Below are 72,089 nucleotides of genomic sequence, written 5' to 3' on the forward strand. Positions count from 1 at the left end.
CCCTGGACCTGATAATAAACTCGTCTATTGGGAACCATTCAAACATCCACTGCACCTGTTCCTCTGTCAGATTGTCGAAGAACTCTACCCATTCTTTGGCGTTTTCCGGCTGAGCAAATCTATCTGGAATGTAAGTCATTTGCTTAGGGTGATGGAAGGTAATATGATCATTCCAAGCCCTTCGCGGAAATTATTGGCGATAGTGACCCTTTTGGAAATGTTCCAACAACCATAACTGCAGCAATAAATTACAATCCTCGAAGTACTTGACTCATCTTTGACAGCGTTCCATAGCCCTGTAGATGCCGGTTATGATCATAGGGACTATGGTATATGTTTGTCCATTAATCCCTTCCATCAGAGTCTTGGCGACCATGGCCAACCTAGTGTGGATTCTTCCAATTTTCATTGGGAACACTATCAGGCCTAGAAAGCACACAATGAATACAAACACTCTGCGGTGGATATGACCCAGAGAAGTGAGGGAGATCTCATCATGGTAGGTACGGAAAGACTTGCTATGGTCATACCTCTCATACAGGTATTCAAAAGGTATGTAAGATTCTTTTAAGCACACTAGGTCGACATTCTTCTTCAGCCCCATCATCTTCAAAAATCCCCTGCCCATACGGTTTTCTAGAACCAATAGTACGGGACTATCCCAAGTCAATCCCACAATCCCTCCAATTTCCTCTAGAAGCGATATCATTTCTATATCACCGAAACGAAATACAACTATTTCACTATCCCAGAATAAAGTGGCAGCTTCGATCAACTTGTTGTTTGGCTCAATATCTAGCAAAGAAGGCAGGTTACCCAGGTACTTTCTCACATGTTTCTTGTCACTTGAGGAAAGGTCCTCCCACCAATCTAGCAACAATGGTGGGATGTTGCTAACCATACCGAATCTGGGGACCTCGTACCTCATTTTCTGCAAAACAAAAGGGTTAGACCTTACCCCCACCAAACTCGACTATTTATACATTTATGATCAACATATCGGCATTTAGTTCTCCAAATTAATGCACAGAACATGGTTGTGTCCGTTGGGATTATGGAAAACCCGATAGACTTTGGACAAAGATTATCTTAAAGGATCAGTATGTGGACAACATAACTAATCCGACTAGGTTTAACCATGATGCATGCACAATTCTATGGGGTTTTAGACTGGTACCCTCAAGCGGACAACTCGAGGGGGAAGGAATGGAACCATCGACTGCACCGCTGATCGACTGGTTTTACTGCAAATAAGCCTTTCGGAATTTAAGGGTAGTAAATAGAAAGAGCGCAACCACTCATTAAAGTGTTGCGATAGGATTTGATATGCACGGGTGGAATATGATGCGGAGCATAATTTATGCAGCAATTAATAACATATAGTCAAGTATTTTCGCGTAGGAAAAATAAATACAGCATTTAAATAGTTAAGAGACAATTACAGGAAAAAGAAAACAAAGAGACAAGTCAGGTTCAGGGATAAAAAACCATAAATGCTTAAAAAATAGACAGTTAAATTCAAATAAGAGAGAAGGTTACGGGATAAAGCATGCTTGAAAAGATAAGTTCGTTATAGTAAGAGCCTAAAGGTATCCCCAGCAGAGTCATCATACTGTCTCGCCCCCTTTTTTCCCTCCGTGGAGAGAGAGAAGTTCGGGTTTCGACATTCATAGGGGGTAATAATTCGTTTTCTTTTGGAAATTGGGTATATGAAGAGTCACCACCTAATGGGTTATGGTGTGCTAGGGCACCTAGAGTGATTAACTCTTGGATTGGTTTGAATTAATAGAGATTAGGGTAAGGGCTCGAAATGACCTCGAGGGGAAGGTGTTAGGCACCCCTCTTGGTCCATAATTGTGGGTCCCAGCCGAACTTATATTTACGAATTAGTCCATTAACAAATAAATACTTGAAACAAATAATTATAAATAAAACATGTTGGACGTTGTATAACTTCAAATAATAAGACAGGTTTTAGAACAAGTTGTATACATAAAAGGAAGGTTTAAAACACAAGGAATTTGGGAAAGGAGGGGTCCTAAGTTGGTTAGCCTATAGGATCAACCCACACAATGTCCGGTAAATACTTCTCAATGAGGGGCTACACGTGACATTAGTGTGTATTCATCATATCCCATATATACCCTTCATGTCCCCTTAGTGGTCATTAAAATGAGTGTTGGTCAGCGATCTCTATTGCGTGCTGTTACCCGTCCCTTCTTAATGGTCCTGGAGGAATTTTAGGACCTCTACCTATAGGTAGTTCTAGACAGACCCCTAAGGTATTAAAGGTGAAAATACTAAGGTGATAGGCAAGAAAAATTAGGACCTTAGCACATAAGATAAAAGGGAGCAATTAGAGGCTCAAGTTTATCTCCTCAAACAATACACATAGGCGGCACGACTCAAGCACAAATACGGGCCTTTTGTTAAACAATATACTAAGGCATGATGTCTAAGTGAATATCAAGACACAGAAGGTAGACAGTTAATTATATAAACTCAAAAGTAATGGCCCTATCAGTTTACCTACTGATTTTTTTAAAAACCTGTTAAAATCAAAAAGGTATTAAGTAACAGAAAAAGTTTCAGAGTTACTGGATTTGGAAACGCCATATAGGCTTGCCTACACGCGGAATAATGATAATTACGTTTTATATAGTAAAAACAGGGAAGATTTTAAAACAGACTTTTGGATCCCTATAGGCATGCATTCTAATAGTGAATTTAAAGCAGTTTTGAAACAACTCATTTCAGGCAAAATAAACCATTAGTTAAACTATTTTCGAAGTGAACTAATCACGAACTGGATTGACTTATTTAAAACAAAATGGTTTAAATCTATAGGCAGGATTTCTGGTGGTGTTCCCTATAGGCATGATATCTAGTTGTTTAAAACTAATTTTAGAAACTTGTAGGCATGATAACAAATGAAAAAACACATGTAAAAACTTGTTATAACAGAAGTCAAACTGGATCATATCCTATAGGCATGACATCTACTTGTGAAGTTGATTTTAAGACCTATAAACATGATTTCTATTATGGAACCACTTGAAACCTATAGGCATGATTTCTAACGTGGTAAGGCAAACATAGAAACAATATAAAGTCCTATAGGCATGGTTTCTACCCGTATTACCCCACCAACATGTAACTACCCACCCTTTTTCACTAGTTACCCCAATATTCGTTTACAAACTATTACATACCATATGGATGAATTACATAAGTAGAGAAGAAAAATAAGAAGTTATTCTATAGGGAGCCTACAAAATAGGCCCAGTATTCCAAATCCTCCAATAGCCTCAAATGCCCAAATTCATAGACAGTCATTATCTAGGTGATCAGAGTTCCTTAAAGATCTCAAGGATCCCGGGCAGTGCTCACACCTAGACTTGGTAACCAAATTGAGCAAGTGCAGTGGGGAAGGGCCAGCCTCAATGTGCCAGAGTTCAGAGGGTTCTCAAGAGGATCCCAAGGCAGTACACACACTGGAGGGGGAAGAACCTAATGACTTAAGAGTAGAGTGAGAGTGCTTGACACAGTTTGAAAGGTTTCAGTTGGAAAACAATTTGAAAATTTACTTGAAAATAATTTTGTAAACAACATAGGAGTTATTCAATGAGACAGTTTTGAAAAGAGTAGGGCAATCAGCAAACAACAGACCAACCTCAAAACAAAACAGGTTCAGTATCACAAGCCTTCACACAGGGGTAAATGGGAATTAGGGACAGGTAAAGCACATGATGGTAAACACATAGCAAACAGAAGTCTTTGGAAATGGTATAGACATGCCCAGAAACACTGATTAGACATAGTCACAGAATCAGAAATGTTTAAGGGGTTTAGTGTAGGATCAACATAATTAAAACAAATCCTATAACCATGCAAGTTTAGGAGTGCAGACTATTTTAAAAAGGGATTCATACCAGAAACCAGATAGAGCAAGATCACATGGAGACAGACTACATAGAAGGATAACATGTTCATACTGATCCTAAGGCAGGGAAGTTCATAACATGCCAATCATGCAAACATATTAACTATAGGTTTCACAGCAATGCCATAAGTAAAAGCAAACTAGAAACAGGATGAATTGAAGTAATAAAAGGACCATATTGTTTTTGGAACTTGAATTGAAATTAGAACATACCAGTAAAGAAGGTAGTAAACACAAAGTGAGGAGCAAGAGAGTAGAGTAATCAGCCTTGGCTTGCAGCCGGCTGACTTAGAACAATAGCAAGTAACCAGAGAAAAAAGAGCAGAAAAGAGTTTTTTTGTGTGAGAGAGAATTTTGAACCTAATGTGTTTGTGTTAATGAGAGAGAGTGTATATATAGTAGTTCAAAATTAGATAAATATAAGGCAAGAATCATAGTAGCATAGTAATTATGGAATCAAATACTAATCAGAATCAAATCAATGCAAGTACTCCTTTAATTAAGGGGTAATCAACCAATGGTAATAGGCAGAAATGATTAAGAAAAGAAATCAAGTAGAGCATAAGGTACAAAATAGACAATTAGGGGTAAGTACATAGGGGTTCAATTAAGGAAATAGCTAATGTAGAATCAGTAAAATACTCGATTAACCAAATAAGGTAAGAAAATAAAATAAAGTTGCAGAATATGAAAATAATCGAAAATCAACATATAGTAAATCATGGAATCAAAGATTGGAAATTACTGATTTAAGGAGAGTAACATGGGTTCCCATGAATAAGCAAATAAACAAGTTAAAACAGGAGAATCGAAAGTTTAAAGGAAAGGTTTTTCAAATCAAGCCAAGAAACAAGGAGCTCAGAGTTAATCAAGGAGAGAGTCATGAGTCAGTGTTTCAACATATAAATAGAGTGAGATAGGAGTAACCAAACATAGCAAGCAAAGAGGCAAGTCTTGACCAGTCAAGACGAACACAAGCACATAGAGCTGATGTAGGTTAGGCATAAGAAACTCAGTAGAAATACATTTGAAGCGAGATAGTCACAGAAACTCAAACAAGAATAAGCCAGCCACAAAATAAAACGAAAAAACCTAGAAAAATTAGGGCTTTCAACATAGGCGGGTTGAAGAGGTAGTAAACTCACAGAATCAGTCGAAATATGTAAGAAACAAAAGTTTAAACATAAAAATCAGTTTAAATAAAGTTTTAGAAGAAGTTCTAAAACCCTAATTCTAGAAGAAGACGAAAAGCATTTAGAATCAACGATTCTCGTAAAAGCGTTCCATGGTTAGTGTAAAACATTAAAGAAACAAACTCGAATTGTTATAAATCTATACAGATCTAAGAGATATAGGAAGAAATTAGAGTTTCAGAAGAAATCCATATTGAGATGAAAGAACCTGTCTAGAATCCCAAGGATCATAACAAATACAACATGATTTTGCTCGAAATCACACTGAAGTAGCCAAGAACAGACAAGTGACGAACCCTAGATGCAAGTCGGCATGGCCCTAGGCCCTTGAAAACCTTAGAGAAGGAAAGCGTAGCATTAGAGGAGTCATTGGAGGCTTAGGAGTTGATGGGAGATCACCTGAGAAAACCGGAGAAGAGAGGTCGGCGGTTAAAAGGGCTAGGGTTAGGTTGAGTTACTGAGAGAGGAGAGGAGATGAGAGAATATAGAGGCGGCGAGTTTGGGAGAATGAGATAGGGTTCGGGTTGTTTTGGGATTAAAAAAGGAAGGAGTTAATACGGGCCGTTGATCTCTTAGATCAACAACCATGATTTAATTGATTCTGGGTTGGGTAGGCGGGTTTAGGGTTTGGGTCGGGTAATTTAATATGAAATTGGACTGGGGTTGGGTTAAAATTAAGGCTAAAATTGAAATGTAATCTGGCTATATTTTAAATAGCCAATTTTTTCCTATATAATTTATAATAAATAATAAATATTTTTAAAAAAATAATTTCATGTACTAAAATAGATTTTCAACATTTAAAAAATATAGAAGGTCAATTTTATGCATATAAATGTAATCTATATTATATTAAAAGGAGAGTAGTATGCATTGTGGTTAAACCAAGTGGCAAGCTAAAATGAAGCCACTTGGCAATTTTAGGACAACATTAACAATTAGAAATTATATATAGAAACATGATTAGTGAAAGTAGTTTAATGAGTCTTATACATGATCTAAATAGATCTTAAAAAAATCTAATTTATATATCTATAATTAAATTTATATGTATATTTGTATCTATATCTATATCTAAATCTATATTTATATTTATATATTGATTATTTGTATCTATATCTATATCTAAATCTATATTTATATTTATATATTGATCAACTCATAGATTTTCTTCTATATTAGTTAGAAATATGGAGATGAAAAATTATTTAAAAACTATAATAGAAAAAAAATAAAAGTATGTAAAGATGTAAATTGAGATAACCTATAACTATTTATACTTTGGAGTAAGTTAATATATAAAATAAAACAAAAATTTACTTAAGATATTAAAGATTTATTGAGTTTCAAAACAAAATAAATTCAAGCAGCTAAATAAGATCCTACATAAAGTATACAAATTATTTATAAGGTAAGAGAAAAATTAAATAATCAGAAAAAGATATTTTAATAACAAGAACAATAAATTTGTATTAATATTAATAAATTGTGCAAACGAATATTTTATACGTAAATATTACTACAACATTTAGATATAATATGTTCAAACAATTAAGAAAATATTTTTTTATTATTAATATTTGAATTGAGTTCAGTTAGTTTAAGTTTCAAAGCATAACATGATTTTTTGAAAATATGGTCCAATTAAGAAAATAGAATGATAAAAATTATTTGAATTTGAGATAGAAAGTTTTTAAATTTTTATCTATAGTATATTAGAATGAGTGTGGTAAAATGGATATTAAATTCAAACATGCTAATAAAAATTCACATGACAATGTAATAATATTAGGTATTGAATAATATAAAATCAAAAATAAAGAATAAATAGAGAAAAAATCAGATTTTTTATCATAGGAAAAAGTGTAAAACTTATTTAAATTGAAGATGAGAAATTTTTTTATATTATGATAAGAAAAGTCATAATATAAGTCCACATAACTCAAGTCTAATAGTAAAATCAAAAACTAAAAATATTGAACAATAAAAATGTGACGACCCAAAGGGTCATCACCTGTTTTCTTATCCATTCCGAGCTTCCAAGGCCTTGAAAACATCATTTACAGTAGCCTCGATTTGTGTGCGCAGTCCGGGCGTGTAGCCGGAAGCTCAAATATGAAATTCTGTGAAAATTTGCTAAGTTTTGATATTAAAATAAATAAATTTGACTTCGGTCAACATTTTGGGTAAACAGACTCGGACCCGTGATTTGACGGTCCCGGGAGGTCCGTAGGAAAATATGGCACTTGGGCGTATGCCCAGAATAGAATTCCGATGTCCCAGGCCCAAGAAATGAATTTTTGAGTAAAATTATTTCCTGAAAATATTTAAGGAAAATGGAAATGAAATTTGATTAGAAAGTTATGGTATCGGGCCCGCATTTTGGTTCTGACGCCCGGTATAGGTCTTATATATGGTTTAAGCACTTTCTGTTGAGTTTGGTTGAAAACGGACGTCGTTTAACGTGTTTCGGACTCAAAAAGGAAAATTTGATGTTTTATGAAATTTGAAAGAATTCTTAGATTTTAAAGCTTAATTCGTGGTATATGACGTTATTTTGGCGATTTGATCGCACGGTTAAGTTCGTAGGATGTTGTTGAGTTAGTGTATGTGTTTGGTTAGGAGCCCCGAGGAATCGGGAGTGTTTCGGAGGTGTCTCGGAGTGATTTCGGACTTCAGAAAATTGCAGAAGCAGTACCCATGAATAGTACCCCATGAATAGTACCCATGAATAGTACCCCCGTGAACACTACCCATGAACAATACCCCGTGAACAGTAAAACGCGTGAACGGTAACCCCGAAAACATTCTAGGCAAAATGTAACTTCTGAAAATGGGACTTCGTCCCATTTTTCATTTTTTAGCAAATTGGAGCTCGGGGAGAGGCGATTTTCGGGATATTTTCAGAGAAAACAATGGGATAAGTGTTCTTAACTTAATTTTGGTTAGATTACCCGAATCTATTACTAGTTTTGGCATTTAATTGGTGATTTTAGTTGGGAAAATCTTGAAAATCCTCTTGGTTTAATTTGAAGATTTGACGGTCGAGTTGATGTCAGATTTTGGTAAAATTGGTATGGTTGGACTCGTGGTTGGATGAGGTTTCATATTCCATAATTTTTGTCGGGTTCCGATACATGGGCCCCACAAGAGAATTTTAGTGCAATTTCGGATTTTAAATGGAAAATGTAGGATTTCATATGGAATTAATTCCTATAATTTTTATTGACTTAATCGAATTGTTTATGACTAGATTTGAGAATTTTGGGCACGAATTCGCGAGGCAAAGGCTTGTTGGAATATTGAATTGGTTGCAAAGCGAGGTAAGTGTTTGGTCTAACCTTAGCTTGAGGGAATAGGAGTTGAGTCTTAATTGCTACTTGATATTTGTCGAGTACGACATATAGGCATGGTGACGAGTATCTATACGTTGGTGTCTAGCATGACCGTGAGTCCTTATATCGCGAATATTCGAATTTTGTTATATCTTCCATGATTAAATGATGACTTCTATATGTTGTGAAAGGCATGTGAAAGAAATGGTGATATTTAATATTTGAGGAGCGTTGGCTCAAGTTATAAAATGAATTACTAAGTAAGAAATGAAAGAAAGAGAAAGAATTATCGAATTATTCCCTTGCCGAGATAATTGTGGAATTGTTGATATATTCCTTGCCGGGAATTTTATTGTTAATTGTTGTGCCCTTATTGGAATTCCGATTATTATCCAGTTTACTTCCTTACCCCTTATCTGTGATTGTTGTTTGGGTGAGGAAGAGTGATAAAGCACGAAGGGTGATGCCGTGTATTGTTTGATATGGTGAGGAAAGAGTGTAAAGTACGAAGGGTGATGCCGTGTACAGTTTTATTTTATATATTGCTTGGGTGAGGAAGAGAGTAAATGCACGAAGGGTGATGTCGTGCCATACTCTGTGTCATTCTGTACTGATATCTATTGATTATATTGTGAGGAAAGAGAGTAAAAGCACGAAGGGTGATGCCGTATACAGTTTTATATTATATATTGCTTGGGTGAGGAAGAGAGTAAAAGTACGAAGGGTGATGTCGTGCAAATTGTTGATTCCTTTTGATACTTGTTGATATTATGACTTTGTTGTCTCCTTCTTTTATTGAATATTTCTATTTGAAACTGTTACCTCCCCACAGCATATTTCCCCTCCCATATTGATTGGTTGCTTCCAGTACTTCCTTTGTTGTTTATATATATACTTGAACTGCACAGGTTTATTTGATTGTCTGATCGTAGCCTCGTCACTACTTCGCCGGGGTTAGGCTAGGCACTTACCAGCACATGGGGTCGGTTGTGCTGATACTACACTCTGTGCTCTTTTGCATAGATACAGGTTTCGGACAGCAGCAGCAGTAGCGCGAGTGTGAGCAATCAGACTAGTGAGACACCGAGGTAGCCTTGCAGGCGTCCGCAGGCCCGGCGTCTCCTCTATCTACTATTTTAGTCTATTATCTCATTGTAGTCGAGACAAACAGTTTATTATTTTCTTTCAGACGATTGTATTCAGTATTCTTAGAAGTTCGCGAGTAATGTGACACCAGTTCTTGGGTAGAGATTTATGTTGGATTCCGCATTTTCATTCAGTCACTTTAATTTAAGTCTTCCGCATATTTATTTAATTCAGTCATTTTCATGCTATTACTAATATTTGATAAAAGAAATAATTTATAAATATAAAAGTAGTTAAGAGTTGGCTTGCCTAGCTCTCATTAGTAGGCGCTATCACGACTCCCGAGGGTGGAAAATTCGGGTCATGACAAAAAATAAATTAGAGATAATGTAAGGACATTTATAAATCATAAGTTTAGTAAATAAATTACAATAAATATACAATTCTTAAGAATATTATTAAATTTTTAATAATTTAAAATTTTCGAGAAATATTTTTAAAACAAAATAAATATTTATTTTATAATTAAAAAAATTATATATTTATCTTATATTATTAAAGAAAAGTAGTTGATAATGATATTAAATAAAGTTACAAGTTAATGAAAAGCCACATAAAATGTAATAAGACTATATATTAGATTAAAAAATCGTAAAATTATGTTAAATTATTAGAAATTTTTGAATTTGAGATTAGAAAGTTCATAAAACTATGATGCGAATGCTCAAATTATGGATAATATCATGAAATTGAAGTCTTATTTATGAAAATTAAAACAATAATAAAAATAAAAATTTTAAATTACAAAATAAATTTCTAATATAGGTAATTTTACAAAAATTAAGTTTGTATCTTAAAACTAAAAAAGAAAGAAAGTTTATGTAAAGAAATAAAATGACAGTGAAAATATTACTACAACATTTAGATATAATATGTTCAAACAAACAAGAAAATATTTTTTTATGATTAATATTGAATCGAGTGCAGTTAGTTTGAGTTTGAATGCATAGCATAATTTTTTTGAAAATGCGGTCCAGTTTAGAAAATAGAATGATAAGAATTATTTTAATTTGAGATGAGATTTTTTTCTTTTTTGAAAATATTACGTAAAGAACTAAAATGACAATAAAAATATTACTACAATATTTAGAAATAATTTGTTAATAATTAAGAATATTTTTTCTATGATTAAATAAAAAATTTAAAATACAATATAAATTTCTAATATTGGTAATCTTACTAAGGAAAATTAAAAATTAAATTGTATCTTATAGCTAAAAAGAAAGAATATTCAACTGCATCTAATACAAAATTAATTGTAAGAGAACTCAATACATTTGGAACATGATAATTAAATAGCTTATATATTAATAGTTTAGACTAATTAAAAGTTACAATTTAAAAGAAAATATGACATTATTTTGGTTCTAGGTAAAACATTAATATAAAAACTAATTAACATTTGTAGTAGGGAAGAGAACGCATATAAATAAAATAGAGGTAGTGCGAGGATACTTATACTTTAAATTAATCTAAAAATAGAAAACATAAAATAATTAAATTATATTTCAAAATATAACTGATAAATTTAAATGATTAAAATGTTATGAATAAGCGGATAAAAGCATAAAAACATACCAAATTTCAAGAATAAAATATTATTTTTATTAAATACTATTAAAAGGATACAAAGAAAAATATTAATTTAATTATAAGCTAATAAAAAAATTATATGATATTATAATAATATTAAATATTAAATAATATAATAACTATAAGAAAAGAAAAAAAAAGAATTTATGTAAAAATGATGTGATGAATAAGATATATTTGACTTCCAGATAAAAATAAAGTGATAGTAATAATTTTGTTAAAATAATATGATCTAATATGCTCGAACAAAACATATCATAATATGATATGTTTAGTATTCTTTAATATCGACTACAGAACGAAATGCAAGTACCAAAATCAAAGAGTTAGGTTGCTATAAATATATATTAAAAAGATTGGTTGTCTACTACGAGATTTGAACAATAATTTCATATCCTGCTTCATATATAAATTCTCATGTTATATAATTTTTATTTGAGAGATTTATATTTTAAGGTTATTTGTACATGATTCAAACAACCTATATCACAATTTGAAATGATTTGTCTGCGCATCGCAGCGGGTACTAATACTAGTTATACATTAACAGGGCTAATATTGCAATTATATGCAATTTAGCTTTAAAAATTCAAATGCAATTATAAAAAGGCATAAAAAGTATTTTAACCATATTTTGGCATAAATATAGAAATTAAATGACTAAATCACCACAACAATAATTTGAGGGATAATTATTGGGGATTTTATGAGTAAAAGGGAAGGAAATAAATTAATTTAAAATCTTTAAAATTATAGGAAAATTATAAGAACCTTGTGCATGCATATATATGTCATTTTGAAAGTATTTATGCATATTAAAAATATATAGGGAAAATTGGGTATTAACAGTAAAAGAGTAGGGCAGAACTTCACCTTGAGAAGTGACAAATACTACACCAGCACCAGCTCTTCCGCGATGTGCAGCACCATCAAAGTACATCTTCCATGGAGGCTGAACTTCAATGATCATGGCGTCCTCATCAGGTAGTTCGTCAGTTAGCTCCCAATCATCAGGTATAGGGTGATCTGCCAAGAACTCCGCTAAAGCTTGTCCTTTTATAGATTTTTGTGGGATGTACACAATTTCAAATTGTTGAAACTGCAGGTACCACCTTGCTAGTCGATCACTACGGACAGGTTTTGACATCATAAACTTGATGGGATTTGCTATAGAAACTAAACGAATGACATGAGCTTGAAAGTAGTGCTTCAACTTTTGGATTGAGAAGACTAGCGCCAAACATAACTTTTCAATTGGCAAATAATTCAGCTCATTTGGTGTCATCATCCTGCTCAAGTAGTAAAGGGAGTTTTCTTTCCCTTCACTATTTTCTTGGGCCAACAGCGCTCCAACAGACCTTTCTTGTGCTGAAACGTATAGTATCAGTGGCTTTCCAAGTATAGGGGCTGCCAAAACTGGAGGTTTCATCAAGTAAGATTTAATTCTCTTAAAGGCATTGCTACACGCTTGGTCCCATTTGAAAGGGACACATTTCTTCATAAGGCGACTGAATGGATGGCACCTCCCAACTAGGTTTGAGATGAATCTTCTAAGGTATGCTAGCTTTCCTTGCAGACTTTTCAATTCATGAAGGGCTCGGGCATTTTCAAAATGGCATTCACTTTGGCTTGATCAATTTCAATCCCTCGATGTCGAAAAATGAAACCAAGAAACTTTCCGGAAGTAACTCCAAAAGCACATTTCAATGGATTCATCCTAAGTTGGTACCTCCGGAGCAACTCAAACACCATTCTCAAGCCTTTTAAGTGGTTGCCCCTCTTTCTTGATTTTACCACCAATTCATCCACATAGCATTCGACATTCTTGCGGAGAAGGTCATCAAAGATATTCTATATAGCTCTTTGGTAAGTAGCACCAACGTTCTTCAAGCCAAAAGGCATTACCTTGTAGCAATAAATACCATTAGGGGTACATAATGCAGTAAGCTCTTCATCTTTTGGCGCCATGTGGATTTGGTTATAGCCTGATGAACCGTCCATAAATGACATTACCTCGTAGCCAGTAGTAGCATCGATCATCAGCTCTGGAATAGAAAGTGGGAATTCATCTTTTGGACACGCATTGTTGAGATCCCTGAAGTCAACAACACTCGAATCTGGCCATGTTTCTTCCTTACAGGGACTATACTTGAAACCCATGTTGGATATTTAACTTCACGAATAAAGCCAGCTTCGATGAGTTTTAGAACTTCGATTTCAATTAAGGGAACAAATTCCAGCCTAAAGTGCCTTTGGGCTTGTTTAACAAGACGAGCACCATTCTTGACGGCAAGGTAATGGACTGCTATTTTAGGGTCCAATCCAGGAATTTCTTTGTAACTCCAAGTGAAGGCATCCCTAAACTCCTTGAGTAACTCAATATAAGTGCTTTCTTCATCAACTTCTAGTAAAGCACTTAAGTAGGTGGGTCTTGGTTCTTCATCAGTGCCAAGGTTAACTTCTTTTAAAGCATCAATCGTTGCCTTCACCCCTTCTTCAAGTCCTGGAGGAGCATCTTTTGCATCTTCATCTTCTTGAGGGTCCCCATCATTGAAGGATATATGATAACATGGTAAAATATCATCCAATTTCTCGTCATCTTCCATTAGAGATAAAAACACCATGCTCGCCTTGTGTAGTAATATGATACGAAGAACCCACACTTTCTTCGTCTTCATCACGTTCTTTAGTGTAGACCACAGTGTATGGCTTCACCTTCAGTACTTCACCACACGAAACCATGACTTTTGTTTTTCGCTTCATTCTAGAAGGAATCAAACTTTGGAAATCTTTAGAGATCTTCTGAATTTTGGGTGAAGCGGGTGTTCTTGTATTTCAATAATTTCTCTTAAACTTATTTCCTTCTTTAATGGACCCAATCTCTCAAATACGAAAGTTCTCACAGTTGATTTTCCAAGTCGATCAAAGATAGAAGGCCTGTTAAAAGTGGCAGATTCGTCTTCTATAGTGATATAATTGCTACTCGCCCTTCTTATTAAGATGCGCACTGGTGACGGTTGCTTGTATCCCAAACCTTCACGTGTTTTCCTCGTTGCAGCTTCTGATGGGAGCTTCCCTAACTTTGACAGCTCATTGGGATTGTATCCAGCTTTTGTAAATAGCCTGTAAGCGTTAGGATCAAAATCTTCATATGTTCGCTTTGTAGGGAGTGCCACGTTCTGCAAATGATTTTGGGCCACAAACCCTGCAGTGGCTTTAAGGACAACTTTACTGCCTCAATTTGTTTTACCGGAAGAGTTAACTCCTTTAGCATGTTAGTTTGGAGATTAGATGATTCACTTTCATCTTTCTTCCTTTTAGGGACATATTGGAGCGCATGACTTACTTTCTTGCCATAAGACGCAATATTCCCTCTATAAGATTTATTCGTGTTGGGTTGTACCTCCTTAGTAACAACTTTGGCTTCACCAGTAGTCACATCTACTCTTTTAGTTGTGGGCTCATCATTCTTGCTTTTTATGCCATCATCAGTTTTTAGATGCTTCACAATGCGGTTCTTCAAGTAGAACTTTTCATCGGCAAAGTGTGACTCAGCCTTGGTGAATGGCTCATCATTAACAACTATCTTATTCTCGACTTCACCCTCGTAGTATTTTAGACATTGATGGTAGGTATATGGAACTACTTTATTCTCATGTATCAAAGGCCTTCCAAGCAAGACGTTGTATGAAGTCTTTGCATCGATCACATGTAGCCATGCACTTGATTGCATATCTTCAATGGTGATTTCTAGCCTGATCGCACCTATGGCTCTTTGCCCCCTTGGTTGAATTCTTGGATCATCACACGACTTTCTGAGAGTTCGTTCATGGGAATACCAAGTTCTTTCATAGTGCGAATCAGCAAAATGTTTAATGAGGATCCTCTATCAACCAAAATTCGATTTACCCTTTCATCACGCATATAGCCAATCAGGTACAATGGGTGGTTATGAAAAGTGCCACCTAGAAGAATATCGTCATTTGTGAACGTGACGTTTTCCTCACAAACATTAACTTCTTGAGGAATGGACTCAATGAGCTTTTCCGAAGATGGTGTCAATGGTAGGTCATCACTCTTTTCTTCCCATTTATCAGCATTGCAACAAGAGGCTTCAATACCATTACAAGAAATCTTCATGCAAAACCAACATGGCAAGAAATCCTCCAAGGTCACTGGATGTCGTGGCTTTTGAGGGTGGTGCACCTCCACTTTTGCTTTCTTTACATGCTTAACTGGATTCCATCTCCTCGGTCTTTTCACCATTATTTTCCTTGTTAATTGTTCCATTGATCCTTTTCGTAGGCTCCTTTTGTGGTGCCTACGACGAGTCACCAATGCCAACCTTCATCATCCTCAGGTTGATCGTCTTCAACTTTGTCGTTCTCCAGTAATTCTTCATCTTTACTTTCTTTAAAACCATATAATTCATCCGGACTAAATGAGCCAAAAATGATAGAGACTTGGTTTGTGCTTGCTTTCTCATCTTCAAGTGCGAGCCAAGTCCATAACTTTATCCTTGAAGACAAAGCACTTCTCTAGAGGGTGGCTCACAAGTCGATGGTATTTGCAGTAATTTGGGTCATTTGTTTTCCCAGCTTCATTTGGTCGTTTTATCTCCGGAAGCTCAATGAGATTTAACTCGAGGAGTTCTTTAAAAATGGTTGGCACATCAGAATCCAGAAATGGGTACTCTTTCTCTTGCATTTCTTTTTGAGTCAACTTTCCGCTTGGCTTATCTTGAAAAGAAGTGGATTTCATACTCTTCTTCTTGCTCACCTTTGTTGTGAACTTCACAGGTGATGTGTTGACATTCATAGCTTCTTTGTTTTCAGATTTGGGTACGAACTTGCCCCATTTCCTGACTTCTTGCTTGTCGTTCCCTTTGCGAGTCTCATAGATAGGCAACCTTTCATTTCCATTGGAGGCCATGCTCAACTCCACGTCATGGGCACGAGTCGCAAGTTCTTCTAATGTGCCAGGCTTGATACCTTGCAAGATGTAGTGTAGTCCCTAATGCATGTCTTGGATGCACATGTCTATGCCCAAAGCTTCACTAAGCCTTTCAATTGAGGCTTACATTCCTCCAATGATTGATAAATTCGATAACTGGTTCACCCTTTCGTTGACGAGTATTTGTAAGTTCTATCATACTCACAATACGTCTCGTGCAATAGAAGCGATTGAGGAATTCTTACTCTAGTTGATCCCAACTATCAACAGATCCTACCTCGAGGTCCATATAGCAATCAAAAGCATTTCCTTTTAATGATCGGACAAACTACTTGACGAGGTAATCTCTATAAGTCCCAGCACTGTTGCATGTTTCAACGAAGTGCGCCACATGTTGCTTTGGATTGCCTTTTCCATCAAACTGTTGAAATTTTGGAGGTTTATAGCCAGCAGGCATTTTAAACATATCGATTCTCGAAGTGTACGGCTTGCGTAGGTAAAGGAAGACTTGGAAGTGTCACAACCCAAATTCCATTAAAGGTCGTGATGCGCCCAACACTTTTGTCAGGCAAGCCAATCCTAATTAACTAGTGAGTTCTCAATTGTTTTATTTAAACATTTTCAATATTCACTTAACTTATATTTTAGCTGATCGAAAATCAACAATTTCATAACAGTAGAAATGCAACCCAAAAATGATAGTCTACACTGTGTGTCAGGAACTAGTGTCACAAGTACTAGGGCAACTAGTAGAATATACAAAATACCACTATCCTACTACCTGAAACAGAGTAGATAGTACATAATCAGCTACAAAAGAAGAGAACTCTGGTATGCTACAGAACGGCATAGAAGGGGCAGCTCACCGTGGGATCTCAATCAGGAATCAGGAACGCGTGCCGGAGGGGTAACTAGATGTACCTGCCTCAGATCCTGTACAGTTAAGTACAGAAGCGTAGTATGAGTATATAAACAACATGTACCCAGCAAGTATTCAGTCTAACCTCGAAGAAGTAGTGACGAGGGGTCAACTTGACACTTACTAAGGTCAATATCAATAATAATATATAAGGCTTACATTAAGCATGATTAGTATGAATACAATAACAATCACAAAATTTAGAAGGAAACGATATATCAAATTCAGTCATGTCATATAATAATTTACACTTAAAGCATTTAAACAGAGCAAATCATGGAGTTATTTCCACATAAATATCATGCGCACATTATGCCGAGGTCGTACGGCCCAGTCCAACATAATAATAACTGTGCATTGTCAGATGGTCGAATGGCGCGAACCATGGATGCATCTATTTCTACCGAGGCGATCGACCCGATCCACAAATATCAATTATTATCAAGAAGGCACATAAAGGCGCATTTATAGTCAAATAAATTCATACAAGTTCTCAAGTAAGTGCATACGTTCGTTTATATTTGTTTTCAATCCCTAACATGTCCTAAGTGATCTCATTAGCAAGTAAGAACATAAGCATTTGCAAGTATGGCATGATACGGGTCCCAAACTACCGGGACAATTAGCATAATAGTAGCTACGCACGGACTCTCGTCACCACGTACGTACGTAGCCCCCACAGACAATCACATACATTTATTAGATTCACCTAGGGGTTTATTTCCCTCTTATGAGGTTAGAAAGGAGACTCACCTCGCTCCAAAGCATACTTCCAATATCAAGAATGTGCTCAAACCCTCAATTTGATGCCGAATGATCCAAAATTAATTAAACGGGGTAAGAACTAGTCAATACAACCTCAAGACTTCATATTCTAACTATTAAAGTAATTTCCCAATCCTAAATACAAGTTTCCTAAAATCCATCCCTGGGCCCACGTGCCCGGATTCCGGAAATATTTTAGGAAAGTTGTTACCCATAACCTAAGGATCAAGAATATATGATTTTTACATTATTCCATAACAAATATTGTGGTAAAATCTTGTTTTTATCAAAACCCTAGGGTTACTCTAATCCCATAATTTTCACTAATTTTTGTGTGTTAATCTACCCATAAACCAAGTATTGAACTCTCATTAAGTAGAACTAACTTACCTTACAAGTGCTAGGTTTAAATCCCTCTTTGGAAGCTCCCAAATTACCCAAACAATGAATGAAATGTGTCAAAAATGACAAATTCCCGTATTAAATGAAGGCACTGCCTTCAGCTATTTCGGCACCTACGGTTAGGGGACCGCATTTGTGGTCTTGCTTCTGCGGGGGCATCCGCATCTGCGGAATTGGACTGGGCTAGCTGGGATCACTTTTGCGGTCTGGGGGCCGCTTCTGTGGTTCCTCTTCTACAGAAGAGGAACCACATCTGCGGTTCCTGGGCTCCTCCCTTTGGCCGCACCTGCGGCTGGCCAACCGCAGGTACAGTTATGACAGATACTAGGAGCTTCAGCTCCTTCCAAAACTTTCCAACTTCACTCGAGCCTCGTCCGATTGACGCTCGGGGCCCTTGGGTCCCGCCCGAACATACCGACAAGTTTAAAATCATAAAATGGATTTGCTCAAACCCTCAGAATGCCGGAAACAATGCTAAATCTAAGAATCACCCCTAAAACCAATTGATCCAAACTTATGAACTTCAAGTTCTTCAATTTACATCCAATACGACGAAACACACTTATACTACTCGGATTGACACCAAATTTTGCGTACAAGTATTAAATAACAATACGGAACTATTTCCGGTCTTGAAACTCTGTTCGGACCACGATAACATAAAAATCCGCTCCAAACCGAATATTTAAGAACTTCAAAATCCTTAAGGAATCAACTTTCACTATTAGGCACCAAAACGCTCCCGGGTCATCCAAAACCCGATCCGGACATACGCCCAAGTCCAAAATCATCATACGAACCTGTTGGAATCTTCAAATCTAGATTCCGAGGTCGTTTACTCAAAACGTTGACTGAAGTCAAACTTGGCCTTTTAAGCCAACCTTAAGGAACCGAGTATTCCAATATCAACCCAAACTCTTCCAAATCCCGAACCAACCATTCTCGCAAGTCATAAATCAGTAAAAGCAAGTACGGAAAGTCTTATCTAGGGGAACGAGGTTCTAAAAAGAAAAATGACCAGTCAGGTCGTTACAGGAAGCGACTTCATATTTGTTTTTTATAATCCCTTCAATGAACACCTTTAATTGATCGATTGGAATAATTCCTTCTAAAGAGACTAGAATTTTCTTAGTGGATGCAACTTGTCGTGGGGGAGGATCAATCTCTTGAACTTCTGGGAGTTTGCCAGGTGCATAGGTGGATTCTTCTTCTATCAAGATTCTCACCCTGTCTGTTAGCTTGTCAATTCTAGCATCTTGATTTTACATGTATTTGGTCAAGCCAGCAATTGCTTCCGTCAAGTTTGCCAACTGCTCCTCCACAGATGAAGTGTTTGTCACCATGGCTTGCATGGTTGTTGTGGACGATGGAGAGTAGCATGGATTGTCACACAGATTGATCCTTGATTGGCTCATGCTATATGGTAAGTGGGGAGGATCCATCACTTGAAGCATAATCATCTTCCTTCACAGCAGAGTGCTTGGATCCGGAGAGGTCAAGCAGAGCAAGAATTTTCTTGATCTTTTCAGGAACATCGCTTCCTCCTTCGGTTGCGTTTGTGTATGATCTTGCTCCTTTTGAGGATGAAGATCCGAAAACAGGGGTAGATGCGGACGTCACTTGGGGTGCTTGTGTCCTAATGAGCTTGCTTTGCTCCTCGTAACTGGTCCAAAGCTTCCAAAGGTAACTTCGAGTATGTTTTCCATATCAGCATAGAACCTGGAATTAGCAAACTTGGTGGAAGTTGAACTGGAGTTGATTTTCTTTGAAGTCATTTCGATGTTCTTGAACTTTAGTGATTGAAAAATTGAGATTAGAGGTAGAGATGGCCCCACTGGGCGTGCCAGAATTTGTAGACAATAAATTACGCCGAGAAAATAAAATCAAGATCAAAAAATATTGCAACAATCGTAGTATTTTATTTTGAATATTTGAGTGTTACAATCTCTATGAATCCTCTGATTCTACTTTTCAACAGTAAATAAAAGAGTCTTCGAGCTTGATCTTGAATTTTGTTTTATTTTAATCCAAGTGCTTGAGGCCTGATCTTGATCTTGACGTGTTTTTAATCCAAGGGCTTGCAGCTTGTTCTTGACTCTTCGTCTTGATCTTTTAATCCTTAGAACACCTGAAAGCTTGTAGCTTTTAGAGAAATCTGCAGCGTTTGATCCACGATCTCCCTCTTGCTTCTTGTTATAACTTCTGGTGTCTTTCTGAGTTATGAACACCCCTATTTATAGTTGTGGGAGGGAAGAGTTATGATAAGAACAAACTCTTTCCAACTAATCAAATTGAAGTGTGACAAGGCAGCATTTGATTGGCCAGAACATGTCACTTGCACTCGTGGTGCGGTTTCATTGGCCCTTTGGCATGCCTTGTCATTTTGGCATGTGGCACAATCCTATTGGCTCTTCCGTTTGACTTGGCGCGCCACGTCATTTGGCACGTGGCACCAAACTAAGCCTCTAGAAGATGACATCTTGGGCTTGATGAAGTGAGCTCATCATTTTAGCCCAATGGATTAAGAATTATTTATTTAATCCATATATGTTAGACTTATATAACTAATCCAATTATATTAGCCCAATAAATTTGTTTGAACTAATATATCTTGAATTTAAAACATAGTCCAAATTATTTTACGGATTCAATTCCAATATATGTCTACATTTGAATTGGGGAAAATGAATTGACACAGTTTAAACGGCTCATATACTTCATGTGTATTCCTTACATCGGAGGATGACACATTAGAACCACATCAATCGCCACGTCATTTTTTATACTATACTAAAAAGTCCTTTTTATCCTCCCTCTGTCTCTCCCCTTCTAAATAAACTTTTTTTTTTAATTTCTATAAGAGATAAAAAGAAGAAGACCCTAAAATTGATAATTGAAACATTGTGTCAAAGAGAGCAAAATATGTGCCACATCGTCTGGTAGCGAGTGACAAATGATCTCAACATCACTCTTATTTCATTATCTGTTCCTCCATCATTAAACACATTACTGTGATTTATTGGCAGAGAGAAGACACAAATCTAATCTCAAGGACCCAATCAAATCTTCCTTACGCGTGTATGATTTATTTTTTGGAAAATTCCGAGAGCCGCGACCCTTCGAATGCGCACTGGATTTCACAAACCACACAAGAGATCTAAACCGCACTAGGCAAGTCCGGTGCGACAAGTTCTAACTGAGAAAGTTGTTGGTGAGGGGAATCAATTCCAAGTAAAACCATTCACCAAACCAAGTCAGTCAGCCCTTGCGGGCGCGTATACGATTTATTACTTTAATTACTTATACATGCTCTTATTTTGTTGGTTATATATTCAGTAAAAACTTATTCGCACCAAATATTCTATGATAACTATGTTGCTACAGATTCCAGTATCCACTATGTTGCTACAGATTCCAGTATCCACTCGAATCCTTTATTTTATAGTGATGTATCATAGTGATACATAATTACTAGCAAGCAGGGGCAAAACTATATGTAATCAATGGCCAAGGATGGTCAACTGATGTCCTCTAAGTTGCAAGAAGTGGCGAAGCTATATGTAGTCAATGGCCAAGAGTGAACAACTGAACACCCTTCGTCAAAAAGTTACTGTGTAGGAGTACTTGTTATTGATAAAAAAAAAATAGACATTAAACACCCTGATGACCCAGCCTTATTAATTTTCTGGCTTCGCTACCGGCCTGCAAGCCATGATTCAAGAAAACAAACCAAACTCATAATTTAAGTCACATTAACACAAGCTTCACACTTTGTGTTTGACTACAAAGATAAATATTACTGCAGATTACAATCAATCCTTTTTGCCCTGCAGTTTCGGGAAAAAAAAAATTTACGCGTACTCAATATTTACAAGACATGTGTCTTTTACACCTACAATTGTCTGTATTCTTAGAGCCCGTTTAGCCATGAAAATTCTTTTTCATTTTTTTTTTGAAATTATTTTACTTTTTTTTCGAAATAAGTGTTTGGCCATAAAATTTCCAATTTTCACTTGAAGATAAATTTTGGAATTTTTCGAAAATTTAAAAAACTTCAAAAAATTATTTTTCAAAATTCTCACTCAAATCACTCACAAAAATTCAAAAACAATCCAAATTTATATTCATGTCCAAACACAACTCTAATTTTCAAATACCATTTCACTTGGAAAAAAAATTATTTTTTTCGGAATTTTACCATTCTTATGTCCAAGTGCCCACTAACTTAAATTTATAACCGTTAAAATTAAATTTCTTGATTTGTTGTAAAAATGTAAATATCTATCCTGGGCACTCCCACAAGAATGGCTCCTCGAGCCTGAATCCAGTAATGTCAGCTCCAACCGGCTGCTGCCACGTGGACATTGTGCACCAGTAACGATCATTTTGATCCACCACATCAATGGAAAGATCAGGTAAATCAAAAAATGTGTCATCATCCTCTCTTGACAAAGAATTAGGTAATTCTTTGATATTTTCCAAGAATAAATTGGTTGACGAATGACAACTTGGTAATTCAACTCGGCTCGTCTCGGCTCGAATTTCTTCATTTTCCTCGGGAAATGTGATGGTCGCGGCTTTTGCAGCCGCGGTCTGGATGTCCTTAGGAGAAGTGGAAGTGGGGCACGGGAGTAGATGAGCGAAATGAGGAAAGTTAAGGTAAGCCGAGTCGCCTTTGATGGCTAAAGCCGCGACATCATGAGCTCGAGCCGCCATTTGAGCCGTTGGATAAGTACCTAACCATATTCTTGATTTTTTTCTTGGCTCACGAATTTCGGACACCCATTTGCCCCAACTCCTTTTACGTACTCCTCTATAAGTTGGGTGCTTATTATCATCCTCATTTTTCTTCCTTTTCTTCTTCTCTTCGCCAATATTCTCATTAATTTTGATGAGTTCTTGAACTTTCCTTGAGCTTTTCTTCGAGTCGTAATCTTTTCGAATAAGCTCATTGCTCGAGGAGAAAGAAGAAGAAGAAGAAGAAGATGACGATGATGTCGTGTTTGAAGGAGAATTCAAGACATTAGAAGTAGAGTTAGAGAAAAAACCGCGACGATGATAATCAGCTCGAATTTCAAGGTTGATTCTTTGTTCTTGATCTTCCATTATATTTTTTGGGTAAAATGGCTAGTTTATTTTCTTTCTTTGTAAAGAAAGTAGGAAGGAAAATGTAGTAAGGCAGAAATTGATTATGTTTGTTCGGCTTCTGTGGTCCTTAGATAAAGTGTTGTGTTTATTTAAATAAAGGAAAAGGAAAGGGAAGGAAAGAAAATAAATATGAATGGGACCTTTTGACTCTATTTTGCTACCCATGTGGAAATTAACATATATTTCTTTTTTCCCTTGTTCACTTTTTAATTTTCATTGATCTTGTCTAATTTCACTTGTGGGTGGGTTGGTTTGGGGGGAGGGGGGGGGAGTATGGAAAATGTGAAAATAAGTAGTGAAAATTGTCATAATCAACAACCATGTATTTCACATGAAAATTGACACATTACCATAGTAGGGTCGTCCAAAATTCAGTCCATTCTTTTTTAAATTATATACGGGGATGAGAAGGGGGATTTATGATGTTCATGGCGCAGGGCGGGCACACGAGGGCAGGCTAAAGAGAAGGATTGACAGGCTTCTAGGTTGGTAAATTTTTTAAGAAGTGTTGCACATGACACCTTAGGCGAATCTTACATTAGAATGGAAGAGAAAAGTGAATAGTTTTATAAGGCACAATACAAATTTACATTGTACACATGCTTTTGGGCTCGATGTGTAGCCCAAGGAACAAATCCGAATAGAAGAAAATATTAAATAGATAAAGAATGGGTGAGTGAGTGAGTCCTCACTGACCTGAGCGATTTTGATCACCTAGCGGCCTTTTTATTTGGTCGATTACATCGCCAACGCGTATCATCTGATTTGACCGTGAAGGAAGGAACTCGAAGTAAAAGGGCACTGTCTTGTGCAAGGGAACGATAATTGACCCTCTATCATCTTCTATCTGGTAGACTTGATTAAAGCGTCCCGATTTATTTCCAGAATAAGAGTTCGAGTGAGGCCTGTTGGACTAAAACGGAAAATACATGTGATAGTATTGAAATATGACATGACAGGGGAAGGGGATTACATGGTGAAAAACTGGTTCTCCGCAAAATAAAGTGAAAATAAAGGTAAGAAAAAAACTGAAATTTTCACTAATAACTAACTTTTTACTGAATATTATAGTCTTTTACCTCGCTATTTTATGTTGGGGGTATGTACTTCAAAAACTTGTGTAACTAATTCTTTTTTTTATTAGCAATGACAAGCTAATAAAAATGTCATTTTAGCTTATTAAATTAAATGGGTTTTGTTGATGTCTTCTTCGATCAATCCTAATTCCTGAATTTCTGCAGTGGCTTCAACTTGCCGTAACTCAAGTACCCAAACTCTTCGAGAAAAATTAAATAAAAGAAATTAGACTATCTTATTATCACCTGAGTCTGTTTGGTACGACGAAAGTCATACTTCATAAAAAATATTTTCTTGCAAACATGCAAGAGGGTTGTGAAGGATTGCAAGGTTATCCCGAGTGAGTCACTCGCGACTTAACATAGGCACTTGGTGATGGACATCGGCATACCGTTAAGTAGGAAGAGGAAGGTGGTTCGGGGTCGTCTGAGGATTAGGTGGGTTGCCTTGATGAAGGAGAAAGCTCACGAGCTGGAGAGGAGGTTGTTGGCTATGGGGGTCTGGAGGAGTAGTGGAGAAGCAAGCGGTATATGGACGATGACGGCGAATAGTATTAGGGAGGAGGCAAAAGAGGTGCTAGCCTGCTAGGGGTCTCGAAGGGTTACTCGGGTGGGCACAGAGGGGTGACTGGTGGTGGAACGCCGAGGTCCAGGGAATAGAGGAGGAAAAGAAAGAACCGTATCGGAGGTTAGTGAAGAGTGCGGACGAGGAGGCGAGGCAGATGAACAAAGAAAGTTATAAGGAAGCTAACAAGGTGGCAAAGTTAGCGGTCACGGAAGCGAAGAATGCAGCATTTGGTCGCATGTATGAAGAACTGGGGGATAAAGGCAGGGACAAGAAGTTGTTTCAACTGGCCAAGGCAAGAGAAAAGATGGCTCGTGATCTAGATCAAGTGAGGTTCATCAAGGACGAGGAAGGTCGAGTGTTAATGGAAGACGCACAGATCAAGCGGAGGTGGGAGACGTACTTCCATAAGCTGCTGAATGACGAAAGGGGCAGAGACATTGTTCTAGGAGAATTAGAGAACTCCGAGTGTCACCGAGATTTCAGCTACTGTAGGCGCATTAGAGTCGGGGAGGTTGTAGGGGCTATGCATAAGATGAGCAGGGGCAGAGCGACAGGGCCAGACGAAATTCCAGTAGAATTTTGGAGGTATGTAGATAGAGCAGGATTGGAGTGGCTAAGTAGGCTGTTTAATGTTATCTTCAGGACGAAGGAGATGCCAGAGGAATGGAGGTGGAGTACGATGATACCGCTATACAAGAACAGAGGCGATATCCAGAACTGTAACAACTATAGGGGCATCAAGCTACTGAGTCATACCATGAAAGTGTGGGAGAGGGTAGTGGAAGCGAGGGTGAGGAGGCTGGTGTCGATATCCGATAACCAGTTTGGGTTCATGCCTGGTCGTTCCACTACGAAAGCGATCCATCTTATTCGGAGGTTGGTGGAACTGTACAGGGATAGGAGGAAGGATTTGCACATAGTATTTATTGACCTAGAAAAAGCTTATGACAAGGTACCTAGGGAAGTTCTTTGGAGATACCTGGAGGTGAAAGGTGTTCTGGTGGCTTATATTAGGGTGATTAAGGATATATATGATGGAGCTAAGACTCGGGTTGGAACAATGGGGGGAGACTCAGAGCATTTTTGGTTGTTATGGGGCTATACCAAGGATCTGCACTCAACTCATTCTTATTTGCTCTGACGATGGACGCGCTGGTATATCATATTCAAGGGGAAGTGTCATGATGTATGTTATTCGCTGATGATATAGTTCTGATTGATGAGATGTGAGGCAGTGATAACGAGAGGTTAGAGGTTTGAAGACAGACCCTTGAGTCTAAAGGTTTCAAGCTGAGCAGGACTAAGAGTGAATACGTGGAGTTCAAGTTTAGCGGTATGTCGAGAGAAGCGGATATAGACGTGAGGCTTGACTCTCATGTCATCCCCAAGAAAGGGAGCTTCAAGTACTTGGGGTCGATTATACATGGGGTGGGGATATTGAAGAGGATGTCACGCACCGTATAGGAGGGGCAGATGAAATGAAGGCTAGCGTTTGGTGTCCTGTGTGACAGGAAGGTGCCTCCAGAACTTAAAGGAAAGTTCTATAGAGCGGTGGTTAGGCCAGCCATGTTGTATGGTGCAGAGTGTTGACCAGTCAAAAATTCTCACCCAGAAGATGAAAGTTGCAGAGATGAGGATGCTGAGATAGATGTGCAGGCACACTAGGCTGGATAAGATTAGAAATGAAAATATCTGGGTGAAGGTGGGCGTGGCTCCTATGGAAGACAAGATGGGGGAAGCTACGCTTAGATGGTTCGGGCACGTGAGGAGGAGAAGCCTGGATGCACTGGTAAGGAGGTGTGAACGGCTGGCCTTGACGAGTGTGATAAGAGGTAGAGGGCGGCCTAAGAAATATTAGGGAGAGGTGATCAGGCAGGGCATGATGCGGATGCAGATTTTCGAGGACATGGCCCTTGATAGGAAGTTGTAGAGGTCGAGCATTAGGGTTGTAGGTTAGGAGATTGGAGGCTAGTATGATAGTGTTTTGTTTTAGGCTGCTAGTGGCTCCAGTTGTGTTCTTAATACTACCTCCGGTTCACAATAAGTGACCAATTTGCTTTTTCATTTTGGTTCAAAATAAGTGTCCAGTTATGTAATCAAGAAAGAATTCAATTTGTTTTTACAAAATAACTCCTATGTACATATCCCTAAAAAGTTTTCTTACTCCTCACATTAAATGTTTAATTAGGGGTAGTTTAATCATAGTAGGTATTTTTGTATAGAATTTAGTATTTTCTTAATGGGCGTGCTAAAAGTAAATTGGCCACTTATTGTGAACCGGAGGGAGTACTCCATTAGGGTCATAGGTTAGGATGTAGTATGTTTAGTGGCCCTTTGAGTCCATATTATTCTCTTGCATCTGTAGTATTGTGCCTTTATTTATGCTTGGTGTTATTACTTCGCTCTTTATTTTCTGGTTATGCGTTACTGGTGTTATCTTTCTGAATTCCTTTGTTGTTACTGATACACTGTCTATTTCCTTCTCGTGCCGAGGGTCTACCGGAAGTAGCTTCTCTACTCCTTCGGGGTAGGGGTAAGGTCTGCGTACACACTACCCTCCCCAGACCCCACCTGTGGGATCTCACTAGGCTGCTGTTGTTGCAAACATGCTTTTTATTTAAAAAGAAAATATTCTCGTGAAATATATTAAGTACAAATGAAGGTGACTCTGAGGCCTGCGAACGCAGCAGCAGGTTTACCTTGAGTCTCCACTACAACGACCCACACAGCTACTACCGATCAAATACCTGGATCTGTACACAAAAATATACAAAAGTGTAGTATGAGCACACCATGGCAGTGCCTTGTAAGTATCAAGTCTAAACTCGGTGGAGTAGTGATGAGGAACAGTCAAGACTCCTACTAGTCAAATAAACTGAATAGGATATGATAATAAACTATCAACATAAAGATAACAAAGTAATAACAACAGCAGGGAGAAAACAAACTATATTCAGCAGAAACAATAAAGGAAAAACATGGATAAAAACGAAAGATAACCAAGTAACTCAACACTAACATAGTTGGGACGCAGACAAGAAAAATATACGCAAATAAGGGAAACAATGTCAACTCAATTAATCATATCATTTCCGGTGCGCAATTTCAGCCATCTCAGAACTCGATGTCTCAAATCATAATCTCAACTTCCAAACCTTTAGCACACCTGACACCTTGTGCCCACGTGTTTCTGTCTTACTTTGCACAACAACATTCTCATGTTACTCAGTTCATAGGGTCCATAACCAATGCAATTAAATTGTTCAAGGAATCTCATTTACATAACATAAGGTAGAGTACACCTTCTAAATCAATTAGGGAATCAGCAAGAAAAGATGAAGTTATTTTCGGAAATCATTTGAACGAAGAAAGTTCCCTTTTCAATTAAAATACGACATCGAATGAATTATTACCTTTAACATGAGATTTAATAAAAATACAACTTAGTAGAAATTCCTTTTTAAGTAAAGTACAACCCAGACGATTTAAAGAGATTTAATTGAGAAATCAATTGAATTAAAAATGTAACAATTATTGAAATTTGAAGTGTGTGTGTGTATATATATATATATATATATTCGCGAGTTCAAATAAAAAGAAAAGATCATACAAAGTAGTGTAGTATAAATTCCTTTATTTTAACTCACGATATTACTAATAACTTAACGGGACGGGAGAAAAATATTGAGGGGGACATCACATGCTGATAGTAAGTAAGTAGAGAAGCAATGTAAATATCAACTTTGGAACCAACCAAAATAGTAAAAACAATAACAAGCGCACGGCATCACCCTTCGTGCTTTTACTCTCGTCATCACCATGGAAATCAACAGAAACGGCACTGCATCACCCTTCGTGCTTTTACTCTCTCATAATCATGGCACGACATCAACATTTGTGCTTTTACTCTCAATAATGTGGCACCGCATCACCCTTCGTGCTTTTACTCTCAATAATATGGCACGGCATCACTCTTCGTGCTTTTACACTCACAATATCGGCATGGCATCACCTTTTGTGCATTAACACTCACAATATCGGTACGGCATCACCCTTCATGCTTTACACTCTTTTTACAAGGTGGAAAAGTAGTTCTCCGCAAGCAAATAAAGTGAAATTCACTAATCACTAACTTTATACAATATTATAAAGTCTTTTACTTCTTTATTTTATGTTGGGGGTATGTACTTCCATAGATGAGCCTGAATTTAAAGTTTATGAGTTTGAGAATCTAATTTATTTAAGTTACTGGGTTCTAAATAATAAATTATAAATATTCGATAAATTTCTTAAGATAAAAGCTATTGGGTTCGGCCGAACCCGTAGGCCGTGTTCGAGCTCCGCCCTTGTGTACTTCAAAAACTTGTGTAACTAATTTGTTTTTGTTAGCAATGACAAGCTTGAAAATGGAGTGATATTTACTGTTAATTAGACTACTGTATTTTTATCTTATTAAATAAATTAAATGGGTTTTGTTGATATGTCTTCTTCGAGCTGTCCTAATTCCTGAATTTCTGCAGTGGCTTCAACTTGCCGTAATTCAAGTACCCAAACTCTCCAAGAAAAATTAAATAAAAGAAATTCCAAGACTATCTTAATATCACTTGAGTCTGTTTTGTATGACGAAAGTCATATTTTATATATAAAAAAATATTTTCTAATTGCAAAAGAGTTTTTACGAATATTGAAAAATATAGTCTTGAAAATTATTTTTTTGGTGTCTGATTGGTAAATAAAAATTTTCTTTCGAAAAAGTATGTATTTTACAAATTAATAATAATATTGACAAATTGCAAGGTGTTATGATGAATTTTTTAATACAAAAATTGTAATAATAATGTCTGAATATTAGTCGAAGCAAGTAATATGGTGTTTAAAAGTCCATATAGTTTTAAAAAAAATTAATTTTCGTCCATTTTATACAAAATGAACCTGTGTCTACAAAGCCTCTAAGAATATCTGACATCGAAACATGGTCAGGACATGGCCCCATCCTACCCATAAGCCTGTAGCAAAACTCTGACATGATGATATATAGACTAGATTGCACTCCGAATGAAGTTGAGTCTTACTTATCCTTAGCTGAATGCTAACCTCGTTTACTATGAGGGCCCATCAAGCTGATTTCCTATACCTGCAGGCATGAATGCAACATCAACAACAAAAAGGACGTAAGCACAAATAATGTACCGAGTATGAAAGGCAGATAACATATGAATAACTGAATTAAAATTGAACTAACATTTATATATGATATATTGAAACTAATTAGGAAGGTCAATGAAATCCGAGAATCATACTTACCTAATTCTCACTCGTTAACATATCTAAGTATTGAACTATCCAACTTACTTACAAAGGATGTAGATTGAAACGGTAAGGCTCCATTGGCTGAGAGCATCTATTGTCGCGATTGTCGTATATGCATATAATTTGTGTCATGATATACCTGAACTTGTTCCCATATGCTATCTGTATTGGAAACCATCATATTATGGAACTTCATTTATAACATTCTTCTAGCCATCATACCTTATATCTGAATACTTACCTCAGACAGATCAAACATCTCTAGGGCTACACTGAAACATAAAAGTGGCACTTACGGTTTTCAGAAGATACCGTCCGTAAGGTTCACTCATAAACATGAATAACCAGTGGCTCGTACGTGTAACATAGTAGACCGTCCGCACGGCTCATAATATTGAGGTCTGGCTATGAGTGCAACTGAAACCGTTCATAACCAACCTTCATTATACACTTATGCGTTCATAGACCGTCATGCGGAAGTAACTATGCCCCATTTGATAAAAGTATTTTCTTTAATATTTTCTAGCCACCAAACATCAGAAAATCTGAAAATGACTTCTATCATACAAAATACTAGTCAAACATCTCTATAATAGTATTTCTATATAATAATACTTCACTGTAAAAGTCAAACTGTTTTCGAAACTAATTTTTATACTATATTATATAATATATATTCTCTAAAATAACACTTCGCTATAATATTCAAAAATATCCGAAACAAACAAAACTGTTATAAAAGATTTTGACTGTATTTTTCCGATAGCCCGTGCAAGCTAGAACAGCCATAACATTTGCAAAATCACTTTTTAATGCTCTGTGTTCTGAAAATAGCTTCGAGTATAAATTCAAGAAACATCACAAACAGTGTAGATAAATTATAGAAAACAGTGAAATCTTAGTAAGTTGACCAAAAAAAAAAAAAAAAAAAAAATATAGTACTAGTTAGCATTATTGAGGAGCAAATCTTCTTCACGTTGCTATCATTTATTTATTTTTTAAATGTGACCTTTTTGTAATAAAGGGAAACGACAATAAAACTGAAAGCTAATACTCATGAGTGATGGCCATAGATTGACGGTGTATTTCTAGAAATGTAAAATCAATTAATTTTAGAATTTAGAATAAATATTTTTAAGTCTAAAAAAATTAAAATTAAAAATATTACTACACTTTGATACACGTGCCTCACATGTTAATGGGTCCTATCCCTAGATTTGCTTCCCTTATATTCATTCTACTTGAATAAGAAATTCTTAATTTCCTTATTTACTCCTTTTTTTTAATTAAAAAAAATTATTTTCGAAATTATTAGTCAGATTGAATTTCGTAAGTTTACTAAATGGCTAGAAAAAGAAACAATAAGAAATTAAGAGCAAAATAATATGTGATTGGACCTTCCAAAAAAAAGTCGACTTTCCTTTTTTTATAATTAATTTTGCTACTGCTTCATCTTTTCAAGTGTGATTTCGATTAGGGGTGTTTATAAAAATCCGAAAAATCGAACGAAACAGAAAATCAAATCAAACCGACCAAAAAAATCGATATTTTTTTGTTTGGTTTTGAATTTTAAAAATCAATCAAATTTGGTTTGGTTTTGGTTTTAATTAGAAAAAACCAAAAAACCCCGAACCAAACCGACTCTAGGAGTAGTTATTTCAAATTTATTGTTACACCTATATATATATATGTATATTTTTATATAAAGTTTCAAAAATTTAATGGTAAATGTTAATAGTTTGCACTTTTAATATAGTTCTTTATCTTTACAGTCTAGTTTGATTGATAGTTTTCTTTTGTTAAGTGTAAGAATCCATTTCGTGTTAAAAATTATATATTTTTAATTGAGTCCTTAAATTATTCATCACTATTTGATTCAATTATCATCAAAATATCTTGGTAAATAATAGATTTCTCAAAGTGCAATTGATTAGATAGTGTTACGCTGAAAATGTGGTCGTCGGAATATGTGTTTGGTAGTGTATATCTTATATTTAAGAAAAAACCGATAAAAACCCGAAAAAAACCAAAAAAACGACATAAACCGAATCGAGAAAAAACCGACTTAATTGGTTTGGTTTGGTTTGGTTCTAAATTTGAAAACCGACTTACTTGGTTTGGTTTTTTTAATAGAAACACCTATCCAAACTGAACCATGAACACCCCTAATTTCGATATTACTCGGGTATGCTCCACTGATAGTATTGTCACGACCCGATTTACCCACCGACGGGACCGTGATAGCGCCTAACATTGAACCTGCTAGGCAAGCCAACGTGATTGATTATACTATCCTTTTACCTTTTCCTTTAACATTTTACCAAGTTAATTCAAGTAAACAACGAAAATAGAAATGCGGAAAAATAGAATTTTAACAGTTTAGCTAATACCAATACGAATCCATAATAATAATCCGTCCAAAACTAGTGTCACAATCTCACGGACTATCTATGAAAACTACAAATAGGGTCTGAACAAAGAAAATACATATTTGTCTATGAAATAGAAAAGAATAAAAAGAAACAAGATAGGAAGGGGACGCCAAAGCCTGCGGACGCCTGCAGGACTACCTAGGGTCTCCGATGGACTGAAGGCAGCAACCTCTATATCTATGGTCTATATGCTCCAGTACCAGGATCTGTACAAAAGAGTGCAGAGTGTAGTATCAGTACAACCGACCCCATGTACTGAGTAAGTGTCGAGTCTAACCTCGGCGAAGTAGTGACGAGGCTAGGACACAATAACAGCATAACTAGCAGTTAAACATTATCTAACATAATAACAGTAATAGAAGCTAAACAGAGACTAACGGAAAGGGGCAACATGCTATAGGGGATAACAACATAATGAAACACGGAAATAACGGGATGAAACAATTAAGGCACTTGAACCAATAGTAACAATAAATCACAACAAGTAGGCAATGAATGCACGACATCACCCTTCGTGCTTTTACTCTCAATCATCACTATGCAATCAATAAAGAAAATATGCACGGCATCACCCTTCGTGTTTTATCGCTCTTCCTCACCATATGAATATTAGAAATGTGCACGGCATCACCCTTCGTGCTTTATCTCTCTTCCTCACCATATGCATCAATATCAATGTAAATGTGCACGGCATCACCCTTCGTGCTTTATCTCTCTTTCTCACTATATGCATCAATTTCAATGTAAATGTGAACGGCATCACCCTTCGTGCTTTATCACTCTTTTCTCACCCAAACAATGTCAACAACAACATCCCGGCAAGGGAGTCAACAATAAGAATAAATACATCCCGGCAAGGGAATCAACAATAAGAATTAAATACGTTCCGGTAAGGGAATCAGCTATAACCAAACTTGTACCAACAACTAACTTCACAAATGAACCTCAACTGGAGCCAATGCTCAACAATAAACAAATACCAAGAAGATAATCATAAGTCTTACTCAACAAGGATATTCAACAATTTAGGCATTTATAGTACTTATTAAGAATCACAAAATCACAATTTAAAACTCACGGGCATACTTGACACCAACGTATAGGTACTCGTCATCACACCTATGCGTCGTACACTACACTAGAACATAGAAATAAGGCACAACACTTATTCCCTCAAGCTAAGGTTAGACCGAACACTTATCTCGATTCCACGGTCACAAATCAAGCCTCAGCTATCGTTTTCCCTCTAGAATTCACCTCCAATTCACTTGTATCTAGTCATAATTACAACAACAACAATAACAACAACAACAACAACAACAACAACAACGACCCAGTATAATCCCACAAGTGGGGTCTGGGGAGGGTAATATGTACGCAGACCTTACCCCTACCCCGAAGGGTAGAGAGGCTGTTTCCAGGAGACCCTCGGCTCAAAAAAGCAATAGGATATCTAGTCATAATTAGTTTAATAATATTAATAAGTGCTAAAGAACTCACACCCAATGCTTAATTATAGTTTTCCCAACATTTTCCCCAAAAAATTGACCCCAGACTCGCTTGATCAAAACCCAAAGTTCAAACCAAAATTCGATTACCCATTCACCCCCGATCCCGGATATGAAATTGGGTTTGGAATCCGACCTCAATTGAGGTCTAAATCCCCAAATTTTACAATTCCCAATTTTCACCCAAAAACACCCAAATTCCCATGAAAATCCCTAGATTTTGTGATAAAATCTTGTAAAATGATGAAGTAGATTGAAAGAAATGAGTTAAAAGTTGTTTACCTATGATTTGGGGAAGAACCTTTTTTGGAAAATCGCCCAAGAGAGTTTAGGGTTTGAAAGAGTTTGAAAAAAATAAGAAAATCTCGTTTAAGTTTCAATTTACCTAGGCGCAGTTATCGCATTTGCGTTGCCAGGTTCGCAAATGCGAACTCGCAAATGCGGCCAAGGCTTCGCAATTGCGAAAATTGGACTGGCCTGATTACTTCGCAAATGCGAACCATCGTTTGCAATTGCGATTACTGCTGGAGTCGATTTTGCGACATAGAGATTCGCAAATGCGAAGGTCTCCTCCCTGCCCAATCATCACAAATGCGATAGTTAGTCGCAATTGCGAGTTACGCTTCGCAATTAGACATGCAACTCACCTGCAATTTTTTCCTAAGTTCAAAATACTCTGTGGCCTATCCAAAACTCACTAGTGCCCTCGGGGCTCCAAACCAAACATGCACGCAAGTCCAAAAACATCATACGGACTTGATCGTGTGATGAAATCATCAAAATAACATCAGCAAGTATGAATTTAGCCTCAAAATCAATGAAATTCTCAAGAACGCCTAAAGTTACTATTTTCACAACTGAGGGTCCAATTTATATCAAATCAAGTCTGTTTCCTACCAAATTTCACAGATTAGACTTAAACATTATTTTTGACCTGTATCGGGCTCTGGAACCAACATACGGGCCTGATACCATCACATTCAAGCATTATTCAATTTCCAAACTTCCTATATTTTTTAGTTAAACAATCTTCTTCAAAAATTTATTTCTCGGGTTAGGGACCTCGGAATTCAATTTTGGGCATACGCCCAAGTCCCATATTTTTCTACGGACTTTCCGGGACTGTCAAATCATGGGTCCGGGTCTGTTTACCCAAAATATTGACCGAAGTCAACTTAATTCAATTTTAAAGGCAATATTTAGCATTTTCTCAATTTTCACATATAGATTTTTCGGAAACGCGCCTAGACTGTGCACGCAAATTGAGGAGAATGAAAAATAAGGTCTTGAAGGCCTCAGAACCCTGGATTGGGTTCCAAAACACGAGATGACCTTTTGGTTCATCTCATTATCCACTTCTAAAACAATCGTTCGTCCTCAAACGGATATAGAAAAGTTCCTGAGTCGGGGAAAAGATAGGGATATCGGCTCCGCATATCAGACTCGGACTTGCAGGTTGCTGCCTCAACAGGCTAACCTCTCCACTACACACGAACTGAAGGGAAATTTTTCGATCTCAACTGACAGACCTGCCGGTCTAGAATGGCTACTAGCTCTTTCTCATAGGTCCTGTCATTGTCCAACTGGACAGTGATGAAGTCTAACATGTGGGATGGATCGCTGTGATATTTCGAAGCATGCACAGATGAAACACTAGATACACAAGTGTTAAACTCGGCGGAAACGCAAGTCTGTAAGCCATTTCTCCCACTCGATCAAGAATCTCAAAAGGACCAATGAATCTAGGGCTTACCTTGCCCTTCTTCCAAAATCTCATCACACCCTTTATGGGTGACACCCGAAGCAACACTCGCTCTCTGACCATGAATGCTACATCACAAACCTTACGGTTGGCATAACTCTTCTGCCTGGACTGAGCTATCCGAAGCCTATTCTGAATGATCTTAACCTTATCCAAGGCATCCTGAACTAAATCTGTACCCAACAACTTAGCCTCTCCCAGCTCAAACCATCCAACCGGTGACTGACATCGCCTACCATATAATGCCTCATAGGGAGCCATCTGAATGCTCGACTGATAACTGTTGTCGTAGGCAAACTCTTCTAATGGCAAGAACTGATCCCAAGAACCTCCAAAGTCAATAACACATGCTCGGAGCATATCCTCCAAAATCTGAATAGTACGCTCAGACTGTCCGTCCGTTTGAGGATGAAATGCTGTGCTCAACTCGACCCGTGTACCCAACTCACATTGTACTGCCCTCTAGAAATACGAGGTAAACTGCGTACTTCGGTCAGGAAAGATAGACACGGGCATACCATGAAGACGAACAATCTCCCGGATGTAGATCTCATCCAACCACTCCGAAGAATAGGAAACCGCCACAGGAATAAAATGCAATGACTTGGTCAGCCTATCCACAATAACCCATACTACGTCGAACTTCCTCTGAGTCCGAGGGAGTCCAACAATGAAGTCCATGGTGATACGCTCCCACTTCCACTTAGGAATATCAATCTTCTGAAACAAACCACCAGGCCTTTGATGCTCGTACTTTACCTGGTGACAATTCAAACACCGAGCTACATACGCAACAATATCCTTTTTCATTCTCCTCCACCAATAATTTTTCCGCAAGTCCTGATACAGCTTAGCGGCGTCCGGATGAATAGAATACCGGGAACTATGGGCTTCCTCCAGAGTCAACTCACGAAGTCCAACCACATTAGGCACACAAATATGACCCTGCATCCTCAAAACTCCATCATCTCCGACTGCAACCTACTTGGCACCTTCGTGCCATACTGTGTCTCTAAGGACAAGCAAATGAGGATCATCATACTGCCGATCTCGGATACGCTCAAATAATGAAGAATGAGCGACTGTGCAAGCTAGAATATGACCGGGCTTAGAAAAATCCAACCTCACGAACTGATTGGCTAAAGCCTGAACATCCAAAGCAAGCGGCCTCTCACTGACCGAAATATATGCAAGACTGCATATACTGCTGACTTCCTACTCAAAGCATCGGCCACTACATTGGCCTTCCCCGAATGATACAAGATAGTGATATCATAGTCTTTCAACAGCTCCAACCACCTCATCTGCCTCAAATTTAGCTCCTTCTGTTTGAACAAGTATTGCAAACTCTTGTGATCCGTGAACACCTCACATGACACGCCATATAAGTAATGCCTCAAAATCTTAAGAGCGTGAACAATAGCTGCTAGCTCCAAATCATGAACTAGATAATTCTTCTCGTGAATCTTCAGTTGTCGCGAAGCATATGCAATAACCTTGCCATTCTGCATCAAAACCGCACCAAGCCCAATATGAGATGCATCACAATATACTGTATATGGCCCTGAACCTGTAGGCAAAACCAACACTGGCGTCGTAGTTAAAGCTATCTTGAGCTTCTGAAAGCTCACCTCACACTTGTCCGACTACCTGAACTGGGCACCCTTCTGGGTCAACCCGGTCATCGGGGCTGCAATAGATGAAAACCCCTCCACAAACCGACGATAATAGCCTGTCAAACCCAAGAAACTCCGGATCTCTGTAGCTAATGTGGGTCTAGGCCAGTCCTTGACTGCCGCAATCTTCTTAGGATCCACCTGAATACCTTCTGCTAATACAACATGACCCAAGAATGCAACTAAACTCAATCAAAACTCACACTTCAAAAACTTAGAATATAACCGATTATCCCTTAGAGTCTGGAGAACGACTCAAAGATGCTGCTCATGCTCCCCCCGACTGCGGGAATAGATCAAAATATCATCAATGAAGACAATCACGAAGGAATACAAATAAGGCTTGAACACTCGGTTCATCAAATCCATGAAAGTTGTTGGGGCATTGGTCAACCCAAACGACATCACTAAGAACTCATAATGCCCATACCGAGTGCGGAAAGCTGTCTTAGGGACATCGGATACCCTAATCATCAATTAATGGTAGCTAGATCTCAAATCAATCTTCAAAAATACCTTGGCACCCTAAAGCTGATCAAACAAATCATCAATCCTCGACAATGGAAACTTGTTCTTGATGGTGACTTTGTTCAACTGCCGATAATCTATGCACATCCTCATCGACCCATCCTTCTTCTTAAAAAACAACCGGCGCACCCCAAGGCGAGACACTCGGTCTAATAAAGCCTTTATCCAGCAAGTCCTGCAACTGTTCTTTTAATTCTTTCAACTCTGGCGGGGCCATACGATATGGTAGAATAGAAATAGGCTAAGTGCCCGGAGCCAAATCAATGTAAAAGTCAATATCCCTATCGGGTGGCATCCCCGGTAGGTCTGAAGGAAATACCTCTGGAAACTCACGAACAACGGGCACAGAATCCATAGAAGGAACCTCAGCACTAGAATCACGAACATACACCAAATAGGCCAAACATCCCTTGTTAATCATACGCTGAGCCTTCATATATGAGATAACTCTGCTGGTAGAATGACCAGGAGTCCCTCTCTACTCCAAACGAGGCAACCCCGATAATGATAAGGTCATGATCTTGGCATAACAATCCAATATGGTATGATAAGGGGATAACCAATCCATCCCCAAAATGACATCGATATCCACCAAATAGAGGAGTAGAAGATCCATACGGGTCTCAAGACCCCCAATAACGACCATGCAAGCATGATAAACACGATCTACCACAATAGAATCACCCATTATTGTGGACACATATATAGGAGCACTCAAAGAATCACGAGGCACAACTAGATAAGGGGCAAAATAAGATGATATATAAGAATATGTGGACCCTGGATCAAATAGAACTGATGCATCTCTACTGCAAACTGAAACCATACATGTGATAACTACATCGGAGGCCTCAGCCTCATTTCTGGCTAGAATAACATAACATCGGGGCTGGGCCCCACCACTCTAAACTACATCCCTAGGACGGCCTCCTACTGGCTAGCTCCACATCTAACTTCCTGGCATCCACCTTTAACGGCCTGACCTCCACCTCTAGCACCTCTACCCCTACCTCTAGCTGGCTGAGCGGGTGGTGGAACACTCGGTGCTGGAATCATAGCACGAGAACCCTAGTGTTGAGAACTGCTCGAGGCTCGAGGGCAAAACCTAGCAATGTGCCTCGTATCGCCACAAGTATAGCAAGACTTCGGCTGCTGAGACTGCTGACCCTGAAACTGAACTTAACGGCCTGGATAACCATCCTAAAAACTCTAGAGTAGAGGTGCACTGATAGGAGATGGTGGTGCACTGTAGGGTAACTGATCAGAATACTGCATATGAGAACCACGACCCCCTGGAGCGATGTGAGAAGCCTGAAGTGCTGACTGAAATGGCCTAGGAGGATGGCCTCTACCAAAAGACTCTTTGCCTCCAGACGAGGTACCACCGAATCTGCTAGAATGACGAGGCCTCTTATCAGACCCTAACCGTTCCCCTGAGCTAGAACCATCTCAACCCGCCTGGCCACATTGGCCGCATCCTTGAAAGAAATCTCGCTCCATGTTTCTTTAGCCATCTACAGTCTAATAGGCTGAGCGAGTCCCTCAATAAGCCTCATCACCCTCTCTCTCAGTGGGGAGTATTAGAAGAGCATGACGAGCCAAATCAATAAACCTCATCTCGTACTGAGTGACAGTCATAGAGCCCTGCTGAAGACGCTCGAACCGTCTGCGGTACTCCTCTATCTGAGTGACAGGAAGGAACTTCTCAAGAAATAGCTGCGAGAACTGGTATAGTCTTCATGAGCAGTCAGGAGGAGCATGATAGGCGGAAGGAAGCAAAGTGGACCTTATTTGGACTTGTTCGTGATAGTCTTCATTGACGATATTCTTATATACTCCCGCAGTCAGGAGGAGCATGAGCAGCACCTCAGAGTGGTCCTTTAGACCCTAAAGGATAGTCAGTTGTATGTTAAGTTCTCAAAGTGCGAGTTTTGGTTGAGTTCAGTCGCATTCCTGGGTCATGTCGTATCAGCAGCAGGTATTCAGGTAGATCCGAAGAAGATAGAGGTAGTCAAGAACTGGCCTCGACCAGCTTCAGCTACGGATATTCGGAGTTTCCTAGGGTTAGCAGGTTACTACCGTCGGTTCGTGGAGGGGTTTTCATCCATTGCAGCCCCTATGACCAGATTGACCCAGAAGGGTGTCCAGTTTAGGTGGTCGGACGAGTGTGAGGCGAGCTTTCAGAAGCTCAAGACGGCTCTGACTACGACACCAGTATTGGTTTTGCCCACAGGTTCAGGGTCATATACGGTCTATTGTGATGCGTCTCGTATTGGGCTTGGTGCAGTGTTGATGCAGGAAGGCAAAGTCATTGCTTATGCTTCGAGGCAGTTGAAGATCCACGAGAAGAATTATCCGGTTCATGATCTCGAGTTGGCAGCCATTGTTCATGCCTTGAAGATCTGGAGGCATTACTTATATGGTGTGACGTGTGAGGTTTACACTGATCACAAGAGTCTTCAGTATCTGTTCAAGCAGAAAGAGTTGAATTTGAGGCAGAGGAGGTGGTTAGAGTTGCTAAAGGATTATGATGTTACTATCTTATACCACCCGGGGAAGGCCAATGTGGTGGCCGATGCATTGAGCAGGAAGTCCGTCAGCATGGGTAGTCTTGCTTATATTCCAGTCAGCCAGAGATCGCTTGCTTTGGATGTTCAGGCCTTGGCCAATCGTCTTATGAGGTTGGATATTTATGATCCTAGCAGAGTGTTAGCTTGCACGGTTGCTCGTTCCTCACTATTAGAGCGTATCCGCGAGCGGTAGTTTGAGGATCCCCATTTGTGTGTCTTGAGAGACACGATGCAGCGTGGAGGTTCCAAGAAAGTAACCTTAGATGATGATGGTATATTGAGATTGCAGGGGCGAGTTTGTGTGCCCAATGTTGATGGGATTCGATAGTTGATCTTAGCGGAGGCCCACAGCTCTCGGTATTCTATTCACCCGGGCGCCGCGAAGATGTATCAGGATCTGAGGCAGCACTATTGGTGGAGTAAGATGAAGAAAGACATCGTTGCGCACGTGGCTCGGTGTTTGAATTGTCAGCAAGTTAAGTACGAGCATCAAAGACCCGGTGGTCTATTTCAGAGGATTGCACTTCCCGAGTGGAAGTGGGAAAGGATTACGATGGATTTCGTTACTGGACTCCCGATGACTCGGAAAAAGTTTGATGCAGTTTGGGTCATTGTCGATAGGCTGACCAAGTCAGCGCATTTTGTTCCTGTTGCAGCCACCTATTCGTCCGAAAGGTTAGACGAGATTTATATCAGGGAGATTGTTCGCCTTCATGGGGTGCCGCTATCTATCATTTCGGATCGGGGTACGCAATTTACCTCGTATTTCTGGAGAGCGGTTCAGTGAGAGTTGGGCACCCAGGTTGAGTTGAGTACAGCATTTCATCCCCAGACGGACGGTCAGTCCGAGAGGACTATTCTGATTCTTGAGGACATGCTCCGAGCCTGTGTCATTGATTTTGGAGGCTCGTGGGACCGGTTTTTGCCTTTAGCAGAGTTTGCCTATAACAACAGCTACCAGTCCAGCTTTCAGATGGCTCAGTATGAGGCGTTGTATGGTAGGCGATGTCGGTCTCCAGTTGGATGGTTTGAGCCGGGAGAGGCTCGATTATTGGGTACGGATGTGGTTCAGGAGGCCTTGGACAAGGTCAGGATTATTCAGGAAAGACTTCATACAGCTCAGTCCAGACAGAAGAGTTATGCAGACCACAAGGTTAGACATGTTGCTTTCATGGTCGGTGAGCGGGTATTGCTCCGTGTATCGCCTATGAAGGGCGTGATGAGATTTGGGAAGAAGGGCAAGCTCAGCCCTAGGTTCATCGGTCCATTTGAGATTCTTGATCGTGTGGGAGAGGTGGCTTATAGACTTGCCTTGCCACCTAGCTTGTCAGTTGTGCATCCCGTGTTTCATGTATCTATGCTCCGGAAGTATCGCGGAGATCCATCGCACGTGTTGGATTTCAGCACTGTCCAATTGGACAAGGATCTGTCATATGAGGAGGAGCCGGTGGCTATTCTAGACCGGCAGGTTCGACAGTTGAGGTCGAAGAGTTTTCCTTCGGTGCGTGTTCAGTGGAGAGGTCAGCCTCCTGAGGCATCGACCTGGGAGTCCGAGTCCGATATGCGGAGCCGTTATCCTCATTTATTTCCCGACTCAGGTACTTCTTTCTTTTGTCCGTTCGAGGACGAACGGTTGTTTTAGAGGTGGAGAATGTGACGACCCGAAGGGTCATCACCATAGTTTTTCCTTGTTCCGCGCTTTCGAGGCCTTGAAAACCTCTCTTTTAGTTGCCTCGACTGGCGTGCACAGTTCAGGCGCGTAGCCGGAAAGTTTTTATGTTAGAATATGTGAATTATGTGAAACATTTGATGAATTTTGGTATTAATATGCATAATGTTGACTTCGATCAACATTTTGGGTAAACGGACCCGGACCTGTGATTCGACGATCTCGGAGGGTCCGTAGAAAAATATGGGACTTGGGCGTGTGCCCGGAATTAAATTCCGAGGTCCCAAGCCCAAGAAATGAATTTTTTGTGTGAAATTGTTTTCTAAAATTAATTAAGGAAAATGAAGAAGAAAATTGATTAGAAAAATGTGGTATCGGGCTCGTATTTTGGTTCCGACGCCCGGTACAACAACAACAACAACAACGACCCAGTATAATCCCACAAGTGGGGTCTGGGGAGGGTAATATGTACGCAGACCTTACCCCTACCCTGAAGGGTAGAGAGGCTGTTTCCAGGAGACCCTCAGCTCAAAAAAGCAATAGGAGATGATATATTAGTACCATAAAAATGCATAATAAAAATAACAACAATATATAAGAGATATGAAATACAGAATACGAAGTACGAGTCTTAAATATGTTTTAAGCACTATCTGTAAAGTTTGGCTAAAAACGGACATCATATGACGTGTTTCGGACTAAAAATGGAGAATTTGAGTTATGAAAGTTGAAGAAAGAAAATCATGTGTTTGAGGCTTGATCCTATGTATATGATGTTATTTTGGCGATTTGATCGCACGAGTAAGTCCGTAAGATGTTTTTAAGGTTGTGTGCATGTTTGGTTTGGATCCCCGAGGGCTCGGGTGAGTTTTGAATAGGGCCCGGGAGGTCTTGGACTTAAGAAAATGCAGGTTCAGGTGTTGCAGACACCAGCGCGGCCGCGGTCATTTCCGCGCGGTCCGCGCTGGAGCCGCACGGCCGCGATGCATTTTTGTGCGGTCCGCGTGGCTGGGTCTGAGGGCTAGGGTTTCAGGTTAGCCAGCACGGCCGCGCACCAAAACAGTGCGGTCCGCGCTGGAAGGGTTCAGAGAAGCCCCACTTTTCTCCCACTCGGCGCGGCCGCAACACATTTTTGTGCGGTCCGCGCCAGGTCCTCAGAAAGGTATACAAGTTCGGAAAATCTCAGTCATTTTTCACTTTTCAAAAACCCAAAACCTAAGAGGCGATTTTCCAAACAACTTTTTTTCTCCAAAACGATTGGTAAGTGATTTCTAACTTAATTTCTTTATTCCTTAACATCTTTTAACATAATTTCAACTTCAAATCAAAGATTTTCATGGGAAAAATTGGGTGTTTTGGGTAGAACCTAGGTTTTCTACAAATTGAGAAGTTGGACCTCAATTTGGGGTCCGATTTAAAAACAAATCATCTATTGGGATTCATGGGGGAATGGGTGACCGGATTTTGGTCCGAACCTCGAGTTTCGACCATGTGGGTCCGGGGGTATTTTTAACCTTTTTGGGAAAAACCTTGAAAAATCTATTTTCATGCATTGGGGATGATTCATTTAGTAATTATTAATGTGATTAAGTAACTTATGACTAGATTCGAGCGGATTGGTGGTGGAATCAAGAGGTAAAGCTATACTAGAAGCGTGAGTTGAGTTTGGAGCATTCGAGGTAAGTGTTTGTTCTAACTTTGGCTTGAGGGAATAGGATTAGGATGATATTTGCTACTTGCTAATGTGGAGTACGGTGTATAGGCATGGTGACGGTTATCTATGCACCGGAGTCTAGCATGACCGTGAGTCTTGATTGCTTTTAATTCGAATAATGTGACACAAGCTCCTTGTTTATTTGATAAGTTTCATATAATGTGAACGGTTGAGGAAGAATGATTTAAAAGGAGAATGTGTTGTGAATACTCCCTTGCCGGGATGTGTAGACTGATATATATATTCTCCCTTGTCGGGATATTTTGGGCTGTTAGCTGTACCCTTGCCGGGTTAAAGGTATTGAGTTGTTATTCTCCCCTGAAGGGGTCTACTATATGAAGTCAGATATTATATATGATATTATGGGATCGTGTGGCACGCCGTCCACTTATATATGATATTATGGGATCGTGTGGCACGCCGTCCACTTATATATGATATTATGGGATCGTGTGGCACGCCGTCCACTTATATATGATATTATGGGATCGTGTGGCACGCCGTCCACTTATATATGATATTATGGGATCGTGTGGCACGCCGTCCACTTATATATGATATTATGGGATCGTGTGGCACGCCGTCCACTTTATATATGATATTATGGGATCGTGTGGCACGCCGTCCACTTATATATGATATTATGGGATCGTGTGGCACGCCGTCCACTTATATATGATATTATGGGATCGTGTGGCACGCCGTCCACTATATATATATATATATATATATATATATATATGGGAACCAGAGTTTCTTCTGTTTATTTCCGATATTTCATTTTTATCTGTTACTCCCCGATAGCATGTCCTCTCGCAGTTTTACTTTGTATTATCTTGTTATTGTTTTTCTTGCACTCGTTGTATATATATATCTGTACATGTTAATTGCGGTAGGTACTGTCTAGCCTCGTCACTGCTTCGCCGGGGTTAGGCCAGGCACTTACCAGCACATGGGGTCGGTTGTGCTGATGGGTTAGGCCAGGCACTTACTCTGTGCATTTTTGGTGCACAGATCAGGGAGCAGCTTACGGACCGCAGCAGTAGGATTTCTGGGAGCTGTCTTCAGTCCAGGGACTCTCGAGGTAGCCTAGCTGACGTTCGCAGGCCGAATTCCCTTTCCATGTTTTTTTTTCGTTTGTTCATTTTGTTTCAGACAAACATGATGTATTTCCTTTCAGACATTATTTGTAGTATTCTGTAGTAGTCCGTGAGCTAGTGGCACCAGACCTTGGGTAGTGATGTGTATTAAACTTCCGCACTTTTGGTTTTCAGTTGCTTTAGATTTAAAGTCTTCCGCTTAGCTTTTGTCTCGTTTATTATATTGTTTGAAAGAAAGCAGGAAAGGTGTTTTAAATATTTGGCTTACCTAGCTCCGATAGTAGGCTCCATCACGACACCCGATGTGGGAAATCCGGGTCGTGACATCCCCACACACAAAAAACAATATCACAAAAAGAAAAATTTGACAACGAAATAAAATAGATATTGAAAAGGCTGGTCTCACTATTTAATATCAATTTGAATTTTTGGTGTTTTGAAATGTGTTCTTGTGTTATCGTTGAGTATTGAGATTTTGATATTTAACAAAGTTTGTTTAGATGTAATGTTCGAAAAATCAGATTTTCAACGTAGTTGCTTAACTGTTTTAAAAACCAGCTCCTCAGGGTAAAGACCAGCTCCTTAGGTTGATGATTGTACGTCTGTGCAAGACAATACCTTTATCTCAAAGTTACCCAGGTCCGAGTTTGGAGGAAGAAGGCTGTTGCACGTGATAAGGGTGTTGCCCAAGAAGATACGAATAAATCAATAAGAGACAAGAGTCCCAAAACTTATGGAGTCCTTGAAGCAGTAGGAGTCATATCAAACGAGAAGCTGGCTATGCATAGGACTCCTAGAAGATCTTAAAGTCCATGCATTTAAATACTATTTATACTTCTGAGATTATCCTTTCACACATCAACGGAAGAACTATATTTTGTACACTCTAATCGAGTACCAGTGTTGTGTTCTTCTTGAGTTGGTCTAGTGAATGTATTTTAGGAAATTGAGTTGTAATCAAAGTGTCACAAACAATTAGTGAGTTGGGGTGAGTGTTTGCTTTACAAGTTAGAGTAACTTGTAAATCAAATAGTTGTAGTAGGAGTATTGAAGAGTATTGAATTACAGTCTTGTAATTGATATATTTTGGCCCATTGTTCTAGTGGAGTTGAAGTTGAAAATCCTATACAGTAGGTCGTGGTTTTTGCACCTTTTGAGCATGGTGGTTTTCCACGTAAAAATTGATATGTTTATTTTACTGCTTATTTTACTTCACGTTTAAGGAATACGGTAAAGAATCAAATTATTTAGTAATTCATACGGGCACTCAAACTAACAGCTATTACACAAGTTATGAAGTTGAAATTGTTTTTTCCAAATATCATATATTTTGAGAAATGACTATATATCCAAAACAACCATATTTACAATGAGCCTCTATTCTGGATCTCCAAGATGTGATTAACCAATTATTGTGCGGTTCTACTCTTTTTCAGCTTAGAAATAATGGCTAAAATCACAAAGCTAAGATATTGTGTTGTTTCCTTTGTGCTCTTTAGCTCAACGGGTGCTATGACTTATAAGACCAATAAATCTTATGCCATGGAGTGGTAAGTATTATCTCATCTTTAAACATGCACGACATTAACAATCATTACTAAGGTCTAAGACTTTTTTTACTTATATCTCCAGCATCTTTTCCGTATTTTGTCGATATGGGATTCACCTAGGGTATCATATACACCCCTTTAGGGACTCAGCGTCCTCGTAGAAGTTTAGTCCACCATTATTCAAGGTTACACGTAGAGTAGCTCTGATATCACATGTAACAGCTCAGTCCACTAGAGACATTGTCCACTTAATTTGGACCTAGACCAGCACAACTTTAAAACACATCACTATGGTCTAAGACTTGTTTACTCATATCCCCAGCATCTCTCTCGTGTTTTGTTGATGTGAGATTTGTTGTGTCACATCTCGGGTGTGAGCCCTGAGTATGAAGTCGCCTTTGTTAAAGAGTGTTTTACCCTCTAACATGAGATTTCGGTGCGAATTTAAATTTGATCAAGTACAAATACAGATATCGGACAACTAATAGGAAAAAGAAACCTATGGTTATGACTTATGAGGCCTATAAAAGTTGGTTCAGAGGAGGGGTTTGGGAACTGAAGTGAACGGAGGCAGAGCTAGAGATTGAGACGCAGGTTCGACGGAACTCGGTAACTTTAGTTCAAACTCTATATTTATCTTAAGAAATTTATTTAATATATTCAAATTATTAATTTAAAACTCAGTAACTTAAAAAGGCTAAACTCCTAAACCCAGAAACGTCAGATTATAGCTCCGCCTCTGAAAGTAAAGAGCAGGCATATATGTTGTACATGTTTGTCTCTTGCAGCTTAATAATAGTAGGATATTCATATTATTGTCCCTGCCCTTCAGGAAATTGGAAGAAAGAGCCAGCCAAGAAAATGTACTAAACATCAATGAAGCTAGCTATCCTATAGCTTTCAAGATGTAAACATATACCCAACTCATTTAAATCCATAACCTTAGCTTTTGGCTACCCTTATATGATCAAAACCCTAATAACCCTAGAGTACAAATTAAATTATATATGAACAAACTTGTATAGATATAAGATGATAGTTTATGTGAGCATTAATTCTAAATTTTTAATATTCATGATCAACTTTGTTGGTGTGAGATCGCAACACATTGTCGATTTCAAATCCGATTACGCTAGGCTAATATATACCTTAGGGCTCATTTAGTACGGGAATAAGGAATAATTAATCCCACAATTAAATTTGAAATGAATTTATCTCGTATTTGGTTTGGATAAAACCATGGTATAACTAACTAATCCCGGGATTAGTCATACTATGATTGTTGTATTTTTTTATCTCTATGGGAGGGTGGATAACTAATACTGGAATAACTAATCTCCCCTTAAAAGACAAATTAGTTATGAACAAACTTGTTTAGATATAAGATGATAGTTTATTTGAGCATTCTAAATTTTTAATATTCATGATCAGAACCCTAATACCCCTAGAATACAAATTAATTATTAACAAACTTGTTTAGATATAAGATTATAGTTCATGTGAGCATTCTAAATATTTTAATATTCATGATCAACTTCGCTAGCGTGAGATTGCTCACATTGACGATTCAAATCCGAACAAAAAAGGAGGGTTGCGATAGGCTGATAGCCAGCATAAAGCTAGACAGTTCGTGTATTGAGCTGTAGTTATTGTATTCTAATTTTCACCATAGAAATATGAGTATTTAGCGTCAAAATACATCTCTTTTTAGCAATTACGTTCAAAATTAATGAATGTATTTATTGATAATAATTTTGAAGAATTCAACAAATTATAGTCCTAAAAGGCTATATATGTTGAAGTACAATATTTCGATTATATGCTCAAAGTACCATTCTTGTTCTTGCAATATTTTTTATTTAAGATAGGGGACCTCCTATAGTCAATTTCACCTTTTAGCTATGTATAATAAGTTTGTTTTCACATCATTTCACAATAATGGCTACTTTTCTCAATTATTTCGGGCTACTTTCATTAATAGCACACTATTAAAAATATAATACAAAAGATTAGCATTAATTAGTAATTAACAAATATGGCAGTAAAATATTTATACATATATAGCATATATAATTGAATTCAAATAAGCAAGAATCAAGCTGCTTAAAAAGACAATCTTAGTATTTAATATCTTTCCCTATTTTTTCTCTCAATTCCATAACATGTTTTATATTTTCGTTAGAAACCAATCCATTCCATGATAGATTTTTTTTCTTTTCATACATGGACCTTTTTATATAATGTAATGTAGCAAAATTATACATTTTTATTTTCTGATGAAATAAAATACATATATTTCGTGAAAAAAATATAATGTATGTTTGTGATATATTATAAATTATATGTTTTTTTAGGAAAAATTATGTGTGTGTGCATATATATATATATATATATATATATATATATATATATATATATATACACACACACATATTATTAATATGCCATTTATATTTTGCACTAATATAATATGCATATTTGTATAAATTATCCGTATATAAATAGTATAATTGACATATTTGTTTTTCTACTATATACATATTAGTGGCATGTTAATATTTTAGATTAAATTTTATGTAAGGTATATGCTAGATATATACTTTAAATAATATCAATATAATAATGTATTATGATGTATATATAAGTTATATATGTGGTATAAATACATATAAAAATATATATATATGATATATTGATGGAATATTTACATTGTAAATTATCACAATATAATACACTTAAAATATACTAAAGGTATATTTTGAGTTAAAATAAAATTGTACAGAAAAAAGTTTAAAACTCAGAAAAGAAAAAAAAACACTAAATTTCTCATTGTGCAGAGGGAATTATTTTTGAGATATTGTTCTTTCAAAATCTTTGATATATTTGAGTAAGTATTATTTATGGAAGAAAAAAGAAATTATGGAAGAGTGAGGGAAAAGGAAATGTAGTAAAAAGTGTATTAATGTAGAGGAATCCCTTAGTTAATGGAGTTATCAACGTGAAAGTGCTAAAAATTTAAAAAAAGTGTTGTTTTGGAATAAACAAAGTCTACTATCATTTATGAGAATAATTTTTAAAAAGGGAGCAAACATGTAAAAATCTCAAATATATATGAAATATAGTTAGCTTTTCTTTGGTAATTGGACGTATGTAAACGAAAAGGGTCATAAACACCAAAATCCCGCTTAAAAGTTTAAACTGTTACAAAAAATATAGTTTTTTATTTACTTATGTATCGTTAGCACATACTCCCACAATTAAACTCTATTTATTTTTCATTTCTAAGTATGTGAAAAAATTTCTTCATAATAAGTGGCGCACATTGATTGTAAACTAGATCTATGATTTCTAGCTACGTGCTCTTATATCATGTTGAATTGTAAGATCAACTCGTTTATAAATTATAACGGTTTATAACAACAAACTTTCATTTACGTGGAACTTTACTTTAGGTAGAGAGCATTTTATCTCCAGAGTAGATTTTTCCGGCGCCAATTTAAATTAGTCGGGCCTAAAACGGATGCTAAACACCAGGTGAGAAACCGGAAAAAGAAAAAATTGTAATGAGTTATCTCTATCTCATCATAATTAAGAAGAGTCTTAATTACAAGAATGTGGAGTTGTTCAACTACCAACTTAATTAGGTTTGGTACAAATATGTGTTTATATTTGCCTGTTTAGCACGTCATTTTATTTTTCAGGCTGAATGAAGAACAATAATTATTTTAAATAGCAATATATATATATATATATATATATATATATATTAAATCACACAGATATTATTCCTTTTATTTTTTTTATTCGGATCGGATTTATGTTGGCTCCGTTGGGAGGAACATATTAGGCCTTTAATTTAACAGCACTTAAAAAGCGTAACCTAAATTATAATATCGAATGAGGGGAGAGGAAAAGTATGTGAAGTAGGAACAAGATCATGCATACAAAATCAAATGGATTTATACAAATTAAATATAGGTAGAGGCGGATCCAAGATTTGAAATTTTATGGATTCGGGTTTTCAATGATCAGTTTAAATTATTGGATTCTAAATTAATAATTTGTATATATTCAACGCATTTTTTAACACAAATATAAACCAAAGCTACTGAATTCGCCGAACCTGCAACCGTAAGGCTAGCTCTGCTCCGCCCCTGAATATAGGTTTAATATATAATTGCAATTAAAGTACAAGAAACAAGACAAACAATAGAGAATATTTTTTTATTAAAGTACTTTTTTGTTATTTCTCATCCGATATCTAGTATCTGTATTGGATCCCGACTAAATCTGGATTCGCGCCGGAAAGTCCCACATTGAAGGGTAAAGCACTCGCTAACGAAGGTAACTCCATACCCAGAACTCAAACCCGAGACCTCTAGTTAAGGATGAAGGAGAATACTTACCACTCCACCACCTTGTTATTTACAGAAGTACTATTAAGGTGTACCTCAGTTATTTATTTTTCCTCGTTTAATTTACTTGGAGTAATTCTTTTGAGGGAATAGGGGACAAAAGTACAGAAGATTTTCTGTCTAAACTGAATGATAGATACAATTATGGCAGCAAAGTTTTAGTAGCTTGAAGACCACACAAGTAATATATAGCTCACATTTTTTTCACATGAATTTTGTGGATACATCAATTTGTGCCAGTTCATGCACTGTACGTACCTACGAAGAAAATAACATCAATGAAAACGACCCAAATATATTACTTAGTTCTTTGGTCTTTCACTCGGTATCCGTTGTTCGTTTTGTGGTCTGATTAATCTGTATTCGCATCAAATGATCAAGGCAATTTTATTTTCAGGGCTCGAACATCTGTGTGCAGAGACGGACCTACTTGTACCATTAAGGGGTCACCGGACCTCGTAAATTTCGGCAAGAATCTTATATGTATATGTATATACCTTAAAAAATGATTATATAAAGAACTTGGCACCTTGAACACTGAAATCCTTTAAGGGGTACTGATAAAGAAAATAATAGTGTCTCCGTCGCATAAAAATCCCGGGTCCGCCTCTGTCTGTGTGACCTAACGAGTTCGAACCGTAAAAGCAACTACTAATGCTTATATTGGAATAGGCTATTTATATCACATAGTGCGCAACGCCATTTTCTAAAAGGATCGTGTATATACTTGGTCATTTGATTCTATAGTTGGTCCTACTCCAACTATAGAATATTAGTTGGAATAGTGGATTTTTAACTTAGTACTACAACATATACAGATCACTTTTAGTTCGTGATCGAAACTATTTATATTTGGCATCAGCAAAGTGTATAAATTTATATTTTTTGTATATAATGTATAAAAATATATATAAATACAAAAATATACAATAACAGCAAAAATATATTTTTCAAACTATTATTTTGAGAGTCAGCTATACAATGTCATTTTCCCGTCTTACTACGCAAGACTTAATATTAATGGATTTTTAACTTGTACGGTAAGTACACATGCACATGTTTTTTCCTGCATGTGTGTATGTTTTGTGCTTGAATTTATACATATTCTTAAAAATCGTTCTTACAACAACAACAACAACAACAACAACAACAACCCAGTATAATCCCATTTAGTGGGGTCTGAGGAGGGTAGTGTGTCCGCAGACCTTACCCCTACCCTGGGGTAGAGAGGCTGTTTCCGAATAGACCCTTGGCATCCTTCCCTCCAAGAACTTCTCACCTTGCTCTTGGATAGACTCGAACTCACAACCTCTTGGTTGGAAGTGAAGGTTGCTTACCATCAGAACAACCCCTCTTAAAAATCGTTCTTACCTTTTCTGCATATACGATTGAAACGAGTCACACAGTTGCGTCCATTATTACAACATGCAACTAATATTAGCCATGCAACTACGGCGTAAAATATATTTACTCAATCAGATCACGTAAAAGATAATATAATATATTTACTCAATCAGGTCATGTAAAAGATAATATAGGTAACAATAATTTAAAATAAATGATAAATAACATGTTTTAATAGGGTAAGTTACACGCGCAAAATTCAGAGTCAAACAAACAATATATTATTAAATTCTATTTAGTGTGTGTTTGGTACGAAGGAAAACATTTTTCCGATAATATTTTTCAATTTTTCCGTGTTTGGTTGGCTTAAATATTTTGGAAAATATTTTCTTTATGAACTCATTTTCCTCTAATTGGAGGAAAATGTTTTCCTTATAAAGAAAAGGGAAAACATTTTCCAAAACTCCTTCTCAATCTTCATCACCCTCACCAACCCACCCCACCCCCTCTCCAAAAAAAGATTTTTTTTTTTCAAATTTCAGTTTTCCGGTTATCACCCACCTTACTACCCCTCCACCCCCCCTTCTCCCCTGCAAAAAAAAATATTTTTTTTACCTTAATTTTTTTTTTTTTTTTTTGCAATTTCAAATTTCTGTTTTTTTGTTTTTCTGCCCCCTGCCCCGAAAAAAAATATTTTTAAAATATATTTTTCAGTTTTAATTTTATTATTTATCGGTTTAAAGGCTCAAAATTTTACAAGTTCTAAAATTATGAGTTCGGAGGTTTATGTGTTTGGAAGTTTACGGGTTTAGAAATTATAAAGTTTACGGGTTCGACATTCCGTGGTTTTGAAAGTTTATGAAATTTGTGGGTCCGGAAGATTGTTGGTTTGAAAGTTTACGGCTTCATGTTTATTATATCTAAATTATTTATGAATACTTGAGAAGTCATTTTCCTTAATTTGCGTACCAAACACCGAAAAATGAATAAGATTACTACTTGTTTTTCAAAAAAATGAAAATGTTTTTCGTTATACCAAACTCACCCTTAGTGATGATGATTATCTAGACTTTGAGAAATTTTTCAAAACCGTAATTATGATCTCCAAAAATGATGATCCTGGTGTGGTCTTTTGGCATAGGATAAAAGGCACTTAATAAAAGAAATTCATATTCCCCCCTCCTTTTTTGCTAGAATAGGGGGAAATAGACACATACTATTTGGCTCTAAACTTATCGTACAATGCACTAAAATTTTGGGAAGTTAGTGGAGGTACTTAATGTAAGACCTAAGGAAAGGCAAGAAAGAAAAAGAAATCCTAGAAAGAAAGATCAATACAACACACTAGAGCCCTATTCTTTTTGTCACTCTACACATAGTTCAAAAATTTCGGGTTCGAACCTTAAGAATATGAAAAATCGTAATATGAAGCGTTTTCTCCTTTAATGAGAGCCTTACACGGTGTGAATCTGAATTACTCAGGACCCCATATGGGTACACTTCTACCTGCACTTATACCATGTCAAAGTATAAATGGTCATTTCATCAAAAAGATTAAATGTTTAAAGTGTGCACATTTTATTTACTTAATTATATCTTCAACAGCTGCACGTTGAAACAACTAGGGAGAAAAAAGGCAGCCCGGTGCACTAAGCTCCATATATGCATGGGATCAGGGGAAGGACTCGACCACAAGGGTCTATTGTAAGCAACCTTACCCTACATTTCTGCATGAGGCTGTTTTCATGGTTCGAACCCGTGACCTCCTGACCACATGGCGACAACTTTACTAGTTTTGCTGAGGCTCCCCTTCGAGGAGATGGCAAGTATTGTCACTATTTCATCTATACTACTAGCTAAGGAATGCTAGAATGCTCAATAATAATAGCTCAAAGAGCATAATTGAGCAATGAATTTTAGGACCAAAATAAGAAGGGACTACAAAAGTGAGATCGACATATAATAAACTGAAGAACTAAAAGAAAGCCTGTTTTTTCCTAACCCCAACAGCCAAAAGAGCATAGACAAAAATGGGGACTTAACCGAAAACCAAAAAACGACTTCTCTGAAAGATTTTACTGTTGGTTACAAGCCATACGATGCACATTTGGCTCATCATCGTCATCCATATCATAAGCCTCTTGCCTGCGTCGCTGCTCCTTTTGCCTCATTTCTTCCTCCATGTTGACATCATGCAAAGTGGTTTCTTCACAATTATTTAACTCCATATCGGACGCGCGCTTCCCTGGTCTTGGTGGCAGAACACTCTCAAGAATGCGGCATTTCTCGGGGGTAAGAAATCCAGATTCTGGAAATTCCACATTAAAATGGATATAAAGCCGACCCTTAATGAATGGCCTCCCATAATGGGGCATTCCTTCATCATTTATTGCCTTATATTGATCTGCAAGAGACAACCAAATTATCATTAAATATTAATCGCGTCTCCCTTTACAAAAGAAAATAAGTAAATTAAAAGAAAAATGAAAGAATTTTCGTTACCAGGCTTTATAACTTCTCCAGGGCTAGATTTGATTAGAAGCAGCCTACCGTCAAGATGAGTCAGAACAAATTGAAATCCACAGAGAGCTTCTGTCAAACTAAGATTGTGTTCCGCGTAAAGATCATCAGACTTTCGCCTGAACTTCGAGTGATCCTTTTGTTGTAATATAAAAATAATATCGCCGGTGATGGTATCTGGCTGCATAACCATAACCCAACCATTAAAACAGAAGTATCACTTTCCAAAATGACAAAGGCAGTGCACATACTGCAACAAGAAAGCAGATAGCCTTTGCGGTTTTCTCTGTGAGAAGGATATATATATTCAATTCAAAGTCTTGACTTTAACTTCAATGTTTATAATTCAAATATGTTAGATTGAGGAGGACCCGTTTTTGTTTTGCAAATATTGACTTAAAACTTTGGAAGCCCAATTTAATAGTATCAGGGAATTGCAAAAGCTGAGCAGTATATTGGCATTACATAAAACTCTTACAGCTTCATCAGCTTCCCCGTCGAAAACAATCTTCTGACCGTGTTGCATCCCTTTCTCAACATTCACTTCCAATACTTTCTTTTCTTGTGTAATTTTTTTTCCCTTGCACTGAGTGCACCTATCTCTCTCACTTATAACCTCTCCTGTATTAACAAAAAAGACGCATAGTTTTACCAATATTTTTTCTCTACATATAAGACTTGAGAATTAGTATTACAGGGATAATCTCATTAACTACGTACCTGAACCTCGGCATTCAGGACAAACATGTTGCATCTGTTGAATCATGCCTGGGGCTATCTGTCTTGTCGTGACACGCATTCCAGTACCTTGACATCCGTAACACGTTCCAGAGGCTCCACTCTTTGAACCTTTCCTAATAACCCCAGAAAATCATAGAGAACTCATCAATATGCACCAGCGAAGTTCCAAAAAGAGCATACATGCTGAAAGCAAGTTAAATGCACATGCAGATATTCTGGTATGAGGACTTAGACTGACAGCGTGGAAGAGGTGAAGTTTTTGGAAGCGGATTGAATGTACAACAAACTTCTATCAGATACAGTGGCGGACCTAGAGTGATGAATATGGGTTCCCGGGAACCCAGTAACTTTTGCGTAGACCATGTATTTATATTAAGAAATTCATTAAATATTTATAAATATTTAACTGTGAACCCAGTTAGTAATGTATTTGATATTACGGTAAGAACCCAATAAACTTCAACTTCTGGATCCGCCTCTGATCAGATAATTCTTTTTGTCCCTGATCAATTTGGCCTTTCTTGTCATTCTTGAACCAGAAATAATGTTATCATTTCTCAAATATGTTAAATCGGTAACAGAAGGTTATATAAGATGCAGAAGACCTCATATCCACCCCCACCGAACAAAGGCGGAGCAATAAAAACCAGCCTTTCAACGTCCTACAAAATACTGTAAAAGCATCTAAGGAAGTGGAAAGAGCTAATGAAAATAGAAATCCTGCCTCTAACAATCTTATCTAATAGAGAAGTCTCTTCCGCCTTCTGATTTACAATTTGGTCAAACCATTAGGAGGAGAACCTGCTTCATTACAAGTTTTTGTCTACAACAAGTGACTAACTTTATTCTATTATAAAATTTTGTTTTGCTACAAAGAGAAAATTAGCAGAAAGTTAGTATGCCTAATTTTTCCTAGGAGGGTGTCCGAATTTGAAAAATTCCAGAAATATCTAGTACTCTGTGTCACACATCTCCTCAAAGGGTGGTCGATTTTTTGACTCAAATATCACTCAAACGCAGAGACAGAACTTGGTATTGATTCTCATCCTTAATGAAAACAGAAGTACTTAAAAACAGTGCAATCATTCAACGCATTTACTTGAGAATCACTGTCACAAAGTGCCACAAAGACAGTAGGAAGTGAAAAAAGTAAAATAATTTAAGAAAGAGAAATACCCTTTACACTTTGGGCACAGTATATTCCGTGAAAGAGAGAGCTTTTTCGTTGTGCCATTGTACAAGTCTTCCAGAGAAACCCGTAGAGCGTGCACTGCATTTTCACCTTGTTTCTTTCTGCTGCCTCTGAAGCTACCACCACCTAGGATAACCAAAGGCAGATGGATTTTTCAACCAAAAAATTTTAAAAAAATAATACTAACAAAGAGGAATTTAGCAACCCCCCCCCCCCACCCCAAAGAAAAAAAAAAAAGAATTGCATGGCCTCTTCCTATCCACCCTATACCTAAGAGGGAGATAAGTTGTCATTACCACCAAAAGCTCCACCGAAACCTCCACCAAAGAATGACTCGAATATGTCAAATGGGCTGTGACCGCCACCACCACCACCCATTCCTTCGTTAAGTGCATCTTCACCATACTGATCATAAATTTCTCTCTTCTCTGGATCACTTAAAACTTCATATGCATGAGCCAATTCCTTGAACTGAGTAGAGAAAAAACATGACCAAGAAAATACAGGACAAAAAATGACAAAACGAGCATCAGAATAACAAAGATTCCTTGTTATAAAGACAACATATCTGGAACAAAATGCGGAGAATTTTAATTACACGTGCGAGAGGCGCAACTCACTTTTTCAGGGTCCCCACCCTTGTCAGGGTGATTCTTTATAGCAGCTTTTCTATACGCCTTTTTAAGTTCATCTTGACTGGAATTCTTTGGAACACCAAGAACCTCATAGTACTTGGAGTTCTCACTCCTCCTTGCACCCCGTCCAAACATAATGGATTACCTTAGTACCTGCACAGAAGTGTACTAATTTCATTTAACTCCACCATCTTAGGATAAACTTAATAATAAAGAAAGCTTGATACTACACATACAATATGTGCAGTAAATAGGGAGCTGAGGTGTATTGATCACCAATGCTGATTGGCCATCCAGAAAAAGTAAGTCAAGATTAGAGAAGTGCTAACATCCTAGTCATTCAAGCTCGAAAAAAACAGAACATAGACATCTTTTCGTCTGTAATTTTAAAGCAATTAGGAAAAAACAAAGGGGAAAAGCCATGATCATCCTTCAAATGATGGAACAATCAAAACAAGGAGCGATGCACTTCAAAGAGGTGTGCACTTCAACTAGTGTGGCATAAGGTGACCCCAGCAAGATGAGGTTATTCTTTGTATGTGACGTCAAAATATGGGAAATGGAAAAGAAAAATAGAGGGTCTTTTTTCTTTTTTGGATGAAGAGGAAAAAGATAGGTTCTTTTCTATATTAGTACTAGGATTCTTCTAGTATGAAAGTCCTTCCAGCATTTGCGATTCTGAACTCCTTTTCTGCTTCACTCTTCTACTATCTAAGTATATCTATTAAACCAATATTGTTTCGATAACCGAGAAATTGCCGAGGGACAATGGTCGAAATGCGGAAGATAATGGACCCACCCCTCTACTAAACCAATTATATATGAAACCAAATACTACAAACTAATTCTTTCTAATGATGCCTGCACTTTAGGAGTTAGCATGTTTAACATAACCCAACTTACTTTTCTGGTTCTAAAATCCCTACAAGTTTATCACAATTCTAATGCCACATATCTTCCCACTGATAAGACAGCTACAAGATGCAAAGTATCAAACTTTACTGCTGTAACTATACATAGAAAATGTATGTCCAAAGTGTCACATATTAATAAAGAGAAAAATGAAATTCATCAAAGAAATATACTCCCTATCTCTGCCAATTTATGTGACACACTTTCCTTTATAGAAAGGAGAGCTTTGAAGGATCAGTAAAGTTGTCTCTGTGTGACCTATAGGTTACGGGTTCGAGTTGTGGAAGCAGTCACTAATGCTTGCATTAGGTACATCACATCCTGGGGTTCGGCCCTGCCTGAACGCATGATGCCTTGTGCACCAGGCTACCTTTTTTTTTACTTTCCTTTTTAGTCTATTCTTAAAAAAGACACCTTTCTATATTTAGAAATAATTTATCTCAACACTTTCATTTTAACCTTAATGAAATATTTTATAGTCATGTAATTATCTATAGCTTATTCTAGACTACAAATTTTATAAGTCTGTTTCCACGGCTCGAACCCACCGTAGAAACAGCCTCTTACAGAAATGCAGGGTAAGAGGCTGTGTACGATAAACCGTTATGGTCCGATCCTTCCCCGAACACGCGCATAGCGGGAGCTTAGTGCACCGGACTACTCTTCTTTTAATTTCTTTCTTAAACTGGATGCAGTGTAAAACTATGCCACGTAAATGGGACGGCGGGAGTAGATAAATCATAAATCACAAACTTAAAATCACAATAGCTCAAAAATAAACAACGGAATTATACAGAAAAGGAAGCAACTTTACAGCTGAAATAGTAAAAAGATCCCCAAATAATATAGAAAAAAATAAATAAATATGCTAAGATACAATTCAAATGACAGCCAAAGAAGCAATGGGGAAAAAGATTGAAGAATTGTAACCAAAAAAAGAACAATACCTCGAAAAGGGGTTTCTAAAGAGAAAAATGAAGAGCAGCTTTCCCTTTCTTATTCAACAACAAGGAGAAGATGACATGTGTTTTTCTCCTGAAGAAGAAGTTTTGATTTTGGATTTCAGGCGGTGGTATAATACAAAGATTTTGTGAAAATAATTATTAAAACGTTTTATACTAAGCACGGTTAATATTTTAAATATTATTTAATGTTGATGTTTTTTTATCTAACCATATTTAAGAAAGAACAAAATATTTTTAAATTTGATGGTTTTGATTTTTAAGATTCTTATTTTTAAACTAGTATATATACTCGCGCGATGCGCGGAGAGTATTTATTATTTTCACACTAAATTTTAGTTGCAACAAATATTAGTCTAAAGTAGTGGGCCAAGAATAAAAATTTATGAATTTATATTTGCAAATATTTTCTCCCTTTTAATGACAGAGATTTATACATACACACACATATATATGTTATTATTTTTATACCATCATTTTAATTTACATTATCATTCATAATGAGAACTTTTTTACGCAATCAAAACTTTTCACATATTTTTGTAGTTTCGATATACTGTTTTATTATTTTGTTCGTGTGGCTATTTCATCATTAGTTTATATTATAACTGTTAGCTCAATTAATTAAAACACCTATTCTATTAGAATCACGATATAAAATATAACGAATAATTACATCTTGACCCTCTATTTTTTTTGTCAACGTACCAATAAAATATCCAAACTTTCAAAAGTAATTTTCATGTTTCAATTGTATTCAACGTGCCAATAAGCATAGTTAAAATTTTATATCACATATGCTTCAATTGTATTCAATATTACCTTCTATTTTTCTTCTTTTAATTGTTATTGATATTTATATTTATTAGTTTTGGTTGCATATACTAAATCAATAAATACAAATATTTTGAAAATGTTGATCTATATATCTATCTATATATAAAAACAAAGACATACATATAATCATAATAGTCATGTATCACTAAAAATAAAATGATAATTGTCATGCAAATAAGTTAGTATACGAAAGAAAAAAATGCAAACAAAATAATAATACAAATAATTTTAAATTTGCGTACGTAGTGCTCTTGAGAATGAATAATGCCAAAAAAAGAATTCTTGTACATTCATAATATATTTGGTTAATCCTTAAACGGGTGATTTGGTAAAACTCCTTTATATATTTCGGTTCTCCATCGTACTTGTTCATTTTTCAACTATTATTCCGCATTTGTGAGATACTTGTATGCATCGTATTTATGAAAACCTCAGCTTCCTCAGATACATTTGTGACAAAAGACAAATGTAATGTTAAATACAAATAATAATAAAATAATAATAATAATAACAATAATAATAATAATAATAATAATAATAATAATAATAATAATAAGTTTAATCAATTATGAATATATATCTTGATAACCTAGTAAAACTTCTTTTTATATTTCAAGTTCCCTATCACACTTGTTCATTTTGTATTTGTGAAATATTTTTATACATCATATCTATGGACCTTCAGTTTCCTTGTTCTTTAAATTTGATTGTATTTTTAGAATTATAAGTCAGATATAGTATTTTGTTGGAATCTTAACTAGATCTTCACACACACAGGAGCGGACATACTTACAAGAAAGCTGTGTCATGCGACACCGCTTTGTCGGAAATTTTACGAAATATATGCACTAATACTATAATAAAACCAAAAAAATGACACTATTTGATAGAGATTGTCTCTTGCTGTGTTGGTTATGTGCCTGATTTTGCGCGGTCAGAGGCTTAAGCCTCAACTAGCATGTTTTTTTTGGCTAATATTTGAGAGAGCCTCTGTGATTAAAAATTATGATTACGTAGAATTAACTCGAAAATTTTTCTATCTTAAGACTCAACGAAACCAATGAACTAATGTTATTTCTTGTCCACAATTATGATAATTATATTTATTTATTCTTGTTCTTCTATAGATTACGATACTGTTAACAAAAATTCTTGTGTATGCCCTGCACACACACACATCATATCATACTATATTATAAGCATGAAGATCAAAAGTTGAATGTGAAAGACCAAAATAACCCTATAAACTTAAGTGACTATGATACTCTTCACACAATTATACCTTCATAAATAAGTACAAAACCTTTTGGTTCCTTCAACCCTTTGCAATTAATATTTTAAAATTCTTCTATAATTTTGCATAACTATGAAAAAAAACAAAATTTGTAATGTTTTTATTATTGTCTGTCGCTTCTTACTTAATCGTTCACAAAATTTTGCAAACATTTAATTCTTTCATTCTTTACAAAAAAATATATCATGTACAAATAAGTACTAGTTTCTCTTTTTATTTGTTGCACGAATCATTCGTTGAAATATCAACATGGAACAACTTCAAGAACAGTATCTACAAAGAAATATTATATGAAATATACTGTCATATTATATGTTTGTAATTCATAACAACTAAATTTATGTAATTATAAAATAAACTTGTCTAACTAAATATAATAATTGATCTACGCATAGCTATTTAGTCAATTTGAGTTCAACACTACATCTCTAAAACTATTTATTATTTTTAGCTTGTATTTTTTTCTTTTGAAATTTTGGTGTAATATTTCACATCAACAACAACAACAATGACCCAGTAAAATTTCACTAGTGGGATCTGGGGAGGGTAGTGTGTACGTATATCTTACCCCTATTCTCAGGAAGTAAAGATGTTGTTTCCGAAAGACCCTCGGAATAACACGTGCAACACATGTATCAAGAAACTAGTATATATATATATGAAAAATTATCAATTATATTCATTTATAAGTAGCTTATTACAAATATTGGCCAATTCATTAAATATTACTAATATTAGCCAATTAGCTATTTATAACTAAAACAAGGTCAAACTTTTGCTTTCTTTTGAATGAGTGTTATTAAAATAGATTGAGTACATCTTAAGAAGCTCGAATCTCAGTTTTGGGATGATTTGGTGAAGTTTTGAGGTGGTTTGAATTTAAAATTTGAAGTAGAATATAAAACATGAAAAAAATGATTTGTGTATCATATAAGGGTGTCTAACGGGCCGGGTCAGCCCGTTTCCGGTCTGGTCCAGACCAATTAAAACCGGAACCGGCCCAGACCGGTATAATGGTAACTAATTTTTTATTTTTATTTTTTATTTGTGGGCCTAAATCTGACTGTTGGCAACGGTCCATTTTTCATTATGGTCGTTGCCCCATGGCTGAGTTGCACAAATAGCCCATTTTTGTGGTTTTTTAAATAAAAAAAATTAACACCCCTTTGAAAAATTATAAATACATCCCCCCCCCTCTTCTTCATTTTTCGACTCATCTTTCATTTCTCAATCTCAATTCTCATATTCTCTCATTCTTCAATCTTCACCTATTAAAGTGCAATCAACTATTTAGCTCTTCTTCTTTTTTTTGGAATTTAATTTATAGTATTATTTATTATTTGAAGTTTGAACAATTGAACTTCAAAATTGGAACAATTGACGTTTCTTCTTGGTAACATTGGAGTTGTGAAATCATCAAGTGCTCAATTTATTGCCGAATTCGGTGCACTCCCTCCAACTCTTTCTCTAATTTACAATTTTATTTGCATATTTAATTGTTGCTAGTAGTTAAATTTTTACAATATGTATAATGCTGCAAAGAGAGTTTGTAATAAGGTTACTAATCGGGAAAATAAAAAAGAGGTAGTACTTCAACATCTGGTAGTAATTTAAATGACTCTACAAATATTCCTGAAACATTACCTGATAATAATATAGATTATGAACAATTCCAGGAAGATTTCGGTATAGAAGATAATGAATTAGAAATGGAAGATAAGATACCACTTACACCTAGTAGTGTTGGAGCTGGTAGCAGGAGTGGTAGTCATGGTTCTAGTAGTAGACCACTTGTGTCCCTGACTAATAATCGGAGAAAAAGAAGTAAGGTTTGAAATTTTTTTGACGAAATAGAAGGTTCTGATAGAGTTAAATACAAACTTTATAATGATACTTTTAAACATAAGACTGAAGGACAATTAGGGGGACTAGTACACTTAGTAGACATATGAGAATTGAGCATCCTATAGAATGGGGCTCTGATGGAGATGGAAATTAAACAACTCTAAACCCTACTACTGGAGGTCTTGCGAAATATGATAAAGTGAAGGATCGTGAGGAGTTAGCAATAATGATTGTTTTGGGTTGTCTACCTTTTTCTTTTGCTTCTTCATCATATCTTATTATGTATATTCAAAGGATTTACAATCCTTTATTTAAAGGTATCCCTAGAAGTACTTTTAAATTTGATATCTTTAGACTTCATGGATAATATCAAATATACATACGTTATTTGTTTAGCCACCTTCCTTGTAAAGTTTCTCTAACTTCATATTAGCCATGTTGTTAATGGAAATAATTTTTTGACAATTACATGTCATTGGATAGATGATAATTGTTGTATGCAAAAACGTATTATCGCTTTTAAATATGATGAAGATCAGAGTCATATTGTTGCGTTTATAAGTACTATTATTTGTGAAGTTGTTGAATTTTATAATCTCAAGCAAAAAGTATTGTGTGATAATGCCTCTAACAATAATGCCGCAATTTCAATATTAAAACTGCATTTGCAACCACCTCTTGACGAAATTTTTCATGTTAGGCGTGCATGTTATGTTTATAATTTAATTGTTAAATGTGGCCTTGATTTATTTTCAACTGAGATTACTCATGTTAGAAGAGCAGCTGGTGTTATTCAAGGAAATAATAGACAATCTAGAATAAATGAATTTAAGAATAAGTGTATCCAGTATAACCTTAAATCCAGATTCATGCCAGACGAAATTGTTACTAGATGGAATTATACATATATTTTTTTAAAATGTTGCTACAAATATAGATTCCAAATAACTGAAGTTGCTAATGCGCATTGTACTGATCCAAATCATATGTTAACAACTACTACTTGGGAGGTCATTAATGATGTTGTTAAATTTTAGATAAATTTTATACAACTACTGTTAAGTTTTCTGGAGCATATTACCCTACTGTTACTATGGCTTTAGTACATATAGCTGAAATTTCTTTTCTACTCTTTGAATTTAAGAAGAAAGAAAAAAATAGGGATGTTGTTGAAAAAATGCAAGCAAAATTCAAAAAATATTTCTTTCCAACTCCTCCGATTTACTTAATTGGTGTTGTTTTAAATCCTTCTATTAAGATGTCTCATTGTCACCAATTAATGAATGCTTTATATACTTATATGGAGATTGGATCAATTGAAACCCCATATTTATATGCTTGTATGAACAAGCTAAATGATTCTTTACAACAATTATATAATTATTATGCAAATGTAATTGATGATAATGCTCTTAATGTAGGCAATGTTAATCCCACTATGCACTGTACCACTTCTGTTACTGTGGATGATGAAGAAGGCCTTGATAGTTTTAATATTTTTTGTACATTTTCTAACACTCAAACCAGTATCAGGAACATTGATGAACTTCAATTCTACTTGCAGAAGCAAAAAGAGCCTCGCACAAAGGAATTTTCACCGTTGAGATGGTGGCATGAGAATGGAAAGCAATTTCATGTTCTTTCCGCTATAGCTCGGGACGTGCTGAATGTGCCAATTTCAACTGTTGCATCAGAGGGTGCATTTAGCCAAGCAAGACAACAAGTTAGAGACACCCGTCACTCATTGGGAAGCAATGTTTTGAAAGTTTTAGTATGTTTCAGAGATTGGATTAGATCGGAACAAAGAAATCAAGGACGCGAAGATGTTGCATAGCCCAGAAGACGAGGAACTTGGAGATATATTAACACACGGTAACCCATCCGAATTTAACACTCTAGAAGAAGGCCACTCAGTTCATATTGATTATGACGAAATTACTAAGGCAATGCAAAACCTTTGAATTTACTCTTTTTTGGTTAATTTACTTGTTGTTAATGTAAACCTTTCAATTTGTAAGTTTGAATTTTGAAATAAATGTAGCACTTGCAATTTATAAGTGCAATTTTTCCTATCTTCATTGTATTCTTTATATTTTTACTTTATATTAATATAACTTACAATAGTTATACAAACTACAAAAAAAAATTACACTAATCCGGCCCGACCCCTTGTACCCGTAACCCTTACGATTCAATTTTTACCCGGATGAATCCGAACTCGTTAAACCCGATATGCCCCAACCCGTAACCGGCATGGACCACAACCCGTACAGTTACTAAATTTTCCTGCCCGGCCCGGCTCACCCGCTAGACACCCATAGTATCACATACTCATCATATTTGTATCAAATATGTATCATATGTATATCCATATATACCTCTATATGTGATACATGTGTTGCAGAAGAATTTTTTGAACTCGATTTTAACTATGAATTTTGATACCAAATCAGCTCCAATCTTCCTCAAAATTTGTATATTGACTCATTTTATGTTTTCAATGAATTTCAACCATGCCTATTGAAAAAGATCATTTTTTGCTTAGATTTTTAGAATCTTTATATATATATATATATATATATATATATATATATATATATATAATTTCATCATCTTGTTTGTTATCACATCCATAAGATTTTCTTTCCGTCTTGTATCTAATGTTGCTGATCACGCTTAAAAATATGGAAGGACATCTTTACATGTGATTCTTGGAGAGAAAGAATCTTATTTATTTGGGTTTTCAATTTTTATATGTGTTTGGTTAGTTTTGGTAAGTCTATAATTAATGGCTAGAGGTTGGTAAGTTTTTGTCACGACCCGAATTTTTCACCCTCGGGAGTCGTGATGGCGCCTACTAGTGAAAGCTACGCAAGCCAACCAACTGAACTATCTACCTTATTTCCATTTTTAATCCGATAACGGTTAAGAACCAACAATTAGATAACAATAGAATTGAATAAGCCGAAGACTGCATTATAGAGATTTAATAATACTGTTAATACCAAACCATAACAAATCTACCCAAGACTGGTGTCACAACTTCACAAACTATCTAGGAGTACTACAAATAAAGGTCTGAAAGAAATAAATACAATACTATCTCTGAAAATACATGAAAGAAACAGGAATAGTAGATAGAAGGAGACGCGCCAAGGCCTGCGGACGCCTGCAGGACTACCTCGGATCACCTGATGAACAAGAAAACAACAATCTCACTGCAGTCCGAAGTCTACAACACTGGGATCTGCACAAAAGAGTGCAGAGTGTAGTATCAGCACAACCGACCCCATGTGCTGGTAAGTACCTAGCCTAACCTCGGCGAAGTAGTGACGAGGCTAGAACCAGACTACCTGTGCAATATAGCGTACAAAAATAATAGGAAGCAGATAACAATGATGGCAACAATAACCAACCACTCAAACCTTGCATGTTTTTCAGGCTTTGTTCAAGGCTATTCATCTTCCGGGCCATTTCCTCTTTCTCGAGATTTTTAACAACCTTTTCTTGCTCCTCCGAGAGATCATATTGTGGAGGTTGAGTGAAAGAGTATGGGGTCACATATGTTAGTTGTGGACCCTGAAAGGTAAACATTGGAGGCTCAACATATGACCGTGGTAAAGTTGGTTGTGTTTTGGTGCAGACTGCTGTTGTAGAGAACAATATTGGAGGTTCCCAGGAAACTGGCGCGATCATTGAATGGCATTGGAGGGTGCCCGCATGGGGTGAGCGAATTGGGCACAGGGGCATTGGTAACCTCACCCGACCTAGGGATCAACTCAGGGAACTCAGGGATTACACTTGTTGGTTCCCTACCATTAGACCAGGCGTCTCACATTTCCAATATGCAGAGACGCAACATCTTATTCTCTTCAGCAGCCACTGATTCTAGCTGCAGAATAGTCGATGTTGTGCTATACTCAGGACCAATGATTGGTAGATTGCTTGCGGAGGCCATCTATGCCTTTGGATTTTTTGAAGAAATAGCAGGCCACAAGAACACCATAAATGTTTCTCAACAAATAATAGATACAAGTGCAATCAATTCATCAAGTCCTTCAAATATAAATCTTTCGCCTATAAATCCTTCAAGTAATAATCTCCAAGATAATATGCTTTTCAATGAATATATATCGAATATATTTCCTTTAAATAAAATATCTTTCAAATAAGCATCTTTCGAATATAATTCTTTCGAGTAAATGTCACCTTGTGACGCTTCATTCACTTAACATAAAGTAGAGTACAACTTCCAACCCAATTAGGAAATCAACAAGAAAATATAAAGTTATTTTTAGAAATCATTTGATAAAGAAGATACCATTTTCAATTAAAGTACAATATCGAATGAATCCTTCACCTTTAATACGAGAAATCAATAAATCAAAACATAGTAGAAATTCCTTTTTTTTGTAAAGTACAACCTCAAACGGTTTAAGGAAAATTTAGTTGAGAAATCAATTGAGGTTAAAAAATGTAACAATTGTTGAAATTTGGAGTATTGAACATATATAAAAAAAAGTAAAAATAGAATATCAAGAGAATTATAAAGGAATCAAAATCCAATCACTAACAAGAATAAGGGAAACAAAAGCATATTTCACTTTCTTTTCACATCTTGTTGCAGGCGTGCAACCCGATCCCATTTCATGTATCTCGTGGCAGGCGTGCCACCCGCTCCCATTTCATGTATCTCGTGGTAGGCGTACCACCCGCTCCCATTTCATTATATCTTGTGGTAGGCGTACCACCCGCTCCCATTTCATTATATCTTGTGGTAGGCGTACCACCCGCTCCCATTTCATTATATCTTGTGGTAGGCGTACCACCCGCTCCCATTTCATTATATATCTTGTGGTAGGCGTACCACCCGCTCCCATTTCATTATATATCTTGTGGTAGGCGTACCACCCGCTCCCAATTACAAGCCAACAATAATCACAAGGAATCCCGGACAAGGGAACAAATATCCTGACAAGGGAACAATGTTGATAATAACATATGAAGCGCAATAAACCACAACGGAGTCATAACAATTATAATACAAGACTCACGGACATGCTTGACACCAACATATAGATACACGTCACCATGCCTATATGTCGTACTCTACAATTAACATGTAGCAATTAAGACACAACACCTAATCCCTCAAGCTAAGGTTAGACCAAACACTTACCTCGTTTTGCAACCAATTCAAAATTCCAACAAGCCTTTGCCTCGCGAATTCGTTCGAAGCTTCAAATCTGGTCATAATAATTCAATATACTCAATATAAATCGTACGAATTAATTCCATATGAAAATACTAATTTTCCAACAAAATCCGAAATTTAACTCAAAATCGCTCGTGGGGCCCACGTCTCGAATTCTGACGAAACTTACAAAATCCGATAACCCATTCAACCACGAGTTCACCCATACAAATTTTATCAAATTCCGATAACAACTCGACCTCCAAATCTAAAATTTTTATTTTTGGAAAATTTTGCAAAAATCTTGATTTCTTCCATTTAAATCTGAATTAAACGATGAAAATAACCATGGATTTATGTAATATAAACACTTTCGAGTATATGACACTTACTTGAGTTGAAATCGTGAAGAACACCTCAAAATCGCCCAAAATCCGAGTTTGAAACTCAAAAAAATGAAAAAAAAGACGTGTTGTTCGTCCTTTAACTGCCCAAAATTTTCAGGGGCACTATTCATGCGTTTTACTGTTCACGGGATACTGTTCATGGGGTACTATACACTTGGTACTGTTCATTGGTACTGTTCACGGGGTACTATTTCTGCAAATTTTCTGCTATTTTCCCAAGTTCGAAATCACTCCGAGACACCTCCGAAATACTCCCGAGCCCTCGGGGCTCCTAACCAAACACATGCACTAACTCAACAACATCCTACAAACTTAACCGTGCGATCAAATCGCCAAACTAACATCATATACCACGAATTAAGCTTTAAAATCCAAGAATTCTTTCAAATTTCATAAAACATCAAATTTTTCATTTTGAGTCCGAAACACGTCAAACGACGTCCGTTTTCAACCAAACTTTACAGAAAGTGCTTAAACCATATATAAGACCTGTACCGGATACCGGAACCAAAATACGGGCCCGATACCATCATTTTCTAATCAAATTTCATTTCCATTTTCCTTAAATATTTTCAGAAAACAATTTTACTCAAAAATTCATTTCTCGGGCCTGAGACCTCGGAATTCGATTCCGGGCATACGCCCAAGCCCCATATTTTCCTACGGACCTCTTGGGACCATCAAATCTTAGATCCGGATTTGTTTGCTCAAAATATTGACCGAAGTCAACTCATTTGAGTTTTAAAGCTCTAATTCATAATTTAATCCATTTTTCATACAAAAACCTTCCAGAAAATTATACGGACTGTGCACGCAAGTTGAGAAACTATTGATAGCTCTTTTCAAGTTCTTAAAACACCAAGATGATTATTTAATTTAAAGATGACATTTTGGGTCATCACATTCTCCACCTCTAAAACAAACGTTCGTCATCGAACGTATTAAGAATTATTCTCAAGTTACCAAATTGATGATTTTACTTTTACACAATTATTCGCGGTTGATCCCACATTATCGCATTCGACATAAGTCCGACAACACCATTTCAATTGAGATCATTTCCTTTATCCATATTCGTAAACTTCAAGACCAAATTTCTTACACTCCAATCATTTCTAGAAAGGTCCGATTTTTAGGTCAACATACGATATTAGTCCCGACTGGCTATAACAACTCGTGCCTATTGTGAGCACGTGATTTTTGCTTTACGAAAAATTACTCCAAAATAAATCAAAATAAATTTCTTTTGCTGTGTAATTTCTGAATTTGCGTGATGTTAAAAATTTGTTTATGTCCGTAGAATGTTTGCTTTGTCCTAATTAAACAAAAAATAAAATAAAATACATATTTGCATGAATATAGGATTTAATTATGCATTTAAGAGATAATTTAAATAAAATCACAAAAAATATGCATTGGTTTTATTTTAAATGTTTCACTGTGTGATTGATGTTTTTGTCTATGTGTTAAATAATTGTTATAAAGTAATTAATATATTTGTGAAGGTAAAATTGTTTTATAATTACAATTAGAAATTTAAATTAAAAAAAAATGAAAAAAAATATAATAATACAAGTTGCACAAATTTGGACCTGGATTAAAATCCAGGCCCAAAACATTAATTCCCTTCACAGCCCAATCCCAACAGCCCCATGTCCGGTCCAATTCAAGCAGAATCAAACGACGTCGTTTGATCACCCCTTATCAAGGGCCGTTGGATTAAATACAACCAACGGCCAAGATCTCATCACCCTAACCCGTGATCAGTACCCGACCCACTGCCCCGTTTCAACCCGTCCCCTAACTTAAACCAAATGACACCGTTTGGTTAAGTGAATAGATCTCAGCCATCCATCCTGCCTAATCCAACGGTCCATATCCACCCACCATTCCCCTATATAAACCCGTAACCCTTTACCTGGCCCCCTAACTAAACACCCCCCCCCTCTCCGCTCCTGTTCATCATCGTTCCAAACAGACCTCTAACCCTAGCCGCCCCTATTCCCCTTCGCCTGAAACCCGGCGGCATCAACGCCGCCGGTCACCAACTTAACACCCTAGGACCCCCTGAACACCCTCTATCCGAATATGTTACCAGCTTGGTTCGAATCTCCCTGGAGGTTCTCGAATATTTGAAGATTCGAGCCAAGTTCAGATCTAGACCTAACAGTCCCAAATCGACACCACAACTTCCCCTAGTCACCTTGAACACGGATCTATCGTTTGTTTGGTTCGAATCAGTGCGGAACTTCTCGAATCTTCTTTTGAAGATTCGGACCAAACAAGAACAGATTCAGATCCGTTTCAAACTAACACCAAATGACCCCTAGGCTACCCTCACCATTGTGTCATGTTTGGTTCTTCTCGAATCTAACCAGAAATGGTTAAATCCCAAATCGAGTCTTTTAAGAACCCTAAAAATACCAAACTTCCGGATTCTGTTCAGATTATGATGAAGATTGAGGTTTAATCGACCTTAGTCGAATTATTTTCAGTGGAAAATACTTCGACTAAGGTTAGTTTGATTTCAAACAAAAAATCCGAAATCCAAGTTGAGGTCGAGTCTGATTAAAATTCAGAGGTATTATTTTCTATTATTTTGTGTATTCTGAGTATATTGTTGTCTGTGTCAATAGCTTTTTGATTTTTTTTTATTTTTTATGTTTTGATCAATTCTGTCATTTCTGTCTCCTACCTATCTACTTGATCCGAATGTGAATTGTTTCTATTGATTGTGCTTAGTTACAATGTGTGTAATCGACTCGATTAAGTTCGTCGATTAATTATATTACGAATTCTCATAATACTGATTGAAATTATCTGTTTCTATTATTATGTACTGTTTGTTGACAGATATTGTAGATAATCATTTTTAACTAATACTCGTTAGTTAAATCATCCTGGTTTATATGAATCTGTCAAAATAAAGGT

The 72,089-nt window shown here is 36.7% G+C and overlaps 2 protein-coding genes across 3 annotated transcripts; both read right to left on the reverse strand.

The window, feature by feature from the left end:
- Positions 1–21,810: 21,810 nt before the first annotated feature.
- LOC104238632 (ethylene-responsive transcription factor ERF039) lies at positions 21,811–23,556 on the reverse strand. Its single transcript, XM_009793048.2, has one exon. The coding sequence runs from the start codon at positions 23,353–23,355 to the stop codon at positions 22,531–22,533; it is 825 nt and encodes a 274-aa protein (XP_009791350.1). The 5' UTR covers positions 23,356–23,556; the 3' UTR covers positions 21,811–22,530.
- A 30,927-nt stretch (positions 23,557–54,483) lies between these two features.
- On the reverse strand, positions 54,484–59,685 carry LOC104228346 (dnaJ protein homolog). 2 transcript variants are annotated; one of them, XM_009780797.2, is made up of 8 exons: positions 59,567–59,685; positions 57,693–57,860; positions 57,369–57,543; positions 57,057–57,198; positions 55,860–55,993; positions 55,618–55,760; positions 55,122–55,320; positions 54,484–55,023 (listed from the first exon to the last, which is right to left on the reverse strand). In XM_009780797.2, exons 2-8 carry the CDS (start codon positions 57,840–57,842, stop codon positions 54,695–54,697), a joined length of 1,272 nt encoding a protein of 423 aa, XP_009779099.1. In that variant the 5' UTR covers positions 57,843–57,860; positions 59,567–59,685; the 3' UTR covers positions 54,484–54,694. The 2 variants fall into 2 exon arrangements, with proteins under 2 accessions (XP_009779099.1, XP_009779100.1); XM_009780798.2 differs by lacking the exon at positions 59,567–59,685 and adding an exon at positions 57,944–59,448.
- Between the last annotated feature and the right edge of the window lie 12,404 nt (positions 59,686–72,089).

The sequence above is a fragment of the Nicotiana sylvestris genome, chromosome 5 (genome assembly GCF_000393655.2).
Source record: "Nicotiana sylvestris chromosome 5, ASM39365v2, whole genome shotgun sequence".
Taxonomy (NCBI): domain Eukaryota; kingdom Viridiplantae; phylum Streptophyta; class Magnoliopsida; order Solanales; family Solanaceae; genus Nicotiana; species Nicotiana sylvestris.

Coding starts and splice junctions, on each gene's coding strand:
- LOC104238632 (XM_009793048.2), bottom strand. CDS start 23,355: ATGGAAGATCAAGAACAAAGAATCAACCTTGAAATTCGAGCTGATTAT.
- LOC104228346 (XM_009780797.2), bottom strand. CDS start 57,842: ATGTTTGGACGGGGTGCAAGGAGGAGTGAGAACTCCAAGTACTATGAG. Junction 55,761..55,859: donor TCCTGAATGCCGAGGTTCAG/GTACGTAGTTAA, acceptor TTGTTAATACAG/GAGAGGTTATAAGTGAGAGA. Junction 55,024..55,121: donor TGGAGAAGTTATAAAGCCTG/GTAACGAAAATT, acceptor TGTCTCTTGCAG/ATCAATATAAGGCAATAAAT.